This window comes from Cibotium barometz, chromosome 61 (assembly GCF_041138505.1).
Source record: "Cibotium barometz isolate CiBa-2024 chromosome 61, ASM4113850v1, whole genome shotgun sequence".
Lineage (NCBI taxonomy): Eukaryota > Viridiplantae > Streptophyta > Polypodiopsida > Cyatheales > Cibotiaceae > Cibotium > Cibotium barometz.
The window spans coordinates 31055295-31127383 of NC_141106.1; the positions used below are offsets into that span (position 1 = coordinate 31055295).

Consider the following 72089-nt stretch of genomic DNA (forward strand, 5'->3'; position numbering starts at 1 on the left):
CAAAAAGTAGCGCAGATCTCCCAAATCCTTCATCTCAAACTTCCTTTTGAGAAGACTTTTCACATTCTCAGATCAAAATGGCAAGCTTAGTGCGGATATGCAAGTTATGTGTTGGAGGATTCCACTATGTATAGGAAGATTGTGGGGAGTTCGATCTATGTCACAAGTAGCAGGCCAGATTTGAGTTACACTGTTGGCTTAGAGATCCAATTTATGCAAGTTTTATGCAAACCACATCTTGATAGTGTGCGACGTCACTGTTGATTATGCATTGTTTTATGCAGCAGGTGTACCTTGGAGCTATATGGGTACACAGATACAGATTGGGCAGGTCTCATATCTTAGACAGGAGATTTACCAATGTATTTATGTTTTCATTATAGGGAGTGTTGCTATGACATGGAGCAGCAAGAATGTTATGTGCACATTATATATGCATATACTAGGAGGCTAAGCTTGTGAGCATGGGAGCATGGGAACAAGCTCTAGTGGAGCATGGGTTAGGAGGACTAACCTTAAGGGTTAAGGTTAGGGTCAGGCATTCAAGGGTCACACATGGGAAATGGAGAGTCAAGAGTCACTTGAGGGCCCTCCTATATAATAGGGGCATGGGGCACACTCAAGGGATGTTCTCTTGTGTAGAGGATTGTATCTACATTCTTGCTATTTCACTATAGAGTTGAGTGCTGTTGTATTGGAGTCATACCTCTTGGTGGTATATGGGTCACCAAGGTTAAGGTATGTGGTACTCCATTATATTTCATGTGTGCAAGGGGTGGTTGGATGTGGTAGAGTTTATGCCTGATTTATGCATGTATATGCATGTTGATTATCTAGAGAGATCTTAGGGTTTTAACAGTTGTATCAGAGCTATCTCTAGTTAATTGTTGTTGTTTTCTTATTCCAAATTTTGATATTTTTTTAAAAAAGTAAATTTTTATATTTACTAAATAAAATATTATTTTATTGGTTTATTTTGGTGATTTTATAAGTGGATCATTGATATGGCGATTGGAACGCGTGTTACTACTACTCGATGGTGGACGAATCAACGTTGCGGGGGAATTCCGTGAGTTTAATGCTATTTTTTTCCTATTTTTTGGTGGTTTTAAAGAAGCATTAATGGAAATTCTTACCAAATACCACATATTTTACTGTGGATATTTGGTAGAATGGATTCCCTAAATTTCTAGAATTTTAAGGAATTTTTTCCTAAATTTTTTAAAAATTTTTGAGCATTTTTATGGTTAAAAATGTATTTTTAATGCATTTTGCGGGTTTTCCGCGGGTATGTTTTCAATTTTCTGCCAATTTTTTTTTGCTGAAAAGCAATGTGGGGCAATCAATTGATGCATGGGTTCTCTCCCGTCTGCGTAAAGTTCTTCTCTTCCTCTCCAAAATCTAAATTTTTATCTTCTATTTCTCTCTCGTGCGTGTCTAACAGAGAAGAGAAGGAGAGGGTAGAGAGAGAAAGTATTGGAGAAGGTGGAGAGAAGAGAAGAGAGAGGAGAGCTTCATTATCTCTCCCTCTCTCAATTCGGCGCACAGACCACAGGGGGGGATGGGGGCGTTCCGTAGCAGCCGCCGGGTGAAATTCTCCCCCCCCCCCCCTTAATTTTTTTTAAAAGCTTTTAACCAAAATCTTATAAGCTTTTTATTAAAAAAAATTAAATATAATAGTTTAATTTTTTTTTTCAAGTTATTTTCAATTGGAAAAAGCTTGAAAAAGGAAAAAAAATCTAGAAAAAATATATTATTTCTTTGAAATTTAATTTTTTCTTTTGGAAAATTTTTTCCCTTGAACCTTTTGGCTTTTCGCATTCTCGGGAAATCTTTTGACCTTCCGAATTTCGGAAAATCTTTTGACCTTGATTCCGGAAACGTTTGACCTTTCATATTTCCATTTTTTTTTATCTTTTCATTTTCGTGAAACTGATGGCTTTCCATATTCTGGGAAAACCATTGGAATTTTGAAAATTTTTTTACCGTTCGTATTCTAAATGCGTTCGGGGTAAATTAAAAATTTTACAAAATTCCTAAAAATTAGTGGAAAATTAGATGAAGGATATTTTAAATTTTTTGGAATATTTGGGATTGGTGATTGGCATGTGGTATGTCCATTCGGGCACCCGTGACCATTCAAATTCTTTTAAAAATCTATTTTTGGCCCAAAAAATTAAGAAATCCATTAAAATTTTTAAAATTTTCATTGGATTTGAGAATTGTCGGGAAAAATTGGAAATTTCGTGGATGATGGGATTCTCATGAGAAATTAGGAATATTCTAGAAATTATTTTTAGAGATCCTAGAAATTGGTATTTTTTAAATATCAATGGTATTTTGGCAAAATTATTTGCTAATTTTTTTTTGGAAAATTATAGGTTTGGAGTGCCATAAGATGGGTTTTGGTGGTTTTCAAAATTAACATATTTTTAGGCCCTAGAAAATTAGGGAAAAGAAACCCACGTTCACTTATTCAAACAATATACAAAAAGGAAATTAGTTTTCACACCAAAACCAAAAAATGGTAATAATGCCAACAAAAAACCAAAGTTTGTGAGTAAGGAAAAACTCACATGCTTTAAGTGCAAAGAGAAAGGGCATACAAAGAAATTTTGTCCTTTGAATGAAGCTACAACAACTTTGGCGCCTGGTCAAAAGGCAGCACTGAAAAAGTTTATTCCAAAGAAATCTATACACATTACAGAACTTCAAGGTAAATTCTTTGAAGTTAATGTTTCGCATCTTGAAGGAACCTAATTTTTAGATTGTACTTTTAATAAAGGCGTTTATGGTTCAAACGAATTATTTCGTGTTTATGGATCAGTGAAAGGACATCAGGTTCATATTTTGTTTGATCGTGGTAGTACTCACAATTTTATTGACAATATTGTGGTACAGAAGATGAAGCTGGAAACCATGCAGAATGATCACATGTATACAAGGTCAGGATGGCTTGAGGACAAGTCCAAAGAAGTCAAAAATACCATTAGACATCCAATTGTGCTCAGATAGGCTTGATTTCCATGTCATGAGCTTGGGTCATGTGGATATAATTTTCGGAATGGAATGGTTTCATAGAAAAAATAAGAATTTTTCAATTGATTGGGTCAAACGTTTGATGTCTTTTCATCACAATGGAAGCCTTGTAACTCTTAAAGGAAACATTGTTGTACCCAAGGAAACTTTTATCAATGAGCTTGAATTAATGGAAGATATTTTGAATTATGAACTTTTCCAATTGGTTATGGATCCAGTGTCTTCGTGTATTCATTTTGATGCAAACACTGTTTCTTTAGATGTTTGGGAAAGTAAAGTGTTAAGTTCCATTAAAAGCAAATTTTAGGATGTATTTCCTGATGAATTGCCTCATGGATTACCTCCTAAACGAGAGGTGGACCATAAAATAGAGCTAGTACCAGGGGCAAAACCTGTTAGTATTCCTCCGTATCGGCTTAGCCAATCTGAGGTAGCTAAACAACTAGGTGAATGTTTGAGGATGGGTCAAATTAGACCAAGCAAGTCTCCTTGGGGTGCTCCAGTTTTCCTGGTTAAGAAAAAGGATCAAGGTACCTGGAGGATGTGTATTGATTATAAACGTCTTAACAAGGTTACAATTAAAAATAGGTACTTATTACCTTGATCAGCTGATCTTATTGATAGGTTAGCTAAGTATTTTACAAAGCTTTACTTGCAAAGTGGTTATCTCATCAGATCTGTATAGCAAAGGAAGATGTTCTTAAAACTGCTTTTAGGATAAGATATGGCCATTATGAGTTTTTAGTGTTACCCTTTGGTCTCACTAATGCACCACCAACTTTCCCCAACAGATGATGAATGATATATTTCAAGATCTGTTAGAAAAATGTGTGGTAGTTTTCTTAGATGATATTTTGATTTACAGCAAAACTTTGGATGAGCATGAGAGTCATTTTAAAGAGGTTCTAGGAAGGCTCAAGAAGAAAAAACTGTATTGTAAATTATCTAACTGTGATTTCTTTAAAAAGGAATTGTTATATTTAGGTCATAAGATCTCTCGGGATGGCTTGAGTATAGATTTGGATCAGATCCAAAAGGTTTTGGAATGGCCAGTTTCGCGTACGGTCAAACAGCTAAGATCTTTCTTAGGTTTTGGAATGGATTGGATCCAAAAGGTTTTGGAATGGCCAGTTCCGCGTACAGTCAAACAGCTAAGATCTTTCTTAGGTTTTGTGGTATTTCTTCGAAAATATGTTAAGGATTATTTGAAGTTCATTGTACCTTTTACTAATCTTCTTAAAGGTAAAAATAAAAAGTCCAATTCTCCAATTGGTTGGAATGATAAGCTATAGGAGGCTTTCGAAATTTTGAAATATAAAGTTTGAGATGCTCCTGTGTTAGCTTTGCCAGATCCTAGCAGACCTTACATTGTTGAGACTGATGCTAGTGATTTTTCGGTAGGCATAGCTTTATTCCAGGATGGGAAGCCTGTGGCCTTCGAGAGTAAGAAACTCAATGATGCACAGACTAGGTACCTAGTTCAGGAGAAAGAGTTGTATGCAATCATTTACGCTTTAAAGGCATGGAGACAGTATCTTTACGGGTCTCAGTTTATGGAAAAGGTAGAAAAGCCAGATGGGCTAAGTTGATGTAGGATTTTGATTTTATGATTAAATACAGGAAGGGTAGCTTTAATCGCATTACTGATGCATTGAGTCGAATTGGTGAAGTTAATGAACTTTGCTTCATTGAGATTACTTCTAACTTGTACGATTCACTTAGGGAAAAATGCAGCACAGATATTTTCTTTGGAAAATATTGGAATTTGGCAAAATCAGGGTCCAACTCTAAAGTAGATCAAAACCTGGTGAAAGGAAAAGCCAACCAATTTTTTCTTCGGAATGGTCTTTTATTCCAAAATGATAAGGTTTGCGTGTGCCGGATGTGCCAGAAATTATGTTAAGGATTCTATTTGAGTGCTATGACACACCATTGGCAGGACATGCTGGCATATAACGTACCTTGGCTTTAGTTCGAAGGACATTTTATTGGCCAAAAATGAAAGATTTTATTCAGAGTTATGTGGTTCGCTCGATGTCATCAATGTCAGATAAATAAGGCTGAACGCCTTAAATCTGTTGGGTTACTACATGCTTTGGATATTCCGTCTAGAAAGTGGAAAAGTATTTCCATGGATTTCATTACGGGACTTCCACATACCAGTAGGGATCACGATGCCATTTGGGTAGTCGTGGATAGATTGACAAAGATGGCTAGGTTTTTACCCATAAAAACAACAGTTAAAGCTTTGAAATTGGCATACCAATTTGTCGAGCAACTATTTAGACTATATGGTCTACCTTCTAATATTGTGAGCGATTGGGACTCTAAGTTCACGGCTAGTTTTTTGCAGGAAGTTTTTAAGAAATTGGAAACAACTTTAAGTATGAGTTCCTTTGATCATTCGCAGGTCTGATGGGAAAACAGAGCGGGTGAATTAGGTTGTAGAGGATATGCTTAGTGCATATGTCTCTAAAAAACCATCAAATTGGGAAAAGTATCTTCCACTGATGGAATTTGCCTATAACAGTTCTAAACATACGGCTATAGGTTTTAGTCCGTTCATGCTTATGTATGGGTATCAACCCAAGGCACCTATTGGATGTCGGTCTTAAGGACATTGAGCTTGATGCATCGAGGGATTTCTTGCGTGATATGCAAGAAATGCTGATCGAAGCTCGGGATTCTATCACGAGTGCTCACGATAGAGCACTGTTTTATGCTGATAGAGGATGCTCATCTCTGTCTTTTGAACCAGGAGCGTTGGTTTATTTAAAATTTTCTAAAGACTCTCAGACTTCATCAATGGGAAAGTGCTTGAAATTATCTCCTAGATATTATGGTCCATTTCGAGTTATATGTCGAATTGGCACGATTGTTTGCGTATGAACTAAAACTGCCTCCACATGTTAGAGTTCATCCAATCTTTCATGTTAGTAGATTGAAAGAGAAGCTGAGAGGTGAGGATAACACAGTTACTCCTCAAGAACTCGTTGAAGTCGAAGATTTATCTTATGTTCCACACACGAACCTGAAAAGGTACTTGACTTCTTCAGGGAAAGGAAACTTTGACTTATCCCTGAGGTTAAAATTTTGTAGAAAGATAGGGAAATAGAGGATTCGACTTGGGAGTCGCGGTTGAGAATGTTCAGCGCAGATTTCCTTCTTTTCATTGCAAGAGTGCAATGTTTTGAGAGAGGGGAAGTATGTTATGTGCACATTATATGTACATATACTAGGAGGCTAACCCACATTAGGCTTGTGAGCATGGGAACAAGCTCTAGTGGAGCATGGGTTAGGACTAACCTTAAGGGTTAAGGTTAGGGTCAAGCATCCAAGGGCCACACATGGGAAATCGAGAGTCAAGAGTCACTTGAGGGTCCTCCTATATAATAGGGGCATGGGGCACACTCAAGGGATATTCTCTTGTGTAGAGGATTGTATCTACATTCTTGCCATTTCATTATAGAGCTGAGTGCTGTTGTATTGGAGTCATACCTCTTGGTGGTATGGGACACCAAGGTTAAGGTATGTGGTACTCCATTATATTTCATGTGTGCAACCCTTGGGCTGGGGGGGGTGGTTGGGTGTAGAGTTTATGTGCCTGATTTATGCAGGTATATGCATGTTGATTATCTAGAGAGATCTTAGGGTTTTAACAAAGAAGCAGCCCACAGTTGCCTTGTCGACTACAGAGGTAGAGTACAGAGTGGCGGCCAAGTAGCTTGGTTACGCAAGCTACTTGGCTGATTTGGGGTTGCATGATGTGGAGAGAAAGGTTGTCATATATTATGACAATCTTAGCAGTATACTGTTGGCTAGGAACCTAATTTTCCATGTGCAGACGAAACACATTGAGGTACATTACCACTTTATCGGGGAGAGATTCTTGGCAGGTGACATTGACTTGGCCTACGCCAGCACACAGGATCAGATCGCTGACATCTTCACATAAAGGCCTTGGGAGCTGAAAAGCTCCACAAATTTCGAGATATGCTTGGGAGTGTTAAGATGTCAAGCTCAACATGAGCTAACACTCACGAGACGCTTGTGTATGACTGTTTTGACATTTACATCACTAGTGGGTTTGGTAGCTAGCACCGAAATATCTTCGCTAGAGATTCTATAACTAGACTACACCGACTAGTCCACACCTACTCACTCCACTTAGCATGTTCACATTATGGATTGCTTGTATATACTCTATTATGTGTGTTAGTCACTTTATTTTCTTTGTAGACCTCTTTTGTTGTGAGAAGAAGAAGAAGAATTTTCAGCCTCTCACCTTGTGTGTTCTCTTCTAGGGTTTATGTGAGTGTGTGTGTGCTTGCAAGAGCTCAAGCTCTCTTCTCCCCTACATCTTTTCAGGGCTCACTCCACCACCACTTGTGTAATCCAAGTGGATATCCACAAACTAGGTAATGAGCAAAGAAGAAGAGAGCTATGGAGAGCTCTACCTCCACTCAATGCCAATGTGCATGCAAGAGGGACCTTGAGAGGAAGACAAGAGAAGGGAGAAAAGAAGAGAAGCTAGATGAACATCATCCACTCCACGCATACACAACAATCAACAAACACAAGCATGCAACCATAAGCACAAGAGAGAGAGAGAGAGAGAGAGAGAGAGAGAGAGAGAGAGAGAGAGAGAGAGAGCAAGCCTCAATTGTGACAAATAGGATTGTCCCTTTTCATATTCCATAAAATCATTTATATACATGAGCTCACTTTTTACAATGACCGGCTGCCCATTTACAATTGGGGGCCCAAAATTGGCTTTGTAGTTGTATGTACATCTAGCTCATTACTACGATCGGCATTACACAAGCCATAAGCTCGGTCATCCCATATATCTTTTATCAATAAGCGCTTAGCGCGGCTACAAAATGGCAGATTACAAGAAGTGTAACCACGCTTGAAAAATAATGTTAACCAAAATTGTTAACAACAATCAACTTCTTGTAGATAGGGCATAAAAATTGGTATATATATATTGCACGAGAAGACCTTGAAGCACTTTTAGAGTGAAGATTACAAAGAAGATGTTCCAAGATGGATGTACAAATGCACAGATGATGCAAATCAGGATATCAAAAAAGAGGATTTGCTGAATGTCGATTCCGCTTTTATGATGAGTATGCAAGAAGTAGATGAGAATTTGGAGGTAGGTGATCAAGAAATTGAACATCTACAAAAAAGAAGGCATCACTTTACATCAGAACTTGAAACTCCTAATGTATGAGTTCAATATATGTTCATATTGATTTAAAACCAAGTGTGAAAATATGAAAGCACAAAGAGTGAGCATCCATTAAGAGTTCATATATCTGACTCTTTACAAACGAATCCTGATTTTTAGGATCGATTAGTTCCAGGGCTTTCCAAGGGCACAATCGATTCCTATCTTTGGCTTCATTCTTCATGAGCTCCCACGTTACATCATCTCTTTTCTCCCTTGCAAACATTTGCAACCGGACCTTTAACCGGACCTTTAATTTTCTTGAAGAAAATAATCAAAAGACTCATAAATTAAATCAAATATCAAACAACTACTTGAATTAAATTAAAAATTAAAAGCACAAAATAAAACATAAGATAAGAGAAAGAAATACATCACCATCAACACAAGACTGGGTGCAATCTTCCCCCCCCAACGTGAGTGGCTTCTTCTCGCGTGGGTATTTTTATATATTCCAAAAAGCAGGCTTTAAGCCAAAAATAAAGTATACATCCATATTTGGACTTTGCCATTTAATTAGCCTTTGTCCTCAATTTTAACTTTGGTCCTCAATTAACCTTTGTCCTCAATTTTAGCCTTGGTCCTCAATTAACCTTTGTCCTCAAACCTTCTAAGGTTTGCACTATTCTTCTAATACAATAATCTAACTTGTGCACATATGCACATTACAAAATAAATCAACTAATGCTCGTACGCACACTTTATAATAAATTGACGCGTGCACACACACACATCACACTGATGTCAAAATAATTTCAAATGCCATAGTACAGTCACAAAATATTGTGAGATCGGTCCACACGCCATGACTCAATCCACCATCCGTGCGACACCTAAATCGGTACCCTCGCACTATGCAACACCTAAATCGGTACCCTTGCACACCTCATCACCTAAACTCATAAACATAAACCACGTCAGTAGTAACAATCAATTGACATCACATCAATCAATCCTAACGTGTTCATGATGAGAAATAGGCATCATAAAATATATATATATATACAAATTTAAATGACCATGATTATTATTCAAATAACATGGGTCATAACAGTCCTCCCCATTGGGAATCAACTGTCCTCAGTTGTACAATCAATGAGTGGATGGCTTCATGGCACAAGTGGTGGATAAGATCATCACATCAAACAATTTCTAAAAAAAAAAACCAAACAAATGAACGCATGTAAAAGGAATCTAAGTGTCCCATACCACATAGGTACCTTCCACATACCAACACTCGTTGGTGAAAGATAGAAGACATAGATACGTCTGGGGTAGGTATGTAAAACCAATCTAATGTCCCATACCATAGATTAATTTCACACGACACTACCTTAAGAATAGAAGTTTGAGACGGAGTAGCTAATTCCCTCTGAAACTTTCATTCCGACATAACTTTTCTCTATCCTCAAAATTAAACTACAAGTCTTATTTCAAAAATGAAGGGGGAATTTGTTCTTGATCTTCATCTTGATGAATTCTCGAGATTTGTTTTTGATCTTAATCTTAATCTTGAAATTGTGAATCTTACTTGTAAGCAATGAAATCTAAAGGGAATCTTGATCTTAAGCTTAATCTTAAACTTGAAATTAGAACTTGAATAAAGATAGATATCTTCCACCCTAGTTGATATAGCAAGAACTTGATATACTAGTAATGAATCTTGGCTTAGATTAAAAATACTTGAATAGACAAAAATTGAGAGATCAGTCTTTAATTAATGATAATTGCAATTCTTGAATAAATCTTGTTCTTAAGGGGTTTAAATCTTGTGGAGCAATTCTTGGTCTAGAAAGAATCTGTACTTGGATAGATCTTTAAAGTGGAACACTTGAAAATTTAGACAAATCTTTACTTGAAAGAATCTTGTACTCGGATAGATCTTAAACTAGAACACTTGAAAATTTAGACAAAACTTTACTTGAATTGGTATAAACTTCGTAATTGTGATTGGTATACAACTTAAACTTGGTTTCTAGTCACTTGAGAGCTATTTCTTTACTTTTCTCATCATCTCTAAATTTGAAGCAATTGATAACTTGAATCAAAGATTGGAGAAACTTGATTGGATCTTGAATCTTCAAATTGGTCTTAATCTTCTATGAAATGTCTAGAAATCATTTTTACTTGAATTTAGGCAACTAGATCTTGAAGATAACTTTTACTAGTCTTGTCTCGATCTTTCTAGTTAGGTCACTGTATCTAAAATTCTTTTCAGGAATTAAAGTTTTCTAACTAGGTCTAGAAGAAAAAAATATTCAGAAAAACAAATACAAAAGCAAACAAGAAATTGTGTATAATAAATAATTTTTAACACATACCTCCACCTTTGGTTAGTGTGTCGAGTGCGTTAACCTCTTCGTTGTCAAGCTGTTCCTGAATAGTACGATGGATAGTACGATGGTGCGGATATTCATCCATTTCTTGACAACTAAAAGAATAAGAAAAATTTAAAACAAGAGAAAAGATAGGGTTTCTTATCTCATATGGAATGTCGAACTAGATGAGAATCCTGCCAAGTTAGCTCAATACACAATATGCATAATTTTTTTTTTCAAGAATTAATCCATGTACTCTTTAAAATAAGCTTGAATAATTAAAGCTTCAATCACGTGCAAAATTAAAGTAACTTTACTAAATCATCATTGTTAGTTCATCCTCATGGTCGACTCGTGAAAAAGCTTACATAAAGATCTTATTACACAAAGCTTATTTAAAAAAAAAACTTAACAAAGCTTTATAATAAAAGCTTTTTCAAGCATTTTTCAGCCTGAAACTGTGAGCTCATCTAACCCAAATTTAGAGAAGAGGTCATATATTTATAAATAGGGTCTCTTTTAAAAAAAATCAAAACTTTATATTAAGCTTTATCTCATAAAACTTTTAATATTAAACTTATTAAGCTTATTAAAAAGCTTATGAAAACTTTACTTTTTAAGCTTGCCAATGCCCAAAGCCGAGCGCTGGAGAAAAGGGCGCCCACAACAGCATCAAAATATAAAAATAAAAATAAACATTTTAAGCATCATCAAGCTTTTAGTTAATTTAAGCTTTCTAATAATCAAAGCTTTAAGCATCCATAAGCGCCAATAGATAATCGGTGTCTGAAAATTTCTCCTCCCAAGCTGAATTCACAGCGCTAGCCGCCGTCGGGTCAAAAAAAAAATAAAAAATAAAAAAAACAGTTTAAGCTTCACAAAGCTCAATTAGAAAATCGCTTTTTTTTAAAAGCCTCACTAAACTCAAAGCCTAAAATTACTCCCCCTGAATTTGCAGCGTTCGCCCGCCGCCCGAAGAGGGGATGGAGAGAAAAAAAATAAAAATAAAAATTAAAAGAATTTTTTTTTTCTACGCTACGCACAGCCGGATGGAGATAGAAGCGCGAAGCGCGCTGCCCCCGCTGCCGGATACGAAAGAGGAAGAGAGGGGGAAATTATATATATTATATATATATATTTCTCTCAAATTTGTGCCCAGCGCAACACAGAGGAGAGGAAGAAAAATTAAATAAAAACCAAATTAATTTTTGAACATGAATAATTCTCAGCCCTCTATTATAGATTGCTTCCTCCCTCAACGGTTTAGCAATCTGAAAGCTAAGCTGGATTGACTATCAATTTTGAAACCCATCCATACAGACAGATCACAAAGAGGTCAAGAATTTAGCAAAACCGCTTTTCAATTTTGAGAGAGGTTTCATGGTTTCTTAGAATGGTTTACCACCTTTTCTTTATCCTTTCGGCAATAGGTTGATGGAGACTTATTAGCCAATGGTTAAAAACAACCTTTATTTCATCCATAAAGGAAAATCCATAAAGGAAAATCCCTAAACGTGTTCTACTTCAATTAAAATTTCAAAAAAATTACCAAAATCACCTATGTTCTACTTCAATTAAAATTTCAAAAAAATTACCAAAATCACCTCTGTTTTTGTTTCTTTCACCTCTTTTTCACCGCCTTCAAGAAAATTAAACTTCACCAAAGCTCTGATACCACTGCAACCGGACCTTTAACCGGACCTTTAATTTTCTTGAAGAAAATAATCAAAAGACTCATAAATTAAATCAAATATCAAACAACTACTTGAATTAAATTAAAAATTAAAAGCACAAAACAAAACATAAGATAAGAGAAAGAAATACATCACCATCAACACAAGACTGGGTGCAATCTTCCCCCCCCAAAGTGAGTGGCTTCTTCTCGCGTGGGTATTTTTATATATTCCAAAAAGCAGGCTTTAAGCCAAAAATAAAGTATACATCCATATTTGGACTTTGCCATTTAATTAGCCTTTGTCCTCAATTTTAGCTTTGGTCCTCAATTAACCTTTGTCCTCAATTTTAGCCTTGGTCCTCAATTAACCTTTGTCCTCAAACCTTCTAAGGTTTGCACTATTCTTCTAATACAATAATCTAACTTGTGCACATATGCACATTACAAAATAAATCAACTAATGCTCGTACGCACACTTTATAATAAATTGACGCGTGCACACACACACATCACACTGATGTCAAAATAATTTCAAATGCCATAGTACAGTCACAAAATATTGTGAGATCGGTCCACACGCCATGACTCAATCCACCATCCGTGCGACACCTAAATCGGTACCCTCGCACTGTGCAACACCTAAATCGGTACCCTTGCACACCTCATCACCTAAACGCATAAACATAAACCATGTCAGTAGTAACAATCAATTGACATCACATCAATCAATCCTAACGTGTTCATGATGAGAAATAGGCATCATAAAAATATATATATATATACAAATTTAAATGACCATGATTATTATTCAAATAACATGGGTCATAACAATATTAGTAGGGGAGAAAAAGACTCACACCCTACACGAATGCTCCCTTGTATAATCTAACACAATATTGTATGCATGGAGATCACAATGAACCCTGCATATGAGCAGCTCCCATGGCCTCTACTAATACCTGAATAATATTTGGTCGCCCCTCCAAAAAGGCATCCAGTTGAGCCATCTATGAAATCTCTAAAATAAGATCCTCCCCTGGGAATCTTATTGTGCCTCACTTTGTTGTATCTTGGTGATTATACGCCTGAAGGTCCCCAGTTTGAAGGGGAGGGTTATGAGTAAGGAACCCAACGTACCATCATTGTAGTAAGGAAATATTGTTACCCATGGAGGTTGATGGGTAAATGCAATGCATCTCATATGGCCTTGGTGTGATATTTGCATTCCATACTCCTTTGTGAAGGACTCATGCTTCTGCAAATAGGAGCCTTTGCATTTCTTTGCTACATAGGTGATGTGAGGAGGAAAAAGGGATAGACCTTCAAATTGCACTATCCAACACTCCCCGAAGGCACCCTCTCCGATCTTGCTTGTTGTATAGGATGGCATCGTGAGGCACCCTTATTAGGAGTGAGCATTGCCCATTTCTACAAGTAAGCGCGCTAACTGCATTGTACTACCTACTTTTTCTTCCGTTCGGACACGGCTTGATTCTTCGCCTCTGAGGAGCCTTCCCATGGAAAACAATGTGCGTTGGAAGTCTAATCCCTTTGCTCTCTTTCTTCTAGCTTTTTCTTCTTTCCAGGTTGTATCCTAAAGCTATAGCCGTTGCATGTTTAGTCTGTTGAGAGAGAGAGAGTTAGGAAAATTTGCGGCACATTTCTACATATTCCCTATGATGCTATTGAGGAGATTGTGCATGTTCTCATCTAGGGGAGTTGTCTTCTATGTGTAGAACTACCTTCGTGACTTTCACAATCTCTATTGTGAGTCCATGGAGCTGGACTTCATTAGAGATGAAGTCTCCAATGTTGTCCTTAACAAGCGTATTAATTCTGTGTCAAAGTTTTTGATGGAGCGTCCGCTTTGTCACAGGATCCATTGTGCCTTGCCGTGCACAATAACAATGCTATTGTGAATACTAACAAAACCTAATTATTTTATATTTAAAAAAGATGATATTTTATATAGCAAACCAAAATTTAATAAAAAATTCCAAAATCATTCAACTGAAAATAGATGATGTATGTGAGAGAGAGAGAGAGAGAGAGAGAGAGAGAGAGAGAGAGAGAGAGAGAGAGAGAGAGAGAGAGAGAGAGAGAGAGCAAATTATATGATGAATCAGTGTTTTTTGATAATTTTCAAAACCACACAATTGAGAGAGAGAGAGAGAGAGAGAGAGAGAGAGAGAGAGAGAGAGAGAGAGAGAGAGAGAGAGAGAGAGAGAGATGTGCATTAGATAATTGATTTATGTAATTTAAACATACTAAGACATCATATTTTGCCATATTTTGAAATAGCATCCGAGCTAGTAAATTCATATATTTTACATTAGATAAGCTGTTTGGATACTTTGTAGAAAAATAATTTTTTTTTAAAAAAATTAAAATAATCTAATGTATTTGAGATATTGAAAATCTAATAGAGATTTGAATAACAAAGGCATTTTTATAAGCGTTTGTATGGTATATCGTATCATGAGTAAGAATTTTAGTATTCAATAATGTATAATATATAACTCACATTAGAACCTTTACCCTAGGGTGTAACTACATTAAAAGTAAAGCATTTTATTAAGGATTAGAATATTCACTTCCATAATGACCATTAAAAAGAATAGAGTTCATAATTTCCACCTAGAGAAATCATACATGGATAAGATTGGAATACTTATGGAGATTAGCGATTGTTGATGTCTTTTTAACAAAAGAGATTGATTAGATTTGTGACATGGTTTAAAGTAATAATATTTAGCTAGTTAGGATGTTTTAACATTATCTTATGCATTCCAAATCTCTGATGAAGAATGATCCATAGAGTATTATACACTTGCTCTCTCAACCTTTGATTTGGACACGTTATCTTATGCATTTCAAATCTCTGATGAAGAATGATCCATAGAGTATTATACACTTGCTCTCTCAACCTTTGATTTGGACACGTTATCTTATGCATTCCAAATCTTTAATGAAGAATGATCAATAGAGTATTACACACTTACTCTCTCAACCTTTGATTTTAGATATCCATCAAATGGGTGTCTTTTATTCAATGTTTTTAGTCAATGATACAAATATCATTGTGGCAAGGAAAACATAGTGGTGGCTGATGCTCTAAGTAGAAGACCATGCATCAATCATATATATCAGCCATATAGAGTCCACCCTTTGAAGCCATGAAGGACTGCTATGAGTAGGATCCATTTTTGGATCCTTGGAAATATGGATTCCTAATGGTGAATACTCATATAATGAAGGATACATTTTCTTCTAGAAACAAATATGCATCATATGACCATTTACATAGATTCTTTTAGAGGAGTCACATTAGCCTTTATACATGGGTCATAGAGGGGTATCCTTTACATAACATGCTGTAACAAGAACTTTTAGAGGAGTCACATTAGCCTTTATACATGGGTCATAGAGGGGTATCCTTTACATAACATGCTGTAACAAGAACTTTTAATTGGCCTACGATGAAAAAGGATTTTGCTAGATTTATTGCAAGTGCATGACTTGTCAAAAGAATAAGAGCTACAAAGGTAAGACTCAAGGCCTATCAATTGTATTTCAATCAACTAGATATCCTTTTTGCATGAATGATGGAAATGATAAGAGGAAACAATGTGTATAATGAGGAAACAATGATAAAAGGAAACAATGTGTACAATGAGGAAATGAAAAGAGGAAACAATGTGTAGAATGAACTCATAATTAACTTTTTCATTTTTTCCCCTTATTAAAAAGATTGTTCTACTTGGAAAGGAAAGGAACATCATATTAAAAGTCTCCCTTATTATCATCGGGCAGTAGCTCAATTGTTAAGGTGTTTGGTTGATTTTGGGTTCAAACCCTGCTAGCTACCCCAAATGATGCTATCTTGTAATGTTGCCCGTGGGTGTGTGTGGGGTGGTGTTTGTGAAAGAGCATGTGAGGCCTTGAGAGGAGTCCTCTCATTGCACCTTATATTAAAAAAAAGTCTCCCTCATTAAAAGGATTGTTCTACTTGGAAAGAACAGGAACATCATATTAAAAGTCTCCATGAAAACTTGCAAGGCACCATTGTGTAACCAAATAATTCACTACCTCCCCCATTTTAAAATATTCTTCTACTTGGAAAGAAAAGGAACATCATAGTAAAAGTTTTCATGAAAACTTGCAAGGCACCATTGTGTAACCAAATAATTCACTGCCTCTGCCATCTTCCCTAATTGGGTTTGGTATTTCATCTTTGCACTTGTAGAAATGGGCAGGTTGCATTACTTGGATGAGATGTATGGTGATTGCTCACACACTTGCATTACTTGGATGAGATGTATGGTGATTGCTCACACACTATGGTGACACATAATCAAGGAGTGAATTACAAAGACGAAGATTTGTTGATCCACTACAAGTAAGAGGATGGCACATGAAATGAGATATGTACACACACATTCCATGTGCAAGTCATATTTATGCGATGGTTGAAGGCCTCATGAGACTCGGGTTTGGGGGGAGGGGGGGGGGTGTGTTGAAAGGCACAAGCCCTCTTTACATCATGCATTCTTTGACCGCCGAGTCTATAACCACCACCAAATATATCCTTGACTGCATTAAGGCATGTGTGAGTTCAAGGATCACGTTAGCAATGCAAGTGTGTGTATATAAGGACTGGAAAGGAGTGTTGACTGTCCATCCCTCACGACCACCCACCAAGGTTGGCCCTCGACCGACTTTGTGTATACACTAAAGTAGTGTTAGAAAAAAAAACCATCCTTTAGTGTAAGTTTTCACGGCTCAAATTGAGAAAAACCGATTACAATTTTGCCTTGCCGTGAATTTAAAGATTCAAATTTTTGATGTTTACCGATTAATATATACATTTTTTCAATACAAATCGGCTAGGCTTAAAAAGGCATCCGTTTTTTCACTGGCTTAAAAAAAATGCTTATTTCTGGCACTGAGCGACGGTGACTGAAGGGTAGTGCGTCGGGTTAGGAGTTTGTAGGGTGGCCATTGGTCCCAAAGTGTGAAAAGGTCTAAGATGGAAAATTAAAATGGCCGGAAGCTGCCAAATCTAGCGGTGATGAGTCATCCGAGGCCACCAAATCTAGTGGTGATCTGTGACTGAAGGGTAGTGCGTCGGGTTAGGAGTTTGTAGGGTGGCCATTGGTCCCAAAGTGTGAAAAGGTCTAAGATGGAAAATTAAAATGGCCGGAAGCTGCCAAATCTAGCGGTGATGAGTCATCCGAGGCCACCAAATCTAGTGGTGATCTGTCACCAAATCTAGTGGTGATGTGTCATAGATGCCACCAAATTTAGCGGCGATCGTACCGGGACCGTCAACCCGCGTGCATAAAATCGTTTAGGGATTCGGACAACATCATGGCGCGTACGTCCTTTCTAATCCTGGCCAGACGCCGTCACCGCTAAATACTCCTAATCAGCACTCTGATTATATTAATAATTTCAGAGCTTAGCAGGGATTTGCCTTACATTTCCTGCAGCTCTACATAACCGCGGCACCGATTATTATAACTGTGTTAGTATTAATCAATGTATTAGTACAATTCACGCATTAGAGCTTCAGATTGTGGTAATTAGCAGTTCTGCATAGCTGTGGCACCGATTATAACTGTGTTAGTATAATGCATTTATTAGTACAATTCACGCATTAGAGCTTAAGATTGTGGTAATTAGCAGCTCTGCATAATTGCGGCACCGATTATAACTGTGTTAGTATAATAATGCATGTATTAGTACAATCCACGCATGATTGTGGTAATTAACACCGATTAATTGTGGTAATTAACACAAATTGATTGTTCTGCACTAATTGCAGGTTTAAACCGTCTTTCCTGTACACGGGTTGGCCAATGAAGCTTTCAGGGTGGCACGTTTGGATTTTCATATGGGTTCTCTCCTGCACGTGCGGGTCTTTTCAAAGAGCTTATGGCGCCACAAGCGCGGATGATGGTGGGCAATTAAGAGCACTACTGTTTATTCTAATCTCAAAACAACAACTAATCTACTTATTGATTTATTTGTGCACATTATTAAGCAGCAAGCTCTTAAGACTATATTGATCATAACTCCAGAGAAGATTGAATTAGTTGATTTTTAAAGACTGTGGGGTTGGTTTAGGCTAATTTAATTATTAGCTTATGGAGAATTTATAATTGAATGAATATATTTTCTTTTTGGGTTAGGATGTATGCATTAAATTTGTAGATTAGCATAGGAGGAGCTGTTTTATGTGATGGGTTTAGGTCAAAATTTGAATTGAATTACATTTTTTTAAATTTTTTTGCTTGGTGATTTTCTTTTTTGGGTGGGCAGCCAATGCATTGCTGGCTTTGCAAGATGCATGGGCTGCCCAGGACATTCTTGGGTGGACAGGGAATGACCCCTGTGGATCAAAGTGGCCCCAAATCCGCTGTGATAACTCTAACCCACAAAGAATCTTGTCCTTGTGAGTAAAAATCACAAATTATACATATTTATTTGTTTTTTTCAAAGGTTGGGTGCATGCGTGCGTGCGTGCGTCTGTGTATGTATGTATGTGTGTGTGTGTAGCATGTATGTATATAATTTTCCCTTCTTACTTTGCCCTTGTTGTTCTCCATTAATGAGATGTCAAGGTTTTCCAATACAAATCCTTGTTATAAATATAAATAAATAAATTATAACAGAGTGATCGCTGGACTCGGGTTACATGGAAACGTTCCAGAAGATGTGGGCTTGTTAACAGCTTTAGAAACTCTGTAAGTTCTACAATCAATCAGAACCTTAAGCTTCTATGGTGGTGTTTATTGTTAATTGATTTTGCAAAGGCACCATAGTAATGGTTTTTATATACATGTATGTGTGTGTGTGTGTGTCCATGTGTGTACACACACACACATACATACATATGTATATATAGATATATATATGTATGTATGTATGTATGTATACACACACACACACACACACACACATACATATAAATACACACATATATATGTGTATGTAGAGAGATCCACACACACACACACACACACATATCTCTATATATATGCATATACATATACATGTACATGTATGTATGTATGTATATATGTGTGTGTGTGTATGTACGTATGTAAAAACCATGAATGTGGTGCCTTTGCAAAATTGGCAGCACACACACACACACGCATGCACAGCGTGTATGTGTGTAGCCTGCAGATGATGGGACACCTGTACGGCACAGATACAGGTCAGCATGTGTGCACAGCAGGCTGGTGCAACACACACACACATATATGCATGTGTGCGCACGCACACATGTATATGTGTATGCACACATATATACATGTATTAAATGGATATACAAAACTAGCATCATTCTTGAAGCGATTGGCTGTTTTTAAGAAGTCAAAATGTTGTCTTCTATTTAATTTTTTGTTGCATATGCTTGCCCTTTTTTTAAACCTTATGTTTGCATGTAAATAAATTCTTGCAGAGACTTGTCACATAACAATTTCTCAGGAACACTTCCGAGCCAGCTCGGGCAGCTTCAGAACCTGGGAAGCTTGTGAGTTTATTTGACTCTGAAATTTCAAAAACCTGGTTTATTTTCCAAGAGATTTTTTAAACTTATTAGTGATAAGACACCGATCAAACACCATACATTCCTTGTTGAAAATGGCCCCTTTTTCAGGTATTTGCAATCCAACTTCTTCACCGGAACCATACCGACAGAGTTGGGAAAGCTTCAAAATCTAAGAAATCTGTAGGGACATTTGATTATTTATTTTCTTCTCATATTATGTTGTTCTATCAAAAATTTGCATCAAATCATGGTTTTCGTTCTTTTTTTCTAACACTCAGTCATGCAGATATCTGAATGGCAACTCCCTTCAAGGGCAAATCCCACATGAACTTGGTCTCCTTAGGAACCTATTCTGGCTAGATCTTGCCGTCAATAACTTGCAAGGCCCACTTCCGTATTCATCAGATGGAAAAAATCAAGTGAATGCAGGGCTAGACAACCTTACAACTACACGGCATTTGTAAGTGTGCACCGCCGCCCACCGCAAGGTAGCGGATTTGAGATACTTTTCTGCTGTATTGTGTATATGTGGCTACAAAGCTTTAATATCCCTGTGCGTATGCCATTGTAGCCATTTCAACAACAATAGTCTGCAAGGGTCCATTCCAGGAGCCATCTGCCACCCCAACATGGCCCTTATTCACCTGTATGTGTGGTAACAGGTTTTGTATTTATAAGTTCATATCCATTCTGTGTTGAGATTTTAAATATTTTGAGTCCGGAATGCTCTTTTGCTGTTATGATCCGAAAGGCTCCTCGACTCCAACCAGATGTCTGGAGAAATTCCAGATGAAATCGGACAATGTATAAACCTGACTATTTTGTGAGTTCCAAGCTTTCGTTAACCTTGAAATCTCTCTCTCTCTCTCTCTCTCTCTCTCTCTCTCTCTCACACACACACACACACACACACACACACACACACACACCACAAAACAAAACAACACTCATGCATGAGCGCACTTGCACTCGCGTACATGCTTGTATATTACATTGTAATATACACAGATACACTCTGAATCATTGGCATGCCTATGAAAACCATGAGCATGGCAGTTTACGAAGCCTGGGGTCATACCAGGACCCTCTGCCAAAGCTCTTTAGAAATGACCCTTTTCTTGAGAAAATGTGTGTGCATGCGCATGCACTTGTCGAGATGGATGACCATTTTTTATGATGTGCTCATAATGAAGATCCGTGACACAGAAAGCTTGACCATAACGAATTTGAAGGAGCGATTCCGACCAATGTCAGTCAACTTGTCAACCTGACTGCATTGTAAATCCCTTAACACTTTCAAATCTTTGTGCCAGGAAACTTGTTACCATTGTTTCCTATAACTTCACCTTTTTACATGACTTGTTTGAAATTTTCAGACACTTGAGTTCCAATAATCTGACAGGAATTGTGCCCAATTTATCAAATCTCAGCAAGTTGAATGTCTTGTAAGCATGGCCATTGTCTATAAGTGGCTGGTTTTGTCGTGCTGCCATCAGATCACATCCTCATAAAATGAAACTTTTATCCATTCCCTGTTGTCTCAGGGAATTGAGCGATAACTCATTTCAAGGTGCAGTGTTCCCATCTTGGCTGACAACGATCCAAAGCTTGACTGATTTGTAAGTTTTTCTCTCTTCCAAGGCTATTTCTAAGCCAAACTGATTGCTTTATGAGCTTGAAATAATGGCTTTATGAGCTTGATATCATGTCTGATTCATACACAGGGGCATGCAAGGTGCCCATCTAGTGGGAGAGTTTCCAAAGAGCCTCTTTGAACTACCCGCTATAGTAGCTGTGTAAGTTTTTCCCAATTAAGTTAAGCTTTTTCTTGCTTTTCTCCTCAAAATTAATTTGAATCGTTCGCATTTAGCCTAAAGTGGCATTGGCGAATTGCAGAAAACTTGATGACAATTCTATCAATGGCACCCTTGACCTTAGCAGTCCGGGTGATCAGCTCCTGTTTGTGTCCCTCAGAAACAACCTTATTCAATATATAGACCAAGGATCATACAGTCATGAGCTTCGGTGCGCATGTCTCCTCAGTCATTTGGATGGGATTGCTCTTCCTGTTGTCCACTCTCCAAGTGTGTACGCCTGTTTGAAGGATAACATTGAGCTGTGTTTATGCAGTCTGCATGGCAACCCTGTATGCAACCTCTCTACAATCAACCCTCAGGTGTGCAATGAAGGTCCAACAGTCCCGCCTTCGTATGAGAATACCAACAACTGCTCCATGTTGTGTCCCCCTACATTCACGGCAAATCCAATAGATTGCTCCTGTGCCGTTCCATACAAATGCCTCTTCACTTACCGGGCATCCTCTTTCACAACCCTCAGCGACACTGACCATCTAAAAGTCTTCGTTGATGCTGTTGCTCAGAATCTGAACATCTCTCAAAACCAGATTGAGATCCCTTCTGCCACTTTCAATAAAGAGAGCCAACTCCTCGTAAGGGCCTGGATCTTTCCAAATGGCTCCGCTCGTTGGAGTCCGGATGATATCATAAGAATATCCAGCATGTCTGGCAATATCTATCCATCAAAGTTTGGACCACCGATGTTTGATGCAGACCCCTACCCTTTTGAGGGTAAGGCTCTTTTTCCCTAACTATGTCCTTGTTTTTCCGGGCAAGGCTGGTTCCAATGTGGACAAAAATCCCCGCTGCCTGCCCGCATGCCCAATTGCCCATCCGAAACTTATGGGTGGGTGGTCGAAATTTGTCTCGCCACAGGTGTGACCAGGCTTAGAATAAGATGCTTCTGGATTTTTTCTGGTGTCTAAATCAAGGTTTTTTGCATCCTTGCAGTGAAGATTACTAAACGAAAGGCCACATTAGGCACTGGCGGAAGGATTGGTATCGCATTGGTGGTGTTGGCTCTTATATTAACTATCCTTGCAGTGTGTGTGTGCGCGATTCGCCAAAAACTCCGGGCAGACAAAGCAACAGGCTTAAACATATCGCATGGTACGTGAATCCTTACGATGATCTCAGAATTGATTTATATTTTTTCTTATTTATGGAGTTGCCTTAAGTGCCATCTTTGTGTCATTATCATACACGGAGATGTATAATGCCTCCATTGGTGAAACTGCACCTCTAATGGCAGTTGTTTTTTATCAATGCAGCTTCTTGGGGGTCAAGTAAAGGAGACATCAGTGATGGTCCGAAGCTCAAAGGGACACGATGCTTCAGTTACATAGATCTTAAAAAAGCTACCAATAATTTCAGTGAAAGAAACGAGATTGGTTCTGGTGGCTATGGAAAGGTATGCATCTATAACATGAGTTTATCAAGGAAAGTCACTACACGCCTGACCCAAAAGGGGCATCACTTTTTCAAATATTTTCCAATGGACCAACCACAAGACGAGCCGCGTAAGTGGAATTGTTTCATTGGTTGGATTGAACAACCATGTGTCGAAGCAGAGTCGCTACCTTTGATTTCCATGACATTGAATGTCCCTGCACCAGCCAGTGACGAAGCATAGTAACTAGCTTTGATTTCCATGGCATTCAATGTCCCTGCACCAGCCAGTGACCCACCTGTGGGCTCCCTGTATAAGGCTGTTTTCCAAGTTTAGAAGGGGCTGAGAACTAGTCTCTACCTTGCCTTCTCTCTGCTCTATCCTCCTTTGCACCTTTAGCTGGTCTTTCTGTATTTCTTTTGCACCTTTTGTTCTGTGTTGGCCAGTATTTTAATCCAACTTGTGCATTCCCACTTTTCACAATTATTTGTGCACTCCAGAAAACTTGAAACAAGTTGCCCATCGCAAAGCCGCTGAGGAGGAACTACCCAGTTCCTCGAGGAGAACCTTCTCCAAACACCCAGCTAGGCATCCTCGAGGAACTACCCAGTTCCTCGAGGAGAACCTTCTCCAAACACCCAGCTAGGCATCCAACCCCTCCCTTTGCCACCCCCAGTGCATCCAGAAGAAGGTTCCTCTGCATCCCCATCTACTTTGCACAGTGGCACACAATGGACACCCTCTGCTAGGTCCAAGCTGGGTGTTTCTTCTCCCAAAATAGGCCTACTCAAAAGGCATCAAGTTCTCCCATGGAACCCTTCCAAACTTCACAAAGGGCTTTTCGAACCTTGCCCGGGAGCTCATAACGTCTATGATAGACTACATGCAGAGGAAACACAAGCAGATATGTAAATGACAGTCAACAAGTTCTTTGGTGGTTATGAACTTGCGAATTCGACCAATCCCCTCCTCCTAAGGGGGTGAGTTCCTGAGTACTCGCATCCAGCTGCAAGTTTTCTGCAGCATGCCAACGAGATGTAATAGCCTCTTTCTTCTCCCATATGAGATCTAGCGTATTATTATCTCTTCCCAAACTACCCCGTAGCTCCAAAACATGAAAAATGCATCCCTATTTCCCTTAAGAGGACTGATGCGTGTGACATCATGGGACGTCCAAAGTCTCCTCTTTTAGAGCCACCGAGCATGTAAAATCCCTCGTTCTCTTTAGACACAAGCAATGGGATTAGTGTAAGAGGATACAACATGCGTTGTATACAAGAGAGAACACTCACAAGAAGTAGGACCTTTCATAGCACGAAACTTTAAACTCAAGTTGCACAATAACAGAGATACAGAAGAATACTGCATTATTGAAGTGATACAATAGATGGCAAAGCCCCACACCTGTCTGCTCCTGTGAAGGGAGCTTCGATGGTTGATTTGGAACTGCTAAGACGGAGGATGTATGCTAGTAGAAGCTAGGGAGTAAACTCATATGAGTTGACTGATCAATTGGGTGGAGAAGGGGCTGTCCGTGTATCTATATAGGCTTTTATATGCAGGGTGGACATGACATGACCATGCAGGGACGCGGTCTTAGTCGGTGTGCCACTGTCTGCGGCGTGGACTCAGCCCATAAAGATGAACTAGTAACTGCTACACAATTATCCCACCTCCCACGGCCATCCGAGCTCATCTTGGGTGTCCAAGAGTACAGTCTACCCACTTTGTGTATGGACCATTACGAGATAACCGTCCAATGTAGCACGTAGCCTATTTGGCAACGTGCCAAATCTAATCCAAGCCGTCTCTAAACCATCTGGCCTCCTAGGCCACCTTCTCGTGTGGATACGGGCATGCTGGGTGCTTGGGCTGCCCAACCATGGCTACTACTCATAATGGGGGCCGTTCAATTTGAGCTAGCCGGTGCCTGGACAATATAATATGAGAGTGAAGCATTAATATCCTCCCCCCCCCCTCCCCCTCTGTGGTCTGATGCCGAGTCGATGAAGATGCGACTCCATCTGGTCCCTGCTAAGAGCCTTTGTGAAGATGCCAATTCTCTATTGTCAAGCAGTAGACCATCTCGACCTTCCTAAACATGATGAGCAGTAGCCCCACCGCTTGGGCTGCTTGCACACAACACATGTGACTAAGTCTCATGGCTGCAGACATCTTTCGCATACGACCTCTCACACGTAGCCTTCTCAAGTTCTCTATCGACCTATACACACAGGACCACACCATGCAATATGCATGACAAAACGCAGATATGAAGCAGATGGGATTTGACATAGGCACAAGACTTGAAGAAAAAAACACGCAAAGCTTGCTTTTTCTGCTTCCACGATTAGGGTTGTTCTGAAGGAAACAACCTGAAGGCAATGCTGGCTCAGTCTCACTGTCAACAACTGTCAACAATCACAACAATCACTGTCAACAACTGTCAACAATCACAATAATAAACCCACAAGTCACTTTATAGTGATTACTGATGCTAAGTGTCACTTATATAGTGATTACCGATGCTAAGTAACTATGGTTTTACTAATAATCCACCTTAGCCACCCATATCAGCCTGCTTTTCTTAATCCTAGGCCTCCCCTAACCCTGCCAGATTAGGCCACTAATCCCAAGATTTTGATAGTTACATAATAGAGCAACATCTGTCTACAGCTTCATTGGAAAACACCCCTGAGCCTGAGGTTAGACCAGCATTCACCCAAACCTTCATGTTTCATACCACAGTCTACCAGAGCTCACTGTTAAAGTGTAAGATTAGAGCTGTGTCTTGTGTCTATGGTTCGCCTGGCATCCATCCATGATAACAGCAAATTTCAGTAGTTGACTCACTTATATAGGCTTTGAATTAACTACCAACCTTTTAAGATTCCTTTAAATGCAAATATTCCCGCCTGTTAAGATGCTAGCCCATGCAGGCTGTCCGTCAATTGTCTTATCTCCCTTTCCACCCATTAGCGGGGGGCCATCCAGGCTGCTGCCCATTGGGAATTTTCCCCGCCCCAGCTTCGGATCGGGGGAAGTTTCTATTATCAGTCTTGGCTTAGCATCATCATAATGCCAGCCTGCTAATGTCCAAAGGGCACAATACCTCGTTGGCCGCAGAATGATGGCTTTTTTCCACTTCTTGCAGGTATACAAAGGAGTACTCTTGACAAAGGAGCAAGTTGCAATCAAAAGGGCGCAGCCAAGGTCTATGCAAGGTGCCCTGGAATTTAAGAACGAGATTGAGTTGCTTTCCCGTGTACACCATAAGAATGTTGTCAGCCTGGTTGGGTTCTGCTTTGAACAAGGCGAACAAATGCTGGTCTATGACTATATGGAAAATGGGACTCTAAGAGAGGCTCTTTCTGGTAATGGACTTAATGCGTAGTTTGTATCGTTAAGATTCTTCTAATATGCAGATAAGATCAAATCATGTTGTACTAACATTCATGTGATCCATACATATATAGGTCAGAGTGGCGTGAGATTGAATTGGCACAGACGCCTTATGATTGCATTAGGTGTGGCTCAAGGTATCACGTACCTTCATGAATTGGCCAGCCCACCTATCATCCACAGGGACATCAAATCAAGCAATGTACTTCTTGATGCAAAGCTAAATGCAAAGGTGGCAGACTTTGGTCTCTCAAAGATTGGACCTGATGTCGAAACTGGCAAAGACCATGTCACCACACAAGTCAAAGGCACAGTGGTATATGATTTTAGCGCTCTGAAAAGCATGTAAAACATGTACAGGCGCATGCACTCACACTCATTACACACTCTCTCTCTCTCTTTCTCTCTCTCTCTCTCTCAAGATGATGACACCTTACAATTAACTGTGTTTTTTATTCAGGGATATTTGGACCCAGAATATTATCTAACGCAGCAGCTGACTGAGAAGAGTGATGTATACAGCTATGGGGTGGTGCTTCTTGAGATGATTTCAGCAAGGCAGCCAATCGAGCACGGAAAATACATAGTTCGCGAAGTAAAGGCCCTTCTTCACAAGGGAGGGATAAGTGCACTAAGATCCATCTTAGACCCAAAGATATTACATGAGAGCATGCAGGTGTTGGATAAGTTTGTCCGGATTGCGTTAAATTGCGTGGAAGAGTCTTCTGCAAACCGCCCTATGATGAGTGAAATGGTGAAGGATTTTGAGGAGCTGATTGGGCAAGATTTTGCTGAGGGTCGGTCTTCCAAAATGTATGATATGGAGGGTCGTGTCAACAAGGGGCATCCCAGTGCTTCTGATCACTCGGATTATACACACAGCTCCAAAAATTCGTCTTTCCACTACAGTGGGGGCTGTGTTTCACCTCCAGTTGAGCCTAAATGAGTTTTTGGGCCTTGCTTGAGGAAAACAGTAGTCTACTTCAAAACTGAAAGTTGTACAAAGTTGATGCATTTTGACCTTGCCTTCAGTACATAAGAGTCGAGCTCTCCATGTAACCTATGAAACTTTAGAACCCTCGTCGCCTTTGTATAAAGTGTATATCTTGCAATTAGCCATGTTTTTTCAACATTAAGGCTTTACTTGGTCTTCCTTGAAAGGAAGAGTGTGGGCACGTTACCCTTGGCACATGGATACATCTGCTTTGTGCACCCATTCTCAAGAGGATTTCTGTGATGCGGGATTCTGCTGCGTGTGGCTACACAATATGGACTTTTCAAAGCTTGAAGAAACAATGTATACCATTAGTAGGTGGCGGAAAACGATAATTTATCCACTGTGTAAGCATGCGTGGTAAAATGGTGTATCTTTTCAGTGGTGTTACTGTGCAAGTGTCTATAAAAGCATCCCTAGGGGGAGTGCATACACGGGCGTATTTCTTCAGGGTTCATGCATGCAGGCGGTGCCTTATATTTACTAGGTGAAACCTCCTTGCCCATCCTAGGCTTTGTAGTTGCACGTTTTTATTGCCCATTCTCCTTGCAGTTTGTTGTGATTTGAATTACTTATAGTAGGTTACACTTCTATTTTCTAGTTATGGTGTGAGCACGTACCTTGTTGAGGAGGATGGCAACAGGAATGTTAGGATAAGGGGGGCTCGAAGCACTTCAAACGTCTCGGAGTGTTAGGGATGTTAAGGATGATGCAGAGCAGGAATTGTGGAAGCTCAGAAGGCGGGAGCACCCAAGCACATGCAACAAAGCATGAACAAATATGCCCTGAAAGCTCAACAGGTTCTCCTGCCCTGAAGCCCCAACAGCTATGCTGCAAGGCTCTGGGGATCTACCAGTGCCCATGGCTTCACAATCTGGGCACAAGGTCACATACAGTAATAGTTCAACAAACAAGGAGAGCTGGGAGGAGTGTTCTTCACATGCATGATGATGACAATCTCGTCCAGGGGATCCCTACGCGACGACAATCCGTTACATGGAGGGGGTAATCTCTGAGTACCCCCCACCCTTCTGCTTGGTTGCAAAAGCATCCATATCCACAGACACTCTGGGAAAGCCACCTCAGGAGTGATCTTCATATGCATGATGATGACAATCTCGTCCATTGGGATCCCTACTCAATCTTGTCACGGCGATCCATTACATGGAGTGAGTTCCCCCCACCCTTCTGCTTGGTTGCAAAAGCATCCATATCCACAGACACACTGCAGCTTCAGCGACGCAAAACCCAACAGCCATAACAACAGATAACGCACCAAGGAAGCTTGAAAAGCCTTTGCATGATGAAATATCATCCATGCACTGGCCGGGAATCGAACCCGGGTCTGTACCGTGGCAGGGTACTACTCTACCACTAGACCACCAGTGCTGCTTGTCATCAACTGCATAGTAGTTTTATTTATAGTATATTTTATACTATAATTTTAGAGTTTCAATTTTAGGGTGGGTTACGTGGGCTTCTACATCGACATAAAGCTTCCTAAATAACCTCCTCGTCCCACCATTACACAAAGAAGTGCTTCCCTATTTCACCTAAGCAATTAGTCACTCATGTTTTTAGAGAGAAGGGAAAAGACAGACTACACTCCAGGTGTCTTTAGAGAACAATCGCACTGTCAAGGCCTTCTCTCCCCTAAAGAGACAAGACAAACTACACTACACGTGTCTTTAGAGAGCGATCACACTTTCAAGGCCTTCTCTCTCTTAAAGGGCTGCTTGATTGTAGGCCCACATAATCACATTCACAAATGCCTTAAATTTGAAGCCCAAAATGAGGTTTCATCAATCCTCTTTATTTTAGGCATCAAAATCCACCTTCCCATGTGTTCTAAGCTTCATTACATTAATAAACTTCAACAATGATAATAAAGAGAAATAACAATGTGTAAGACGAGATTATGTAGGTGGCAATAGTACCTTGCAACAACAGCAAGCATTATTAATATATCTAAGGTACCTGGATACTCTACTTCCATGTGGAAAAAAACTATTGCCGTTGTGCGCATCTCTCTCTTGGTTTTCCTGTCCTCCTCCGCTCAAGTTTCCTCGACAATCAATAGTGGGTGCTCTCATTATTCTCCTCCCACTTGCCTCATCACACAACTACCCTTGTGGTGTGTGTCTCTCTCTTGGCTCCCTCAAACTCCCTTAGCAATCAAGCATGCTCTCTCATCATTGTACTCCAACCTATCTCATCGATCCTCATAGCCCCCTTCCTCCTCTTGCAAATAAGAGGATGATGGAGATAGTCCTTGCACCCTTGCAAGGACAAGGCATCGAGAGGCCTTTTCTTCGCCTCTAAACACAGAGAGAAAAAGAGCACCATAATCAGCATGTCATATCAGGGGTGCACATGCATGTGCATAGAGAGAGAGAGAGAGATGAGAAAAATGTGGGTAAGCTCATTGTAAGCAAACTTCTTCACACACACGAGTAGACAAGCACACAAGGGAGAGATGGATGGCTTGATTTCCTCCTTCGTTCTTACTTCTCTACAATCGTAACATAAAGATAAGAGTACATAATATAAGGGAAATTACTCTACCACTAAAGCATATAAGGTCCATGGTGTGAACCAGAGAAGAATGCGGGGTAGAGGATGAGCTTGAGCTCCTTGCAAGCAAAAACACACACTCGAGAGAGATGGGTGGTTGAATTATCTTCTCTACTCTATAACCATAACATAAAGATATAAGGGTACATATTATAAGGATAAGTACTCTCATACTATAACGTACAAAGATCGATCAATAGTGTGAACCTGACTACATGAGCTGGCACTATAACTATGCCATAACTCTAGTACACCAAAGTGATTATTATCGCATAATCTATAAAAACCACTGGCAGCATATCCCTATAATCTTGCCAAACTAGTCCTAGTGGGGTAAGTGTGGATGCTATCATCTAGGGGGGGTCATTAATGTCTGCAACACTAGTTGAGCTCAATATCTCAACACTCTCCCTCGAGCTCAACTCCACGCACTGCACTCCGAGTAGGTTCCTAAACTTGTGGGTCATCAATGTCCGCAGCACTAGTTTAGCTCAATATCTCAACACTCTTCCTCGAGCTCAACTCCACACACTGTTGCACTCCAAGTAAGCTTCTATGTACCCAATGCCTTCGTGAAGATGTTAGCAACGTGATCCTCTGTAGACATATACCAAATCCACATCACCTATGCTAGAACCTTCTACCTTACAAAATAATAATGCACCTCAATGTGCTCCATCCTAGCATAATAGACTGGGTTACTAGCTAGATGTATGCTACTTATATTGTCATAATTTAATGACAATGGTCCTATCCACAGGCTCACCCATATCACCAAGTAGCTTATGAAACTAAGCTATCTCACAAGCTTCCATAGTAGTGCTCCTGCACTCTGCCTTTGTACTCAACAAAGCAATTGTCAGTTGTTTCTGTTGCTCCAAATCACAACACCACTCCTAAAAGAAAACATAGTCACTGGTAGATCTCATATCTAAGACCCTACTAGCCTAATCAGTATTTGTATACCCATGTAGTTGTATCTCTCTTCCAGCCTCATAGAAAATTCTACAATCAATATTGGATTTTATGTATTCGAGAATCCATCTAGTCACATCTAAGTGTGGCTTCTTGGGGGCCTACATAAACTACCTCATAATTTCAATAGCATAGCTCAAATCTAGCCTAGTAATGGTCATGTAGATCAAGTTTCCGACTATATGACTACATATATGTGGAATCCTCCAAAAGCTCACTTATATTTGTTGGCAAAAAGCTTAGTCTTCTGCTCCAATGGAACTAAAATAGACGTACTACCTATCATATTATACTTGGGCAATATACTAAGCCATATTGCCTCTATGGAGGCTTGGGACACCTTGGTGAAGATGTACAGTACATTACAAACACCTTGGTGAAGATGTACATTACAAACACTCGGAAGATGCGGCTCAACTAGGAGCTACATAATGTGATCAAAGGGAATCTTGGTATAAATGATTACTTGGTGAGGATTAGAGGGCTTATATATGCCTTGCTTCTATTGGATCACTAGTAAATGACGATGATATGGTATTAGAGTACCTTGAATGGTTTTGGCAAGGAATACAATCAATTTTAGACCTCCACTGGAGTTCAAGAGAACTTTCCTGATTTTTAGGAACTGATTTCTTTCCTCATTCATGAGGAGATGAATATTGGGGAGGTTCATACTCTGAAATTCACATGAGTAGGCCTTCTAGATACAAATAGAGGTGAAAAACATGTTTGTGTGTGAGGCCATTGGATGCTATACATTTTTATGTATGGAGACTGACCAAAACACTGCAACTGCAGGTTACATGTGCTATGTTACATTCATTGATGATCACACTAAGAAAGTGTGGGTTTACTTCCTGAAGGAGAAGAGTTAGGTGTTTTCTCACTTTTAAGCCTTGGTTGAGAAGGAAAAAGGTATGCAGAGAATATTTCTTCAAAGAGTTCAATGATTTCTTGAGAAAGCATGGAGTCAAAAGGCAATCCACATACAGGTACATTCCGCAATAGAATGGTGTTACAAAAAGGAAAAACTATTTTGAACAATTATAAAAAATTTCCAAAAGTGACAGGTACTTCCAATTTGATTGCTTTTTACTAACATACGCTTAAAGCATGTCTTTCAGCACTTGGTTGACTCGTTCTATCTGACCATTAGACCGTAGATGGTTGGCCATAATCATACTTAGAGTAGTATCCAAATTTTTGAAGATGTCCCTCCAAAAGTGGATATCAAACTTCCTATCTCTATCAGAAGCTATATCTACTACGGGCAAGCCATATATCTTGTAGAGATGTTTTTCGATAAACAGTTTAGCTAGCTCAGGAGCAGGAATAAACTTGGCCATTTTCATCAACCTATCTACCACCACCCAAACCGAAGCATAGCTTTAACTTGTTTTAGGTAACCCGGTGACAAAATCCATGGAAATACTCTCCCATTTCCCTTTGGGAATATCAAATGGATGCAGCAAAGCCTCCTACTTTCAAATCCTCATGCTTTATTGACTTGGCACTTCTTGCATTTTAGCATGAAGTCTTGGACATCCTTGAACAAAATAGGCTAATAGAATTAATTGTCTTTTAACCAGCGTATAGAACTTTTGTACCCCAGGGTGAACCAACACTTGGACAATCATGACTTTCAATAAGAATTTGGCATGCCAAAAGTCACCAATAGATGGTACATAACTTTACCTTTGTAAAGCAAATACCCATTGTGACGTTCCTAAACATTTCTCCCTAATGAACTTTCTCACCCTCATTTAAAACAATGTCGAATAAATGGTTGTGAAGGGTCCACCCCCGATCTCTCCTTCTTGGTACATAACCCAAGAGACTCGTTTAGTCTCTCTGGACTAGAACTCCCTCTTCTTCTTGTAGAAACCTCAGCTAATTTCTCCATTCACCATTGGCATGCATCTTAGCGCATCTTCTACTACGTTAAATTTACCTCTTTGGTAACGAAGTTGAAGGTCAAACTCTTGTAGGATCTCTGCCCACCTTGCTTTCCTACCTTTTAAATAATTTTGAGTTGAAAGCTATTTGAAGCTTTCATGGTTCATTCGGACCTCAAAAGTAGCACCATACAAATAATGTCACCACTTTTTAAGAGCATGAACTACTGCAAGTAACTCTTGCTCATAGGCTGAGTAGTTGTGTTGAGCACGATCAAGCTTCATTAGGAATTTTTTGGACCCAAAGAGGGCCTCTTGGATTAACTTTTGATTAGGAATGGACCAATAGGAGGAGGGCTGGTGGGTGCACATTTTTGACTTCTTTGACCCTAGGGGACCTAGGCTTTGGTTTGCTAATGGGGCCTAATTACTACTCTTGTCCCCCTACCTCTTGGGCCCAAACTTAGAGGTCCCCCCACCTAGAATCGCGCATATTAAAAACCCTAAAAATTTAAAAATTTTTAGAGTGTTGGTCCACCCCCGATCTCTCCTTCTTGGTACATAACCCAAGAGACTCGTTTAGTCTCTCTGGACTAGAACTCCCTCTTCTTCTTGTAGAAACCTCAGCTAATTTCTCCATTCACCATTGGCATGCATCTTAGCGCATCTTCTACTACGTTAAATTTACCTCTTTGGTAACGAAGTTGAAGGTCAAACTCTTGTAGGATCTCTGCCCACCTTGCTTTCCTACCTTTTAAATAATTTTGAGTTGAAAGCTATTTGAAGCTTTCATGGTTCATTCGGACCTCAAAAGTAGCACCATACAAATAATGTCACCACTTTTTAAGAGCATGAACTACTGCAAGTAACTCTTGCTCATAGGCTGAGTAGTTGTGTTGAGCACGATCAAGCTTCATTAGGAATTTTTTGGACCCAAAGAGGGCCTCTTGGATTAACTTTTGATTAGGAATGGACCAATAGGAGGAGGGCTGGTGGGTGCACATTTTTGACTTCTTTGACCCTAGGGGACCTAGGCTTTGGTTTGCTAATGGGGCCTAATTACTACTCTTGTCCCCCTACCTCTTGGGCCCAAACTTAGAGGTCCCCCCACCTAGAATCGCGCATATTAAAAACCCTAAAAATTTAAAATTTTTTAATTTTTTCCCAAAAGTGTGTTTTCCCTCTCAAACTTCCCCCCAACATATTCTAGGTTTGGAAAGCTCATTTTGAACCTCTTTCTTCCTCTTCTAAGCTCTCCATTGCTGTAGAAACTCCATACCTCTCAAGCTCTCCCTCCTTGTCAAGCTCCCTCAGTCTCAAGCTCCCTCTCCCTCTTTCTTCCTTTTCTAAACTCTCCATTGCTGCAAAAACTCCATCCCTCTCAAGCTCTCCCTCCTTCTCAATCTCCCTCTCTCTCTCTCTCAAGCTTCCTCCCTCTCCATTGCTGCAGAAATTCTACCCCTCTTTAGTTTACTCTAGGTTCAAGAAGCCTATCCTCAAACTCTTACCCTCTTTTTTAAGCTTTCCATTATTGCTGCACTGAAAACCCTGAACTTTCTCTCCTCTCCATTCCTCTATTGTAAAACAAGCTTTTCTTTTCCCTTCTTCTCTTTTCTTACCACCATGGCCTCTTCCAGTAATGTGAGAAGACCTAGGGAGAAGGTGGAAGAGCTTGTGCTGCATAACATAAGAGATGAGAATGGAGTTTGGGCTCCAATAAGATTCAGGGTTGGGACTTGGGTCTACATACAGCCAAGCTCTAAGGGACCACATCGAGTGTGTCAACTGGAGAATATGCTACATCATTGGAAGGGGCGGCTACAAGGCTTCAAGCATACTAAGAAGGAAGGACTAGTTGCCATAGTGTAACATGTGTATACCCTTGGAGACCTGTACAGCTTTAACAACATGCTAATATTGGATTTTTTGTTTTAAATTTTCTTATGATCCTCCATTTTCTTATGTCTCTCTCTGCAGATACTTCCCCCTCTAATTATGTTGAGGAACAACCACTACAAAGCCTCACTGGAGTTTTCTATGCTATGCATGCATCCATTGGAGAGGCAATGTTTGTATCTCAAAGCCCAAGTGATCTTGTACAGAACAATATCCTTTTCTTTTCTCACTCATATTTTGTAGATAAAAAACCAGGTTTATTTGGCAAGCTAGAAGAGATCCCCAACCCCCTCCTCTTAACAATCCCGAATGGCCCAAACCAGATGCTTGGACCATCTTATGCTTAAAGTTTAAGATGGTAAGTGATATCAAGACATCACTAAAGTTTTCAAAGGTATCTAGGTCAGTAGGGCTAAATTGGTTTTGTCTTTTACATGTTTTTTTTTTTGTGCACATGTTCAATTCCATGCCAATGCACCAAACAAAAACAATGTATATTTGTAAGGAGGTACGGTCTGACCAAATTCAAGGATTACTAGGAGAGGGTTGGGAGGTTAATGACGCCGCTGCAGAGCCTAAATTCGCACTATTCTGGCATGGCTTCCACAGTCCTCCAGGAGCAATTCTGATGCATTGGATGACAAATAATATAATTTTACACATGATTAAAGCTGTTTTTATCTTATAAACTATTATTTCTCACAATTAGTGTACTCAACTTCATTATAAATGCATCAGAAATGATCCTGAGTGGCTAGGGGAGCAGTGCCAAAACAGTGCAAATTTTGAGCCTGCATCGCCATTGCAGAGCCTAAATTCGCATTGTTCTGGCATAGCTTCCCCAGTCCTCCGGAGCAATTTTGATGCATTGGATGATAAACACTGTATTTTCACACATGATTAAAGGTGTTTTTATCTTGTAAACTACTATTTCTCATAATTAGTGTGCTCAACTTCATTATAAATGCGTCAGAAATGATCCTGAGTGGCTAGGGGAGAAGTGCCAGAATAGTGCAAATTTTGAGCCTACATCGTCGTTGCAGAGGTCAAATTCGCAGTGTTCTAGCACAGTTGTCTCTGTCCTCCAAGAGCATTTCTGATGCCTTGGGTAACAAACTGGCACATGATAGACACTCCATGTTAAACAAACATAATGATACCGAGACATTGTAAGAGAAACTTAAAATTTTAATTATCAGAAGGTTACAAATGAAAGCCAGATAGGCTTGTTACAAAGGGGGGTTTGAAACAAAAGAGTTGCTTCAAAAAGAAGGTTAACATCTAAGATCTCTAGATCGTGTCTCGCTCACCTCGAATGCGCCGAGCTAGTTACATGTCCTTGGCAGATATGGTAATCGTCTTTGCATGTATTGCAAGGAGGTTGGTGTCTTCAAAAAGCCCAACAAGGTAAGCCTCGGAGGCTTCTTGCAATGCTTCAAGGGCAATCCCCTACACACGAAACTCTGTTCTATATCATTGGAGAATCTCCTTCACTGTGCAAGCGAAAGGGACTCTTCTTATTAGCAACTCAGTGTTCCTCTGATAAAACTTGATTTCTTGATTTATTGTGATGCTTGTTGCAATTGAGATTGGAGAATATGGGTTTGCCAAGCTCCACTTGTAGTCAATCTTTTGTAGTATCCTAACAAGCCAAATAAGCTCTCCTTCACCACATAAAAGATGATAAATCATGGAAAGGAGGGTTTGCTCTTAATGGAGGGTCAATTAGAGGGTTTGCTCTTAATGGAGGGTCAATTGGATAGAGATGCCCATCAACCCAAAGATCTACATTTTTCTCCTTAGCTATCCTACGAGCTTGGACAGATTGTGCATCAGTAGGATGGATTTTTTTAGAGCTGCCATACTCTTCTGGAATACAAATGTGTAAATCAACCTTCCATTTTCTAGCTTCACAAGGGGCTACACACACATCTTGCAAAGGCTCCATAGCTAAGGAAAGGAAGAATCTAAAGCAGAGAGATCCTCAGAGGGGGAGAGAGAGAGAGAGAGAGAGAGAGAGAGAGAGAGAGAGAGAGTGAGTGAGAGAGACTGTTAAAACTTTGATGTTGGAAGTTTAACACAAATCCATTTTTCTAAGTAGAAAATGATATTTTTGATATACAAATATACTAACATGGAGTTTCTCATCAATAAATTACATTTATGAGAAAATTTAAAAAATAATAATTTTTGGGGTCCCACAATTTCGGGATCTCATGGATGTAGTGGTTCCTGACAGTTAGTTATGTTTATGGGGTTGTGGGGACCTGACAGTTAGTTATGTTTATGGGGTTGTGGGGACCTGACAGTTAGTTATGGATGTACTGGCTCCTGACGCCGTAGGCTTCTGACGTGACCCTTGAATTATAAGCTTTTTGGAGGGAAAATTTTATTTTCATCATACATATTGGTTGGGTGGTGTTTTTTCCACCTCAAAATGTAAAAAAAATAAAAAATAAAAAAATTTCACTTTTTGGGGCCCACCTAATTACGAGAATGTTTTGCTGATGTGGAAGGGAGATATGGTGGGAGTTAATGAGAAAGGAGATTTCAAACTGACAAGAAAGATTCAATTTTTAGAGAGTGAAGATAAAAAATTCATACATATTGGTTGGGTGGTGTTTTCTCCACCTCAAAATGTAAAAAAATAAAAAAATAAACATTTTCACTTTTTGGGGCCCACCTAAATACGAGAATGTTTTGCTGATGTGGAAGGGAGATATGGTGGGAGTTAATGAGAAAGGAGATTTCAAACTGACAAGAAAGATTCAATTTGTAATAGAGAGTGAAGATAAAAAATTCAAAAAGTAAGAGAGAGTATGAGAAAAGTCAAAAAGTAAGAGAGAGAGTATGAGAATATAGCTTTAAAAAGTGAAACTAGGGGGGTATGGCTGATGTGGCAAGGCAAAAAATAGGGGTCATCATAGCCTTTGTCTCCCTTAAGCCCAACTTTTTAAGCTCTAATCCCTTAAAATTAGGAATCCTTAGGAGGCCCTTTTTGGGTCCAAAAAATTCCTAATGTCTTACTTTCAAAAAATTCCTAATTTTTTGGGTCCAAAAAATTCCTAATGTCTTACTTTCAAATGTAACTGGATGTCCCCCTTGCATTAAAAGTTCCCAATGGCTTCTCCACTAGCATCTGTTTCTATGACAAATGGCTTATTTGGGTCCACTATACTTAAGGTAGGTGTAACTGTTTATTGAAACCTCAATTTTCTTAAAACTATTTCATTTTGTGGATCCTTCCTAATGGATAGTTTTGCCTTTAGTTCTTCGTTGTTTTATCAATGGGACTGCGATCTTTGTGTAGTCCTTTACATACTGTCGGTAAAAACCCCAAGTCGGTAAAGACCCCAACAAACCTAAAAACATTTGTAGTTCTTCTAAGTTTTTTGTGTCAGGCCAAGAATAGCATCCACTTTCTTAGGATCCATCTACATGTCCTCAGCGGGGCGGATATAATATAGCCTAGATAATGAATTTTCTTAGCAAAGAATTAGCATTTTCTTTCCTTCGTAAATAACCTATTCTTTCTAAATAATTCGAACATTAACCCGTGAATGCTCTACGTGTTTCTTTCTCAACTTCCTATAAACAAGTATGTCATTTAGGAAAACTACTATGAATTTTCTAAGTATGGACATAAAATGTTGTCCATCAGTGTCATAAATGTCTTTGGAGCGTTAATCAAACCAAATGGTATGATTAAAAACTCATAATGCACAAACCAATTTTTAAACATAGCCTTGGGAACATTCTATTCCTTGATCCTAACCTAATGGTAGGTTGAACTAAGGTCAATTTTAGAAAAATAACGTTCATCATTGAGTTGGTCAAATAACTTGTCGATATGCGGGGCATTAGATACTTGTTCTTACCTAATTAAAAGCACGATAGTCTATGCACATACGTATAGAACCATCCTTCTTTTTTACCAAAAGAATGGGTGAAGCCCATGGCAAAGAACTAGGTTTTATGAAACCTTTTCTTGCAAAATTGGCCAATTGTTGCTCCACCTGCAAGCTTGCTTATAGGAACATCAATGGAATGGTCTACCACCCTAGATGGTGAGACACCATCCAACAAATCTTTGAGAAAAAAATCCTAATACTCTCACAATAAAGAATTTAAAGTATCTACGTACTTATCATTTTTTATTGTCTTTTTTTTAGCCCTAGGTTTTTTCAAGTTTTGGTCACATGCAGACAAAATAGGGTTCAAAAAACAAGGGTCTCATCCAAGGCCATTTAAATTTATTGTTTCATCTACAAAAACATTATTCACTTTTGTTTCAACTACTGAAACAAAATTATGCAAAAGGTTACTAATCTTGTTGTTGTTAAGCTCATAGGCACGACACAACTCCATGGATGATATCAAAGGTGTAGCTAGTACATCATGCTCACCATGTAAAGTAATGCATCTACCCTCATACATGAACTTTAGGCTGTTATCCTGGTAACTACAACATAGGGTAGGGCCCAAGTTATACAGTCACTCCCTACCTAGATAGATATTTTTCCTAGCTAAATATATGACCTAGAAATCAAGCGTAGCCTCATAGCCCTGCATATAGCAAGTGGCACTCCCAAAACCACCATTTCCCAAACGATTTTATTATAACAATTATCTAGCAAAATTGTTTACTTATGGTCATTGTTTATCTTGGGAAGCTTCAACTTTTTAACGTTAAGAAAGTTGTGCATGGCTTTATTGTCAATCATAATGGTGACTCTATAGCTACCGATCCTGCCATATGAATGAGCCAAATCGTGTGGCCTGAAAGATGGCTACCACATAGCATGTGAAGCACAACAAGCATGGGTGATGTCTATATGCCAAACTCACCTCTCTAAACTCTACATATCGAAGGTAACACATGCACCATATGAACTTGTCGAGAGGATTCACCATCCTTCTTGGCATCGCTAAAACTACCTCCAACTCCAATATCCAACTTAGGAGAAGCCACCTTGCTATGCCCTGCCTCAAAGTAGTGAAAGCACATATTCTCTTTCTTTTCTTTCTTGTACTGCTACTATTTTTGGAGTATTGTAGGTTTTTTCTCTCAATTTATTTATGTTTTTTTAGACTAACGTCCCCCTTGTTGACCTTGACCATGTCCCTTATCGCCCCAAAAGAATTTTCTTTTAAATTTTGTACCTCACCTCTATACCCCCAGTTGGTGGAGGAGCTCTAGCTCCTTGCACACATCAAATTAGGCCTATTGCTTCTAGCACAACATAGCCAGCTCATAGGTGATACAGCTCATCGAATCAGAAGCGCAAACCGCCGCCGCCGGACGAAGGAGAAATCGTGATTTTAGCCAGTGGAGTTTTTTCTGAGAAATCTGCAGATCTTGTCTTCATCCAATCAAATTGCTCTAATTTCTCATAGCTCCAAGGGTTTTGCTCTACAAGCTGGTGAAGTTAGAATTGAATTTGATCAAGTCTACAGTGAGATCCAAGCTCTTCATCAAATCTGAGGTGACTTTGGTAAAACAGAGATTAAGCATTCAATATTTGGTCAAATCTTGTGTTTATTGGCTTAATCCTCTACTAGACTCATTGCTATTGATGGATTTGAAAGGATTTGTGCTCATTTGAAGTCTAAGGTCCCAGATCTGGACTCCCCGTATACTCTGTTTTTTGCACACAAAATAGAGGATTGATTTACTAATCAGTGATTAATCAATACTAATCACTATATTTTGGTACAATTGAGGGTTCAAATTAACCATTAGGTATCTTATACAGATCCCTATAACTTCAGATTGTAATTCGGAGTTGGTTTGATACTCTAACCATTCCGTACAAATTGGTTACCCCTTGATTTAATGTAATTTCTTGTAAAATTGTGCTGATAAATTTGTGATAATCATCATTTTGCATTGAACCCTTGGTTAATGCCTATAAATCTCACTCAAATTTAAGATTATTCATAGCCAGAGTTGCATTTGGGAATGTGCATAAGAATGAATGCTATACGCATTATGTATTGGGCACATTGCATCAGTGTAAAAATGGGATCAGACACTGCCCTTGTTCAGAATAAGGCAAGAGGTAAGACCTCCCGCAAAGATTTGGGTTTGCATTGCATAATGACACAAGATAAACATCAAAAACCCAAAAGAACTGTCAAACAAACATTTAAACATGTTGCTCACATCATGGAGCAAGAAGACCGACGGACAAGCTCATGGCCCCGCCATGAAAGAAGAAGATCTCTTTCCAAGAAGAGGATCCATACCAAGAAAATCTAAAGGAAGCATTGAAGGAAGACATGGACATGAGAAGAGAAACTGCCACAAGAAGACTGAAAGAAGAGGAAGACATGGACGCGTGGAAAGAAGCTGCCACGACAAGAAGACTGAAGACAAGAGAAGATGTGAGGCTCCAAAGAGTGAGGAGCCATGTGAAAATCTCAGAGAGAGAGAGAGAGAGAGTGAGAGAGAGAGAGAGAGAGAGAGAGAGAGAGAGAGAGAGAGAGAGAGAGAGAGAGAGAGACCCCACAACCCAATGTAACCTGCCCCAACAAAATAAAACCACCTCTGAGCCACTGATGATGTAGGCCACGTGGTAGATAGATGTATGTGTGAGCACTTTAGTCAAGGTCGCGGGCGGGCACTTGTAGTAAGCCTTGGACACATAGAGAGAGTGAGAGTGTTAAGGACTATGAGTTTAGGGACTTGAGGCATTGGTCGTGGGGCTATCAAGCAAGAGAGAAACTTGGTATAGAGTCCAGGTGTGCTAAGTTAACTTGAGGGGAGATGTGGTAGACATTGGTTCGCGGACTATCAAGTAAGAGGAAAACTTGGTATAGGGTCTAGGTGTGCTAGGAGTATTCACTTGAGGGGAGGTGTTGAAATATACAAGTGAATAGGGTGTGTGCGGGAACAAGTCCTTGGTTTAGAGGCTGTAAAAGAGAATGTGTAAATGTGAGAGAACCTATGAAAAGGTGAGAAGAATCTACTGGGAGAGAATAAAGGGTAGCATGAGAAGATTTAGGAAGTGTGGAGATATTCTGGGAAAAGTGAAGAGGTGGAGAGAATCAAGCAAAAGAGGTGGAGTGAATCAAGGAGAAATCAGTGGGATTAGATGCTTGGATGTAAACTCTATAAATTGAGGCATTGGCCTAATGAGAATTTGCTGGTTTTTGATTATCCATGCCTACATTAAGCTATTTGTTAATTGCTCACTAATTACATCTTAATTGCTCAATCACTAATTACGACTTAATTGCTATTATATCTTAGTTGCTCACTAATTATGTCTTAATTGCTCACTAATTACATCTTAATTATTTGCTAATCACTTTGTTAATGATGTTGATTCTAGTATTTGATCCACCATAGCTCATCACATTGCTGTAATTTCAACAATAGGCAAATTCCATCATTGGAATATAAATTTGCTGGTTTTTTATTATCCATGCCTACATTAAGCTATTTGTTAATTGCTCACTAATTACATTTTAATTATTTACTAATCACTTTGTTAATGATGTTGATTCTGTTATTTGATCCACCATAGCTCATCACATTGCTGTAATTTCAACAAAACAGGCAAATTCCATCATTGGAATATATTTTTTCCAATTTGATGCTTTTCCAGAGACATATGCACGAAGCATATCCTCTACAATTTGATACATACGCTCTATTTGCCCATCAGACTGTGGATGATCAGAGGAATTCGTACTCAAAGTAGTTTCCTCGTTGTAAACCATTCGGAATAAAGTAGGAAAACATGGCATTATAACAGCAGGAACCAAGTATCCATCGGCGGCCCGATGTACCTACATCTACATATGAAATTATCGACGTCCCGAGTTACCCATATCAACATAGAGAGTCATCAACGCCTCGATGAGTCACATATGTACATCTGTAAACCATCAGGTGGATTGTATAAATCACCTAAAGTACAGAACTAAAAAAAGAAATGCCAACAAAGGAAGAATCCAAATTTCCTTAATCCGAACATAATAAGATAAACTCGTTGAACTCTAAAGAAAGAGATTTCAAGAGAAAATGCCGACGAGATTACACTCATCAATACATGCAGGCTATAGATAAAAGAAGTTTATCTAGAGAATTCCCACACAATAACTTTAAATGAATTCAAAAAAATGAATTTAAAAAATGAGATTGTCTTTGAATGTTAAGGTCAACATGCTAAGTGATGTTAGCAAAGCAACAATTCTGAGCCCAAATTATCCCATAAGATAATATATGTGAGGGATCGCTAGCGTCCCATACCACCATGATACCACCCATACATACCTTACTAATTTGAAACTCCCTAGTATGCCGTCTAGGAAATATGAATAAAATCTTGTATAAAAGGAATAAGATGGCCTTATCCCAGACTTTCACATACTAAAATCTGTCTCTATATTCCTAAGACCACATCAAGGAATAACTCTTTCCGAGTACATCATTAGAAAAGAATTTGAATTATTGGTGCCTTTCTAATGATAACTACCTAATAAACATAATAAAGCTGGGGTACAAAAGTATAAGAAATATACTCTAAAATTACGTGCAAAAAATGAAGGCAAATGCTACCTTCTTCAAAGCACATGATATTATCCAAAAGATTAAAAGATCCTTATAAAACCATGGATAAAAGCATAGAAGCTCCTCGAATCCATAAAAACCATAGTTGATCATAAAAATCAATGCATGCCATCTAATGGTCATTAATCATGCCAAAAGAAGCATTAAAATTGGTGGCCAACTCATTAATCCGGAGTATGTGAACGTGGTGTTTGTTCAAGCAAAACTCCAAAGTAAGAAAGTGAAACACATGTGTAGCACTCATTGATCCGGAGTATGTGAACATGGTGCTTGTTCAAGCAAAACTCTAAAGTAAGAAAGTGAAACACATATGTGTAGCACTCATTAAAAAATCCCTAAACACAAGTGTTCTAGGTAGAACCTGATGAGTCCAAATAAAACTTGGAAAACATCCAATAAAATCTACCAAAACAAACAGATCAACTAACCCATGATAGAATTTATCTTAGGCTTAGAAAATTAAGCATAGACCACACTTAAACAAGTGCAAAATAAATTATCATGAAAAAGTGTCAAAGGTGAAACACACTTTGAACGCAAATTATAGCCATCAAAAGAAATTAAGGAATATGTCCAAAAAGAATGGCTAAACAATGGTAAAAAATCATGAAAACAATGTTCAGAATTAATCCAAACAGAAATAACTACTAATGCGAGCTACAATCGTATTAATAATATGCAAATAACCCGCATCAATCTAATGTCAGCACGAGAAAATGTACTTCAACTTTAAATAACCCTCGAAAATATTAAATTGTTGAGAAAAAGGATTATCATGATTTTTTTCAAATTTTATAAGGCCTCAAAATACTATTATTTTGAATTCCACCAAACCTATCTTATGGCATTCCAAACCTATATTTTTCCAGAAAAATTTTAGCAATTAAATTTGCCAAAATACCATTGATATTTTAAAAAATACCATTGATATTTTAAAAATACCAATTTCTAGGATTTTTAAAAATAATTTCTAGAATATTTCTAATTTTTCTTGAGAATCCCATCATTCACGAAATTTTCAATTCCGCCCGACAATTCTCAAATCCAATGAAAATTTATAATTTAAATGGAATTTTTAATTTTTTAGGTCAAAAATATATTTTAAAGGAATTTGAATGGTCACGTGTGCCCGAATGGACACACCACATGCCAAACACCAACCCCACATTTTCCAAAAATTTAAAATAACCTTTGTCTAATTTTTCACTAATTTTTAAGAATTAAAAAAATAATAATTTACCTCGAACGCATAAGAATACGAACGGTCAAAAATTTCGGAATCCCAATGGTTTTCTCGGAATACGGAAAGCCAATAGTTTCGGGAAAATGAAAAGACAAAAAAAACAGAATGTGAGGTCAAAAGTTTTCGGAATCCGAAAGGTCAAAAGATTTTCCGGGATTCAGAAAGCCAACAGGTTTCTCGGGAATGCGGAAAGCCAAAAGGTTTCAAGAAGAAAAAATTAAAAAAAATTAGAGATTTTTTTTCTCAAAATTTCATACTTTCTCCCTTTTTTTTCAAGCTTTTTCACAAGCTTTAAAAAGCTTTTGTGGATTAAAAACCCTTTTTTAATATATTTTAAAAAGCCAAAAATAAAAACCTTTTAACTAAGGTTTTTTAAAAAACCTTTAAAAAATGATTTTTGGAGGGGTGGCGATTTTCGCCCAGCGCCCCTCCCCCCCCTCCGTGTTGCGATGTGAGAGAGATGGAGAGGGAGGAGCCCTCTCCTCTCTCCTCTCTCCTCTCTTCCACTCACCTCTTTCTCTATTCTTCTCACTCCCTCCTTCTCTGTTAAGGAGTTTGCTTAAGGTTTTAATTAATATTTCCTAATCATAATTATCATTTAATTATGATTAAAGATTAATCAAAAAATGCCTTGTAAAAGGGTGTTCACACACGCGAGAGAAGAAATAGGAGAAAAATTTGGATTTGAGAGATGCAGAGTGTCCCATGCACACGGGAGAGCATTTCATGCATCAACATGCTGCCCCTACTGCATTTCAGTAGAAAATAAATAGAATATCCGTGGAAAACCTGCAAAAATGCATAAAAAATACATTTTTAACCATAAAAATGCTCAAAAAATTTCTAAACAAATAGAAAAAATTCTTTAAAAATTATAGAAATTCAGGGAATCCATTCTACAAAAAAATATCTACAATAAAATATGTGGTATTTTGGTAAACATTTCCATTAATGTTTATTTTAAACCACAAAAAATAAGAAAAAATAGCATTAAACTCACGGAATTCCCTCGCAACGTCGATTCGTCCATTAAATAGTAGTAACACGTGTTCCAACTGCCATATTGACGATCCACATGCAAATCATCATAAAAAATCAATAAAATAATATTTTTATTTAGTAAATATTAAAATTTACTTTAAAAAATGCCAAAATTTACAATAAGAAAGAAAAAATAACAACAATTAACTAAAGATTGCTTTGATACCACTATCAAAACCCTAAGATCTCTCTAGATAATTTTATGCATAAACATGCATAAATCAGGCATAAACTCATCCACCCGATCAACCCCAAGCCCAAGGGATGCACACATCAATTATAATGAAGTACATCATACCTTTACCTTGATGTCCCATACCATCAAGAGGTAGATGGTAGGTGAGTAGTTATGATCCTCCACACAAGAGAACATAACATAACCTAGCCTAAAGATAACATCAACAGACCATAGCCTAAGCCTTCCTTGAGTGTGTCCCATGTCCCTATTATATAGGAGGGCCCTCAAGTGACTCTTGACTCTCCATTTCCCATGTGTGACCCTTGGACGCTTGACCCCAACCTTAACCCTTAAGGTTATTTCTAACCCATGCTCCACTAGAGCTTGTTCCCATGCTCCCATGCTCACAAGCCTAATGTGCGTTAGCCTCCTAGTATATGCACACATAATGTGCATATAACACTCCTGCTGCTGCTGAGAAGAAGTAAATTATACTCTTCTCTACATAATGGAGGAGACAGGGGAAATTTTTTTTGTCGAGCTTTTTGGAGCAATGAACAAGTAGTCCGAGCTTTGTAAAAGACCAAGAACTTACTATACGAGCTTTGTAAAGGACCAAGAACTTACTTGCATATAAATAACAAGCTTTGAAAGATCAACAATGCAATTTCAATCTTTTAAAGATATACTCCATATAAATATTAATTTCAAAGTCATTTGATCCACATCATACTTATTGATATAAGTACATATATTCATATACCTACTTAAATTCATACACCTCATACATATACACATACAACATATACATATACATATATACATACAAGAGCTACCTACATACTAACATATATACATACATACATACATACATACAAGAGCTACCTACATACTAACATATATACATACATACATACATACTATCTTACTTACTTAAATATAAAAAATAATCTTTTAAAGATAAAAAATGTATATACCTATCTTTAAAGTTCCAAACCATAAAAATCTTGGGGTATGCCCACATGGCAGCGTCATAGAAGTATCCCCACAATGACAAGGCCGTAAAAGTATGCTAGTGTAGAAGTATTGCCACAATGAACGTGACGATACGTGTAGATACGTGTAGATAGTATTTGAGCTTTATATTAAGTTTAGAAAAGCTTCTAAAAGCATACGCTTTTGAACATGATAAATAATTTAAATCTAACTCAATATATAGCTTGATATAGAGAAATTATCTTAAAACGTAAGGGCATAGACAATTTTCAAAAAGTAAGAGGCTTCATTAGAGGCCTAAAAAGGGAGTACAAGAAGGAAGTTTGCTCCAAAGAGCCAAGAAACTTAGATGAGGCTATAAAATTTACAGAAAAAAATTACGATACCATGGGCATTGGTAATCGTAAAGAAAATGATAAAAAATTTTCATATAAGCCTCATGAAGAAAATTTTGGCTCTCAAAAAAGAAAGGGTTTTTTCTTTCAAAAGGAAGAACCTAAATAAAAGAAAGGGTTTTTTCTTATGCAGAGGAGGGCTGACTGTGGGTTTAGAAAGTTTATGTAAAGCTATCTTTTTATTTTTATAATATATATATTATTGGTCCCAAAATAAAAAATAAAAGGAAGAACCTCTTAAAAAGCAAAAATCCAATCCTAGTAAGTTTCTAAAAAAGCAAGATTTTGAGAGAGCGGTTAAAGAAAGACTTTGTTTCTCTTGTCTTGAGTCAGGACATGATAAAAGGAACTGTCCTAAGTCTCAAGGACAAGCATTTACTAGGAATGGTAATGATAAGCCTAAAGGAATGCACACTTGAATTATTTTCATTGCGAAAAACACTTTTGAGAAGCTATTTGCATAATACACTAACATTTGAGCATAAAGAAAATTTTATTACATTGCAAGGAGAGCACAATGTACCAACTTCTCCTTTGATATGTAATATTGAGCTCCAAAAGCTTCATCAAGATAATGGAATAAAACAAATGTTTTTCTGTTATGCAATGCCCTAGTTTAAAAACCGTTGTGAAAATTTTGATTCAAATATTTGTGAAGTAGTTAATTATTCTTTAAACAATTTATTAGAAGAATTTAAAGATGTTTTTTCGGAAACATTGCCAAAAGCTTTACCTCTCTAGATAGAGGGATATATCATCCCATAGAAGTTTTAAAGGATTCAAAGCCAATTAGTAAGTCATCTTATAGAGTTAGTTTGACAGAAAGACAAGAATTCGAAAAGAATTTGGTTGAATATTTATAACAAGGCTATTAGGCCAAGTAAGTCTCTCTAGACTTCACCAGTATTATTAGCGAAGAAAAAAGCCAATTAGTAAGTCATCTTATAGAGTTAGTTTGACAGAAAGACAAGAAGTTGAAAAGAAGTTGGTTGAATATTTATAACAAGGCTATTAGGCCAAGTAAGTCTCTCTAGACTTCACCAGTATTATTAGCGAAGAAAAAAGATATATATATATGTGCTTGTGCATATATTATTGTGGATTAAGTTTAATAACAATAAAAAAATAAACTTCTTATTTCTAGGATAGATGAGTTGTTTGATCAATTCAAAGGTGCTAAATATTTTAGTAAGATAGATTTAAAGTCTAGATATCATCAAGTAAAAAGTTTGAATTGAACATGTGCTAAAAAACAGCATTTAGGACATCTTTTAGGAACCTTAAGTTTTAGTTATTCCTTTTTCTATATTTAGGAAAATCTATGGTGGTTTTTATTATTGATATATTAGTCTTTAGTCAAAATGAACAAGAACATATTGAGCACCTTAGAAAAGTATTTCCATTATAGAGGAAAAATAAATTTTTGCCAAAAAAAATCTAAATTATTTGAAAGTAAAAGTTGAACAAAGCTTAAAGTAATTATTCAGCTTATGAAAAAGAACAATTTGTAATTGTGCATGCTTTTAAAAAGTGGCTTCATTATTTGTATAGTGCAATTTGGAAGTATTATTTGACTATGAAAGTCTTAAATGGTTAAGTACTCAAAAGGAGTTAAAAGGTAGGAAGGCTAGTGGGCTGAAATCCTGCAAGAGTTTGATTTTCAAATCAGATATAGAAAAGGAAAATTTAAGGTTGTGGGGAAGATGCTCTAAGTCAAGCACCCATGATAAATGAGTTGAGTTTTACTCAATTAGAAAGTGAGTTGCTGGCTCACGTAAAAGAAAAATGTGCTAATGACCCTAGCTATCAAGTAGTTTGTAATTACTTGATTAAAAGAGATAACTCTCAAATAGGAAAATGCAGCTTGCTAGTGATAAAAGGGTATCACTTAAAAAGATAGTGGTTCAAAGGAATCACTTAAAGAAAGGTCAAAAGTGGAAAATATTGTTAATGCCTGGTAAAGATAGTTAATGCCTACTAAAAGCGGCTTGTCTATCTATAAATAAGAGTCTAAATCCTTGGAAAAGAGAAAAGACTATAAATTCTCATGGTGGTGATATAATAAAGTGATGTTTGTTTTAACCACATTGTAAAGGTATGAGTATGTGATTGTAAAATAAAGTAATGACATACACTCATTTGTGGAAAAGAAAAGTTCACCATATTAAAGAGAGGCATTATTATGAGTGGTTATGGATTCCATATTGGTAGACATAGTACAAGGAACCTTATAATTGTTTCTATTTATGCATAAAAAGTTATCAAGCAAATAAGTTTGAAAAAGGTCTACAAATAAAAACAAATGTCTATGTGGACATTGTTTCACTTATTGAAGTGTAACAAAAAAGAAGTTATTACCTAGATCCAAATTCAAGGACGTCCAAACTTTTAAAAGGTAGGGTCTAGTGTTAATGACCAGTTACTTAAGGTACTTGGGAGCAACTAGGTGGAATGGGATGCCTAGTGATGTGTGCTATGCCAACGTATGAGTAATCGAAAGGAGTTGACCAAGCAAGGTTGAGGTTGTCTCATCCAAAATAATTTCTCAATTGAGTCGAAGGTCAAAAAGTAAAAATAATCAGCCAAGGGAGTAAATTGTTACTTTACTCTTCATTGCTTATGGTATGCAAAGAGGATACTATAAATTCTCATGGTGGTGATATAATAAAGTGATGTTTATTTCGGCCACATTGTAAAGGTATGAGTATGTGATTGTGTAAAATAAAGTAATGACATGTACTCATTTGTGAAAAGAAATTATGCATAAAAAGTTATCAAGAAAATAAGTTACTTGAAAAAGGTCTACAAATAAAAACAAATGTCTATGTGGACATTGTTTCACTTATTGAAGTGTAACAAAAAAGAAGTTATTACATAGATCCAAATTCAAGGACATCCAAACTTTTAAAAAGTAGGGTCTAGTGTTAATGACCGGTTACTCAAGGTACTTGGGAGCAACTAGGTGGAATGGGATGCCTAGTGATGTGTGCTATGCCAACGTATGAGTAATTGAAAGGAGTTGACTGAGAAAGGTTGAGGTTGTCTCATCCAAAATAATTTCTCAATTGGGTTGAAGGTCGAGAAGTAAAAGGAATTGGCCAAGGGAGTAAATGGTTACTTTACTCTTCATTGCTTATGGTATGCAAGGTCAGTCAACTGGTACGTAAGGTACTAAAGGTAATATAACAATCTTATTTGGGAATTGTGTCTCACGGAAAGGAGGTTATCCGTAAGATTGGTTCTAGTTAGTGTATACAAGTATGCACTAGGAAAAGGGTTGATGGTAACCAGGTAAAGCTTCTAAGTGATAATGAAACTTGAGAAGTAAAAAAGAGTAATAAAAATTCATTAACTGCATACAAGCCTCTGATCAAGGACATATGCAAAGTTGGTGGACATAATCATATTGGTTTATCCTCATGTTTAGCATCAATTAGAACAAAATATTCATCTTAGAAGAAGGTGTTAAAGTTAACCTCATTGCTTGAAGGGTAACATAAAGTTAACACCGTGTCACATCTGTATGGCATAATGACACTTACATGGACAGTAGGTGTTTTTAAAAGAAAAAGATACTCTCTAGTGGAAAGGGAGTTTAAGAACACATGAACGAGGAAGTAATATTCCTCTACTAAAGGAAGTGTTTCTATAATTGAAATACTTATAAAAGAGAACTAAGTTGAGTGGTTACACTGAAGAAAAGGTTTCCTAAGTGTTATATGTACATTATGTGTGCTATGTTATATGCACATTATGTGTGCATATACTAGGAGGCTAACCCACATTAGGCTTGTGAGCATGGGAGCATGGGAACAAGCTCTAGTGGAGCATGGGTTAGGACTAACCTTAAGGGTTAAGGTTAGGGTCAGGTATCCAAGGGTCACACATGGGAAATGGAGAGTCAAGAGTCACTTGAGGGCCCTCCTATATAATAGGGGCATGGGGCACACTCAAGGGAGGCTTGGAGGCTTGGGCTTGTGAGGCCAAGGCTATGTTATGCTCTCTCATGTAGAGGTTCATATCTACTCACCTACCATTTCACACTATAGCTACATGCTATTGGATTGGAGTTATACCTCTTGATGGTAAGGGACATCAAGGTAGAGGTATGATGTATTTCATGTGTGCACACTTGGGTTTGGGGGTTGTTGGGTGGATGAGTTTATGCCTCATTTATGCATATTTATGTATAACAATTGTCTATTGGAAAGTGAAAGGGACATGCTATCCATTGAAAGTTAAAGGGGCTGAAGTTGGAAAGTCGTGCATCACCTAGGCCTATATAACCATGTGTTTAGGATCCATTTGGGATATGGTTAGGTGGATAATCAAAGTTCTAGTCTTACAAGTCATCAAGCTTATGATGCAAGGAGCATTACAATATGAGCTTCATTTATGTGTTGCAACTCATTAAGGATGTTAAAAATCTCATCATGTTATAATTGGGATATGATTGGTTGAGCACTTTGAGTGAGTTCTCATTGAACTTAATTCACATGTACATGAGGTTCATGTTGGAGCTATATATATCACACCCTAACTTGACCTAGATCTCACCTATGTATACAAACTCATAATCAATATGAGTTTGTATATAGCTCCAACATGAGGTTCATGTTGGAGCTATATATATCACACCCTAACTTGACCTAGATCTCACCTATGTATACAAACTCATAATCAATATGAACTAGTCTTTCGGGAGCGTATATGGTGCAACTATCTTCCTCCTTCTCTCTCTCTCTCTCTCTCTCTCTCTCTCTCTCTCTCTCTCTCTCTCTCTCTCTCTCTCTCTCTGTGAGTCACTCTGTCCCTATCTCTTCGTGTTCGTGTATTTCCAACATGGTATCAGAGCATCATCAATCTTGATATTGTGAAGAGAAGAGAAGGGAAGTATCAATTGTGTTAATTCCATTCATGTGCATGTTCTATGTTTCATTCAATCTCTTATTCATGTTTTGTGAGACCCGTGCCGCCTTCGCGGTTCCCCGAATGGCGGAAGTGGCGCCAGCCTCCCGCGCAGGGTGGGGATCCACACTTGGGGCCTCGCCCCATGGATATCCGGACGAGAGGCTAGCCGGTCGGTTCCTCCAAAACCGGGCCCCGAAAAACTCCCCTCGCCCGGAAGGCATGGGCGATTCCATCATGGAAAAATTCCTTTATAAAGATTTGGTTGTGTTTTGCCCGAGTACCGAGGAAAAGAGTTTTCAGGCCCCCTAGCCGGCGTTTCATGCAAAAATTAAGGCAGGCATTCCACATACACACCCAATATGAAATTGCCATTTATAACACATTCGACTGACTTTAAAACAATCCTTCAGTAGAAATCATAATTTTACTGATCATCATTCTCCAATATTTTGAGTCCATTGTGTTACAAAATGTGTCCTCTAGACTCTCCGTTGAAGACCAGCTATCCAGTATCAAATTTGGTTCCCAAAACGCTTTCCTTTCCCGAATCTTCCTCGATGTACGCATGAGTGTCCTAGCAACCGCGAGCCCATGCATCGCCTGGTCTGAACCCTCTAGGATCCTCCTTAGGTGTCCTAGCACTTCACTCAGGGAGACCGCTTCGTCAGTCCTCAGCCATCGTACCGAAAGTGCACCATTTTAACCGTACTACCGAGGTTGGTCAAGACCTCGGCAGGCTTTGCCGCGAACGACGTCCCTTGACGACTCCCTGCCAGCTATTCCAAATGAACCTCCTCTTAGTAAAACATATGCAAATGCTTCCTCCACCAGCATTCTGGCGTAAAACAGTCCTTTGAATGAAAAACAGAGGTTCTAATGTAAGTAAAATTTCCAGTTTGAGATTAGTTCCACAAAACCTTTTTCTCCATAATTCCTGATTTCATAATGAGGATCCTTGATCTCTCATGAGGGTAATCTACCCATCATTTTGTATGTTTTTCCAACTAGCTTCTTGGTGGTGAGTTCGGTCAAAGGAAAAACTAGTTTAGTTCTGGTAGTCTATTCTTTGTATTTAGGAACTGGAATTGGTCACTAAGTTTCAGATCGAGAGATGGACAAGTAGGGTTACTATCCATCCCTCTCGTAGTCTAATCGAATTCATTCGGTTTAGTTTTAACAAGGATTCCCTTCAGAGATAAATATCTAATTTTGGGTAAATATCAATTTAGTGATTTTTTTCAATTAAAATATCCAAAGATATTCCTTATGCCACATAATTTCATGACCTTAATTCATTAGGTAGAATTATGGTGGAAATTCATCTTTTGACACTAAGATTTAATTCAAATCCATCTTTTCTTAAATATCATAAAAAATCTTCTTTTAACTAAATACCAATACCTATTTTTTTGCATAAACTTAAAATCCCTCTTTTTCTCATTTAATGGTGCAATCCAATTATCATGGGAATTCCTCTTTTACTATAAATTAAATCTATCTAAAATTCTTCTTAAAAATTACATAAAAATATCCATTAATTTCATTAAGCTAGAAATTCCACTTTTCTCATTCAAATGATTGAATTCCAAATATGGTGGGAATTCCTCTTTCATCATTTAAATTTATCTATGCAAAAAGATAAATTTAACTAAATTTTCTCTTAAAAATTAAATAAAAATCTCCATTAATTCCTTTACACTAGAAATTCCATTTTTCTCATTTAAATGGTTGAATTCCAATTATGGTGGGAATTCCTCTTTCATCATTTAAATCTATCTATGCATAAAAATATATTTAACTAAATTTTCTCTTAAAAATCTCCATTAATTTCATTATACTAGAAATTCAACTTTCCTCATTTAAATGATTGAATTCCAAATATGGTGAAAATTTCTCTTTCATCATTAAATTTATTTATGTATAAAATAAATTTAACTAAAATTCTTCTTTAATTTTAAAATAAAATATCCATTATTTTAGTATTCTAATTTTTCTCTTTCTTCATTGTTGGAATACATGGAGTTCTATTGTCATGGGAATTTCTCTTCTATCATAAAAAATGAATTACTAGAAATTCCTCTTTTTCCTAATTAAGTATTTATGCATAAACATAAAAATTAATTTTTCCATGGTTATGATGAGAATTATTCAATTAACCTAGGATGATTAATCCTAGAATATGGTAGAAAGTCCTCTTTTCATATTATGTATGAAAATGATTTATGTATTAATTTTTTAGAAATTTTACCATAGCTCCGCTATTACTGATAATTTTTAATAATTTTGAAAGCATAAAGTTTTAGTAATACAATATGATAAAATAACTACCGTTTGGATCAATATCCAATTATAGACTTGATTCCTAAGTTTTTCATAATTTAAATAGCATAAAAGCATTAAAAAGCCACTTCTTTGGCCTCTAATTTGACAAGCATTAAAAAGCCACTTCTTTGGCCTCTAATTTGACAAGCATAGAAATTACTTTTAGATTTGAGAATTGCTTCATGAGAAGCATCATTTGAATATAGAATTGGTCATAGGAATGACCATTCTTTGGGGGAGAGAGAGATATGCTTTAAAAAAATATTTTAATTTAAGCATAAATGGAAACTTTATAAGATTTATCACTAAAATTCATTAGAGAGCTTCAATTGCATTAAAGAGCCATTCAAATGAATACTTCTCAAGCTTGAGAGGGGTTGAGAAGTGAGAATCATCTAGAGATTAAGAAAAAGACCATAAAGTCACACTTAACCTCTTATTTTGCTTGATTCTTTAGTCTAAGGAGAGGCCCCCAACCAATCAATTGGTTTAGTATGTTGATGAAGACTCCAAAGAAGGTTGAAGAGAGAGAGAGAAGCTCCAATCTCTCCAATTTATAGAGGAATTTTAGAGGATAATAGAAAATATGCTTATTTTAGAGTAATATTGTCATGGTCTAGTTCATAGATGAGAATACAAAAGAATGAGGGTCTATTTATAAGTGAGGGAGGCCACTAATTGAGTCCAACTAAGTTCTAGAATTTTCTAACTTCAGTTTGACTGAATCTGGACAAGATTTGGACCAGTTTGGCTCCCTTTTTTATTTGGTTTGATCCAGGAGAGAGGAGAGATAAAAAATATCTTATTATTTTTTCGTTTAAAATCTTCCACACATGTGAATTAGGTGCCTCCTTGAAGGCTCCCCCTTTCCTTACCAAGGTGTCAAAAATGAATGATTACTCCAAAATATCTCATTTTTTTAGTATAATTTTTAACTAATAAATCTTGTACTAAGTCAACTCTTCATCTTATGTGGGCATTTACTCATTTTTGGGTATTTTCTTTTATTCATTGGATTTATCTCATCCCAACACTTGGATTAATCTTATTGGTCCATAGGAACCTTAATTGGACCATAATCCAAAATTTTCAGAAAATCTTGACCCTTAGGCTAAGGTCTTTTGAATCGTTTTTAATTAATTCAAATTGCACCTTGGAAAATTTATTTTGATTTTCTATTTCAAGGAAACATATTTTTGATATTTGTAGAATTTATATATCCAAAAATATCTGAATATTGATTTACCACTCTCTAGAAATTTTTATCTCACTAGGCAAAACAAGGAAAATAATATTTTCTTGTATTCAGAAACAAGGAATGATTATAGGGTATTGAAGTAAAGGCTTATTCATTATTCAGGCTTAGGAGGAATCTTACATGTTTTGTAGAATTCCAGTGATTAATCACTGTTAACAATTTTATGCAAGAGGTCCTTAGATGGTCGATCTGGACCACCCTATCTTATCCTAATTGGAATTGTATTATAGAAACGCAACAAGTTTTTGGTGTGTGCACATTGTCGCAAGCTTTCTATAGAGTCAATTGGTTTGTCAATATGATATTCCTATCAAAAGTTATGTCATTTCAGATAAATAGTACTTAAAATAGGAAAACAGGCAACGTGTAGCTCGTGCGATAAATTCTGAGTATTTGCTAGGCTTCATCGGAGTTTGGAGTTGAAAGTTATGGTGTTTTTCGTGCAACAGACTTTTGCTCATTTTTCGTGTGCTACACGCTTTTCATGTTTTAATCCAAGAATAGCCAATTTTTTGGGCTCGTTTACTCTCTTATAGCATATCACATTTCATCTATTTTCGAGTACGGCTTTTCATCGCCACTTGCTTTTCATAACTCGTAAATCACATTCTATATTTGACGAGTTCATTACCACTCACTTTCCGTGCATGTGTCTCATAAAACTTTCAAGGTCCTCCTTGTTTATGTTCTCATTTCATGATCTGCAAATTCTTTGATCTCGTTCTATACATATTCTTGCAATCCGAGATGGTAGATTCTATTCTCGTTAATGGTTTTGCATCTGGTCAACGATGTGTTCCCCTGTTTCAAGGCCAAGGATTTCTCAGATGGAAGGCCAAGATGATGTTGATACTTAAAGGTGATAATCTTTCTAATATTGTTTTGGGTAATCTTGTATGTTTGTCTCTCAACCTGTTGATGCAAAACAGGATAACACTCTTATTACTGTTGGTCCTATTTTTGAGCAATGGCTAACTGATTACTTGAATTGGATCCGTCATGATAAAGTTGCGCGTCGGTATATCTTATTTGCTCTTCATGATTAGAACTCTTATGTTGGATGTATTGTTGGATGTATTCAATCTTCCTACTTCTCAATATATGGTAGTATCTTCTTACTACTTTTAAGAAGAAATCTATCACAAAATTCTTTATCTTTGTAATCTTCTGAGAATAATTTACAATACAAAATCGATACTCCTATGACTTCGCATATTAAATCCTTTAAAGACATCGTCAATCAACGCTGCTGTGCGGCTGCTGCTGGTGCTCCTATTGCACAAAATCAGTTGGTTACACATCTTCTTCATACGATCAAGGATCATTCATATGATAATATTATTACTATTCTTTCTAACAAGGATAGCATTGATTTTGACACTGCTTGTATTTCTCTCGTTGAATATTCTCAACGACATGAATGTTGTACAGATAATTCTGACACTGTTTTTAATACGGAAGAAGCTGCAGATTTCGAAACAACGTGTATTGCTCATAAGTGTTCCTTTTCGCATTTTACTCGTGGTGGTCGCTCTTATCAAGGTGGAAATTCTTCTCAACTTTCCTATCCCAATAAACATTGTTCCTATTGTGAGTGATAAGAATGGTCATACTGTCTCTGATTGTTGGGTACGTCAATATAATGAGGATCATGGCATTACCACCAAGCAACCTCATTCGAATTCCTCCAAAAATTATACTTGTAATTATTGTGGTCGTACCAGATCATCCATCTCATCGTTGTTTCAAAAGGCGATATGATCAAGATTGCAATCGCGCATATGCTGCTCAACATATAAGTAGTTTATGAACATAATCATCAGGAGGTAAACTGTATTCATATGATATTTCTCCTGGAAGAGTACTTCTTGTTCGGGATGGTTCTCTTTTTATTGTTAATTATGGTGCTACTAGTAATATGACTTACCAATCTCAATGGATTTATAATTATCATGCTCTTCCAATTAAGAAATTGGTGTATCTTGCTGATGACACTACTTGTCAAGTTATGGGTGTTGGTGATCTATATCTTGGCACCCTTTCCTCTACCAAAATATTACGAGGAGTTTTGCATGTTCCAGATCTTCAAAGGAATCTTCTTTATGTTGCCCGACTTGTTGATCTTGGTCTTTTTGTTGGTTTTGATCATACAAAGTGTTGAATTGAGAAGGATGGGCATACTATTGCAGTAGCTCCTCAACGAGGTAATCTGTTTGAGCTCTCTTTGAATGATGATGTTGCAAATGTTGTTACTACTCCAGAGGAGATCTTGATTGCAAGTTTTGGCATCATTGATTTGTCCATTCGGATTTTGCAAAGCTTCTTGATATTCATGGTCATGATCTCGTTAGAGGTATGGATCTTAAAGCTCGTCCTCATATGGGCATTTTTGAGTATTGTGCTATTGGCAAGCATCATCAACAACCTTTTCATATCTCTACCTCTACACATTCACATGCCCTTTTAGATCTCGGTCATACGGATATTTGTGGACCTTTTCCTCCCTCCAAATCTTACTATCATTATTTCATTACCTTCATTGATGATTTCTCTCGTTTCACATATGTTTTTCTCTTAACGCATAAGTCTGAAGCCTTATCCATATTCAAGCAATATCAGAAAGCAGTTGAACTTCATACTGGTCCCTCTATCAAGACTCTCCGTAGTGACAACAGTGGAGAGTATATTTCAAATCTCTTTGATGACTATTGTGTATTGAACAAGGAATTTATCATCATGAGTTCATTGTTCCATATTCTTCTCAGAATTGGCATTGCAGAGTGTAGGAATTGAACCATCCTTAATGCTATGAGATGTATTCTCATTCAATCTGGATAATCTAGGAGCTTTTGGGCTGAAGCAATTCATACAGCAGTCTTTGTTCAAAATCATCTTCCCGCAACTACACCTACTGGTAAGATTCCCATTACAATTTGGACAGGGAAAACTCCTTCTATATCACATTTTTGCACCTTTGGATGCATTGCTTATATTCACGTGCCAAAAGAAACGCGACAAAAGTTGGATCCTCTTGGTTTGAAAGTTATATTTATTGGATATTCTAATAATTATAAAGGATACAAATTTTATAATCCTACTTCTCAGAAAATCATCATTAGTTGTGATGCTGTATTTCGATGAACGTGCGATGGAAGGTACATGGTCTAGTAAGGATTCTGATGATACACAATCCTTACTCGCACTACTTTTCCTTTTCTATTTGATAAACATTGTATCTCTCAAGATGTTGTGCATCCTTCTTATCCTATGAAGGATTCTAAAGACCCTACGAAGGATTCTAGTGATAATCTTGATAAATACATTGATCTTCCCATTGATATTGAACATGGTTCAAATCATGTCTATGATGACAGTTTTGATGATGCTATGAATGTTCATGAAGATCCAGCAACTTATACAGAAGCATCACCAATTCAAGCCTGATTTCTCTAAACTTAATCCAAATGTTTCTATTCACTTCCCCCTCGATGGATTGGAAGAGGCTTGTGGATCACTAGCAGGAGGCTATGCAAGTCGAATATGATTCTTTGATTTCCAAAGGTACATGGGTTCCTTATTACTAATTTGCCTCCTGATCGTGTTCCTATCAAGTGAAAATGGGTATATAAAACAAAGACAAAGGCTAATGGATCTTTTGATAAGTTCAAAGTTCGTTTGGTTGCAAAAGGATACAAGTTTCAGGTGTTGATTATCATGATACATTTTTTCATAGCATACGTGTCCTTTTGGCATTTGCTACTCATTTTGATTTGGAGATTCATCAAATGGATGTGAAAACTGGTTTTCTTAATGGTGATCTCAAAGAAGAGATTTATATGGAATAACCAGAAGTATTTTCAATTCCTCGCAACAAGGAACATCTTGTGTGTCGTCTTCATCCTGCTCTTTATGGTTTAAAGCAGGCATCACGTTCTTGGTATATCAAAATTTATCTCTTCCTCACATCGAAAGGGTTTATCTCTTGTTTCTCTGATCCTAATATATATGTCAAGCACAAAGGTATTCCATTTATTATTATTGCTCTATACGTCGATGATACCATACTTGTTTCCAATAATCTTGACTTTATGCAACTCATAAAGAAGATTTTGTCATCGGCTTTTGATATGGTGGATATTGGTGAGATTCACTCTTGTCTTGGTATTCAAGTTCAGCGCTATCGCCAGAAAGGTATCTTGTTTCTTTGTCAATCAAAATTCATTGACGATATTATTGAAAATTTTGGTCCGGTCAATGCTCATTCTGCAAATACTCCATGTCTTGTAAGCTCCACCAAGTATACAGTTACAACTCATGGACGAAGGATTAGTCCTACATCAACCTTATGCTAATCTCATTGGTTGTTTACAATTTGTTGGCTTAAACACCAGACCATATATTCTCTTTGCGAATTTCTTGGGGCAACAGCTTGCTTCTCCTTATTTTGGGCATTGGACTGCAGCCAAACATGTTCTTAAATATTTGAAAGGCACTAAAGACTTTAGACTCATCTATTGCTGCCAACAAGAATCCTCTCCCTCGGATTCTTTATGTCTTCTTGGTTATTCAGATAATGCTGACTGGGCAAGTTCTCACTAGTCTATGCGATCTACAAGTGGAAATTATTTCTTTGTTAATGGTTGCTTAATTTATTGGGCTAGCAAGAAACAACGTTATGTTCTAGTCTCTACAACCAAATCTGAGTATGTAGTTGCATCTTTAGCAGCTCGGTGATGTATCACTATGGCTTCATCAATTATTTGCTGATCTTAGACATACATTATTGTCAAATACTCCAATTAGATGTAACAATCAAAGTGTCATTAGTCTTGCCAAGGATTATGTTCAATATAGCAAATCCAAGCATATTACTATTCATTATCATTATGTTCAACATGAAGTGAAGAAAGGATTAATAATGATTGAGCATTGCCCCACAGATCAGATGATTCTAGATATATTCACCAAAGGACTGAGTGAAACTCGATTCACATCATTACGTGGAGAACTTGGAGTTTTGTTAAACTTGTACAAAATGTATTTTTGTATCCTTGTAGATACTCTTTCACATTACGCACATTGATTTTTGTATATGATATGTATGTATAGGGGCTCGCGTTTTCCCTTGTACTCCCCAAGGGTTTTTTCACTCGCAGCTAGAGACCTTTGTTTGAGTGAGGGTTTTGGAGCTATATATATCACACCCTAACTTGACTTAGATCTCACCTATATATACAAACTCATAATCAATATGAACTAGTCTTTTGGGAGCGTATATGGTGTAACTCTCTTCCTCCTTCGCTCTCTCTGAGTCACTTTGTCCCTATCTCTTCGTGTTCGTGTATTTCCAACAGTTCATGCATGGTAGACAGCTTGCATCACTCAATGGAATTGGTTTTTCAAAGCTCTCCCTCATCACTTCCAAGCAATTTAAAGGGAAATGAAGAATATGAGCTTCATTTATGTGTTGTAACTCATTAAGGATGCTGAAAATCTCATCATGTTAGAATTGGGGCCTATTGATTTGATATTGGGATATGATTGCTGGAGCACTTTGGGTGAGCTCGCATTGAACTTAACTCACATGTACATGAGGTTTATGCATGGTAGACAACTTGTATCATGTAATGGCATTGGTTTTTCAAATCTTTCCCTCATCACTTCCAAGTAATTTAAAGGGAAATGAAGAATATGAGCTTCATTTATGTGTTGCAATTCATTAAGGATGCTAAAAATCAGGGTGGCTCAGCTTTTAAAGGAGTATAGGGATGTATTTTAGCCCCTTAAGGATGATGAAAATCAAGGTGGCTCTACTTTTAGAGGAGTATAGGGGGTGTATTTCAGCCCCCTAAGTGTTTTCCACCCGAGGGATGTTGATCATACGAGGTGATCTTGAGCCAAATGCTAGATCGGTCAACAAATCACCCTTAGGCTCTCTAAGTTTGAGAGAGAGGAGGTTGCCAAGCAAGTCCAAGAACTCATAGAGCTGGGGTTCATGTGACCAAGTCGAACTCCATTTTCCTCTCCCATGCTATTAGTGAAGAAGAAGGATGGAACATTTTGGATGTGTATTGATTATAGGGATTACAAAAAGCTCACCATCAAAAATCGATATCCCATACCTAGAATTGATGATCTACTTGATGAGCTTAAGGGAGCTAAGTTGGAGTATCACCAAGCAAGGATGAGGGATGGGGATGAGTTCAAGACAACTTTTTGCACTAATAGAGGAATTTTCCTTTTCATGGTTATGCCCTTTATATTTTTAAATTCTCTCACCACATTCCAAGCACTTATGATAAGGTTCTTCATCCCTTTCTTTATAAATGGGTGTTGGTATTCTTTCATGACATCCTCATCTATAGGCAAGAACAAAGAGGATCATTTTTTGCATGTGAGATAAGTGTTAGATGCCTTGAGAGAGCATCAATTGTATGCCAAAAGAAAGCAAAGAGCATGAGGTGGAGTACTTGGGACACATTATGAGTCATGAGGTCATCGAGGTGGATCCAAAGAAGGTGCAACGTGTCAAATAATGGCCTAATCCAAAAAAAACTACTCAATTTAGGGTATTCTTGGGGATTTCTTCCGTCTAAAGGAGCTTCATTTAGCATTATGCATCTATTGTAGCATGAGGTGAAGTATTTGGGACACATTGTGAGTCATGAGGGCATCAAGGTAATCCAAAGAAGGTGAAATGTGTCCAACAAACACTACTTAATTGAGGGGATTCTTGGTGATTTATTCCTTCTATAGGAGGACCATTGAGCATTATGCATCCACTATATCTCCTCTCACTGATAGGCTTAAGAAAGAGGCTTTCTTTTAGGATGCAGTAGTGAGAGCTCAAGGAAATCCTCACTTAGCCCCTATCTTCATATGCTTGATTTTTCTCTACCTTCACTTCAACCCCTATCTTGGTATGCCTTTTACCATAAGGGTGGATGCATGTGGTGGTTGCATATGAGAGTAGAAAGCTCAGTGAAAAAGAGAGATTTTTCCAAGTGTATGAGAAAGAGATGTTGTCAATCATACATGCAATCAAGAAGTGGCATCATTACATCTATGAAAGTCACATCAAGATGAGAAGTAATCATAGAGTATTCAAATATTTCGTGTCTTAACCCAATCTCTTTGCCAAACAAAGGAGGTGGTTAGCCACTCTTCCTTTGAGATCTCATACTTACACGGAGGAAAATACAATGTGATGGTCGATGCTCTTTCATGTATGTGGGCATGTGGTTGATGCTCTTTCCCGTATGTGGGCATGTACTCTATCTTCTATTTGGGAGGTCTACAAGGATTGAATTATGGAAATAAAAAGAGGAGTACTCACTTAATCAGGTGGTTGGCTGTAAGTTTTAAAAATTATAGCATATGAGATTCCTCATTTTATAAGGTGCCTTCTATGGTATCATGGGCATGTGTATTTGGTTCCTAACACTTCATATAAGGAAAGAGTGTTGCAAGATATGCCTTCTTCACCACTATTAGGTCATTTAGGTCTCTACAAAACCTATGACAAGGTGAGGCAAAGCTTCTATTGGAAAGCCTTATGGAGGGATGTATATGACTATGTTTCCAAATGATTACCTTGCCAACAAAACAAGGATTCTACTCACATGAGCCAAGTGTTCTACTTCAGCCCTTGCCTATTCCACAAGGAAAATGGACTTATATATCTATGGATTTCATCACTAGTTTACATCTTACAAACCGTGGATGGAATTACATTTATGGTGGTAGTGGATAGGATTAACAATGTAGCTCAATTTCTTCCAACAAAGACCAAATTTTTAGCTTCTCCAAGTGGCTTCTCAATTTATGGAGAATGTATTCAAGCTACATGGGATGCCTCAACAAATAGTGCGTGATAGAGGCTCTAAGTTCATGGGTTCTTTTTGGAAGAGTTTGTTTGAAGGCATGAACATTGTACACACCACCTATCACCCTCAAACCGATGGGAAAATGGAGAGGGTTAACAAGTGGTAGGAGATATAATTGATGCATTATTGCCATGACACATAAACGACTTGGGAAAATGGAGAGGGTTAACAAGTGGTAGGAGACATAATTGATGCATTATTGCCATGACACATAAACGACTTGGGATAAGTGGCTTTACTTGGCTGAGTTTTGTCAACAATAGCTCAAACTGATGGGAAAATGGAGAGGGTTAACAAGTGGTAGGAGATATAATTGATGCATTATTGCCATGACACATAAACGACTTGGGATAAGTGGCTTTACCTGGCTGAGTTTTGTCAACAATAGCTCAAACCGATGGGAAAATGGAGAGGGTTAACAAGTGGTAGGAGATATAATTGATGCATTATTGCCATGACACATAAACAACTTGGGATAAGTGGCTTTACTTGGTTGAGTTTTGTCAACAATAGCTCTCACTCAAGCATTGGCATGTCACCGTTGAGGCTCTTTATGGTTATAAAGTGCATGTGCTATTAATGGTCTTTGAGGGGGGATAAGATCAACCCCTCATGCAAAGGAAGAGTTGGAGAGAATGCAAGGGTTGACGCAACAATGCAAGGATAACATGAATAAGGCTCAAGAGAGCATGAAGTCTTATGCCAATGTCAATAGGAGGTATAAGGAGTTCAAAGGATTATGTCTTCTTGAGATTGCCCAAGTCAAGACCTTCTTCTCTCAAAGGTGGACTCAACAACAAATTTGCACATAGATTTTATGAGCCTCCTATGGTTCTTAAGAGAGTGGGAGAGAGGTGTCTTACCAATTTTCCAACACCACAAGAATGCATGATGTGTTTTATATATCTAATCCTAAGAGGTATGTGGGACTAGATCTTCAAGTGGTAAATGAGCTACCTCTTTTGGATGAGGAGGAAGAGATTCAATGCATACTAGAACATGGGTAGTGGGAAGAAGACATAAGGTTTTGAGGAACCATACCATTAGAGAATTTCTCATCAAACGGAAGGGGTTGCCGAAGATGAGTCTACATGGAAGCCTTTAGCTTATGTGCATGAGCATGGGCTTATTCTTGATGATCTTAGGTGATCAGTATGTGTTTAAAGGAAATTACATGCTGTTAGAATTTTTGAGATTCCACTTTTTGGTGGATTTCACACATATGTAGTTTTTAGCTCTCTTTATACTCACATGGACTATTACATGTGGATTCCCAACCATGTTTTGGAGTTTTATACATATGGAGATCATGTGTATGGCTTCTATTTGGGCATTGTTTTGGGTTATGTGTAGGAAATTATAGCCCAAGAAGAGTCTATGGAGGGACATATATGAAGCTTGGGAAGACACACTCATGGATTTTAAAGGACATCATTCATTGTTGATGGTTGCTATGATCATTGGTATATGGTGTTTCATTGGAGGTTGTTGCCATGGTATTAGATATGGCTATGGTGATTGCATAGTGGTTTTAGGAATAAAATATTTGTGAGAAGGAATGAATTATAATGATGAGATATTTTAAATGCCAAGATTGTAAATAGAATACTAGGCATTATTACGTGGCAACTACAAATAGAGCCATGGGCTCATGGTTGGGACTTTTGGATCATTTTGTATGTGCACTATGCTGATGATTCTTCATGTGTGGATTATCAAATGGCTTCCTTGGGTATAGCTTAGACCCATACCTTTGTAGCTTCTTTCTTTATCTTGTTGATGCTATGCATATGCCATGGATCTATGGAGTTTCCTATTTTTTCTATTTATGTGATTTCTACACTTTCTTAGTTTTCTTGTGAATACCTTGCTTACATTTCACTAATGCTTTCCATCTCGAAGCTAATGGTTGAATTGAGGTAACAACGTAACAAATAGCACTATTCTTGTGAATACCTTGCTTACATTTCATTAATGCTTTCCATCCCAAAGCTAATGGTCAAACTGAGGTAACAAATAACACTATTCTTGAGACGTTACGAGCCTATGTTTCTAGTCAACCAAAGCAGTGGGATAAGTACTTACACAATTTGAAATTTTCTTACAACAATAGTCCACACATTGCTATTGGTAGATCACCTTTTGACGAAGTTTATACAAGTCCCTTCCTACACCTATTATTCATATTTCACATACAATAGAGGCTATAGATCAATCCTAGTTATGGTTTTCTCATGGTCACAACTATGGCCTTAGGTTGTAATTGCTCAACATCATCTACTAAATATAGTGGTGAATCGTGAAAAAGATGAACTAGGAGTGGTCCTCTAAATGGTCTCAAAAGGCTAACACAAAAGGAATTATGAATGTTTCAATTTGAAGGTAGTTCTACTCTATAAGCCACATCATTAATTCTTTTCAAAATTTTAAAAAGACCATATAACCTGGGTGCTAACTTCACAACTCAACACTCTTTAGTCGCCTCTTTTCTATTCTTAAAAGAATATACTCTCCCTCATTAAATATGACATGTTTACGTTTCTTATTTTCTTGGTGAGTTTATTTCTATTAAGTTTTATGGATAGCTAAGTAGACTTCATCACTCATGAATGAGCCATCCTCGAAAGGATACCCATTGGATGTCTGCAAGAGGTTGTTCTGTAGTTACCCAAATCTCATCACCTCTTATAACCAAACAAGCAACTGAGTTCAATTACTAACCCATGTGGAAGGTGTTGAAATATACAAGTGAATAGGGTGTGTGCAGGAATAAGCCCTTGGTTAGAGGCTGTAAGTGAAAATGTGAAAGAACCTATGAAAAGGTGAGAAGAATCTACTGGGAGAGAATAAAGGGTAGCATGAGAAGATTTAGGAAGTGGAAAGATATTCTGGGAAAAGTGAAGAGGTGGAGAGAATCAAGCAAAAGAGGTGGAGTGAATCAAGGAGAAATCAGTGGGATTAGATGCTTGGATGTAAACTCTATAAATTGAGGCATTGGCCTAATGAGAATTTGCTGGTTTTTTATTATCCATGTCTACATTAAGCTATTTGCTAATTACTCACTAATTATATCTTAATTATTTACTAATCACTTTGTTAATGATGTTGATTCTAGTATTTGATCTACCATAGCTCATCACATTGCTCTAATTTCAACATGGTATCAAAGCCATGCCTAGAATCCATCAAGTTTATGAGCCCATTATCTAATTAATTAGGATTAGTAGATAATTAGAAATTAATCAAAATTTTAGTTATTTTTCAACTCACCTCTGCACCCCCAGCCAGTGGAGGAGCTCCCTCTCCTTTCACACTTAAAATTAGGCCTATTGCTTCTAGCACAACATAGCCAGCTCATAGGTGATTCAGCTCATCGAAACAGAAGCGCAAATCGCCAATGGGATAAGGAGAAATCGCGATTTTCGCTGGCACCATTTTTTCTGAGGAGGTTTTGACATTGCTGCTTCATCCAATTAAATTGCTCTAATTCCTCATAGCTCCAGGGTTTTCAAGCATGCTCTACAAGCTAGTGAAGTCAGAATTCAATTTTATCGAGTCTACAGTGAGATCCAAGCTCTTCATCAAATCTACAGGTGACTTTGGTAAAACAGAGATTAAGCATTTAATATTTGGTCAAATCTTGTGTTTCTTGGCTTAATCCTCTATTGGACTCGTTGCTATTGATGTCTTTGAAAGCATTTGAGGTCATTTGAAGTCTAAGGCACCAAATCTGGACTCCCCGTATACTCTGTTTTTTGCACACAAAACAGAGGATTAATTTACTAATCAATAATTAATCAGTGCTAATCATGTATTTTGGTACAATTGAGGGTTCAAATTAACCGTTAGGTATCTGATATAGATCCCTATAACTTCAGATTGCAATTCGGAGTTGGTTTGATACTCCAACCATTCCGTACAAATTGGTTACCCTTGATTTAATGTAATTTCTGGTAAAATTGTGCTGATAAATTTGTGATAATCATCATTTTGCATTTAACCCTTGCTTAATGCTTGTAAATATCACTCAAATTCAAGATTATTCACAGCCACAGTTGCATTTGGGAATGTGCATAAGAATGAATGCTATATGCATTATGTATTGGGCACATTACATCAGTGTAAATATGGGATCAGACACTGCCCTTGTCCAAAATAAGGCAAGAGGTAAGACCTCCCGCATAGATTTGGGTTTGCATTGCATAATGATACAAGATAAATATCAAAAGCCCAAAAGAACTGTCAGCAAAACATTTAAACATGTTGCTCACATGGAGCAAGAAGACCTGACGGACAAGCTCATGGCCCCAGCCATGGAAGAAGAAGAACATCTCTTTCCAAGAAGATGATCCACACCAAGAAGATCTAGAAGAAAAGCTGAAGGAAGACATGGACACGAGAAGAGAAGCGGCCCCAAGAAGACTGAAATAAGAGAAAGACACGGACGCGTGAAGAGAAGCTGCCATGACAAGAAGATTGAAGACAAGAGAAGATGTGAGGCTCCAAAGAGTGAGGAGCCATGTGAAAATCTCTGAGAGAGAGAGAGAGAGAGAGAGAGAGAGACCCCACAACCCAATGTAACCTACCCCAACAAAGTAAAACCACCTCTGAGCCACCGATGGTGTAGGCCACGTGGTAGATAGATGTATGTGTGAGCACTTTAGTCAAGGTCGCGGGCACTTGTAGTAAGCCTTGGACACATAGAGAGAGAGTGTGTGTCAAGGACTATGAGTTTAGGGACTTGAGGCACTGGTCGCGAGCTATCAAGTAAGAGAGAAACTTGGTATAGGGTCCAGGTGTGCTAAGTTAACTTGAGGGGAGGTGTGCTAGACACTGGTTCGCGGACTATCAAGTAAGAGGGAAACTTGGTATAGGGTCCAGGTGTGCTAGAGAGTATTCACTTGAGGGGAGGTGTTGAAATATACAAGTGAATACTAGGGTGTGTGCGGGAACAAGCCCTTGGTTAGAGGCTGTAAAAGAGGATGTGTAAATGTGAAAGAACCTGTGAAAAGGTGAGAAGAATCTACTGGAGATATTCTAGGAAAAGTGAAGAGGTGGAGAGAATCAAGCAAAAGAGGTGGAGTGAATCAAGGAGAAATCAGTGGGATTAGATGCTTGGATGTAAACTCTATAAATTGAGGCATTGGCCTAATGAGAATTTGCTGGTTTTTTATTATCCATGCCTACATTAAGCTATTTGCTAATTACTCACTTACGTCTTAATTATTTGCTAATCACTTTGTTAATGATATTGATTCTAGTATTTGATCCACCATAGCTCATCACATTGCTCTAATTTCAACAGAAGGGATGTTAGGACACTACCCTTCATGACCATTGGGGATGCTTGAGAAGTCATTGTGTCATATGTATGGCTCATGGGTGATTCCATTATTTCCAGACACATGGCAAACACAAGAGTGGGGAGGACTAAGTGTTGTGGGTGATAGTGTGTGAAACACCAGAGTTGTGAGGTGTATGTTTGGGCCTAAATCATTTTTACTCTGTGATTTATATTTACAACTTTGTGCGGCATTGTATTGGTGAGTAATTTGTTTTATTTACAGCTTTGTGCGGAAATATCGTGATTATCTTTGTGAGTAGGTGAAGGTGAAAGAGAGGCATAGGTGATGCCGAGCACATGTCCCTGTCATGATGGTTTGATAGTAAATGTGGGACACTTACTGGTGGATGCCTAAAGGTATTTTTGATGGTGCTGTGACTACCATGATTATTTTGTTGGCCATGCGTCATTATCTATACATAGCAATTTATCCACACCTTGCACTTGGGTGCCACTATTTGTATCAACGCATGTGAACTAGGTTTATTAGTTTTACACACTTATTGCACACTTTATGTGTAAACAACTCTATTTTTAAAAGTGCAAGTCTAATTTTGTATGAGATAATATTTTTAGCTCTAAGGGCTAATATTTGAGTGCATATCAAAATACTCATGTCATGAAGGGTCTACATGCATGAGGGGGAGATTCAACCCAATCTTGAGTAGATGGTGATGTTTAATTTTTTGATTATTGTTTATGCTATGGTTTTTGTGTTTGATTTGCTCAAGGCCTATGTCTATGCTTATGTTTGTTGATATGTGCAAGAGGTAATTTCCTCAAGTGGTAAAAAGATCCTGACAGTTTTGGTGTGCATTACCACATGCTTACCTACTTGTCTTCTCCCACTCACACTTATCCACTAACCTACTCGAAGTGATGGCTATTTTTTCCTTGGAGTCTTTCTGTGTATAAGTGCTCACTACCCTTACGAGAATCCAACTTTAGAGCTCTATAGACCTTTTGTTGTGCTTGATTTACAATGAATGGAGTCACGAGACAATGAAAAATGAGGATCTAAGGAGGCTAATAACACGATTTAAACTCCATGTTTAAACAAGAAGCTAGTAACACACTTAAATAAAATTAAAGAGACTTCAATAATAACATAAACAAGACTTTAATCATTGCTTATTCCACATTGAAATGAGGCAGGAGCTACATCAATTTATAGTCCATAGATTGAGCATCTATATCCACTTTCACTCTCCGATTCACTCCATTAAATCTCCACAAATCACTCATGCTACTCTTGATTCTTTCAATCACATGACTCCATTCTAGAATATCAATGACTTGAATTACCTCTTCTTTTTCACCATTTACAATGTCATCAACCCAATTATCCTTTGTCTTTCAACCTTTGAATCACACACCAATTTAGTTATAACTTAAAGCCAAATGTCAACACTCCACACTATGATCTAGGAATTACATCAATTTATAGTTCATGGTTGAGCATCTCCAATTTGGTTGTGCAGCCAAATTTCAACACTCTACACTCAAATGAGCTAGGAATTACATCAATTTACAAGTCAACGGTTGATCAGCTGAACCTAGTGTAGAACTGTAAAGCTATGCACTAAATGGAACCATAGGAAACACAAGCTTGGGAGGTGGTTACAAGAGTGAGTGTTTGTAGAGTGGTGCACCCTCGAGATGAACCTTATGGCGCGCCCATCATCTGCAAAGATTGAATCTCCAATTTGGTTTTGCAACTTAAAACCAAATTTTAACACTCCACACTCAAATGAGCTAGGAATTACATCAATTTAGAGGTTAACGGTTGAGCATCTATGAATCTAGTGCAGAGCTCCAATGCTATGCACTAAATGGAATTGTAGGAAACACAAGCTTGGGAGGTGGTTATAGGAGTGAGTGTTTGTAGAGTGGTGCACCCTCGAGATGAACCTTATGGTGCCCATCATCTACAAAGATCGAATTTCCAATTTGGTTGTGCAACTTAAAGCCAAATTTCAACACTCCACAATCAAATGAGTTAGGAACTACATCAATTTATAGGTCAAGGATTGAACCTAGTGGAGAGCACCAGAGCTAGGTGCCCATCATCTACAAGATCGAATTTCCAATTTGGTTGTGCAACTTAAAGCCAAATTTCAACACTCCACACTCAAATGAGCTAGGAATTACATCAATTTATAGGTCAACGATTGAACCTAGTGCAGAGCGCCAGAGCTATGCACTTGATGGAACCGTAGGAAACACGAGAGGTGGTTATAGGAGTGAGTGTTCGTAGAGTGGTGCACTCTCGAGGTGAACCTTACGGCGCCCATCATCTGTGCAAAGATCGAACCGCCAATTTCTCAAGCTTGTATATTTTATTTTGTTTTTTGTATTGAGAGGGGCATTTGTTATTGGCTATGATAAATAGTCTCTAAATTCTTATTTTAAAATAAAGAAATGAACACGTTCCATGTGGGATGAACAAGAGGCCCCGGCCTAGGTACTCCTAAAGCCTATGAGTGTGTTTCCATGTCCACTGTCTCTCTAGCGCCCACTCCAAGGAGGGAGAACGAGAGATTGGCTTCCTCTCAGGAACAGGAAATACTAGCCAGAGCCTCCAGGCTATGGTGCTTTCTGATCTACACAGTAATCTCTTGCAATCTCTCTTTTACAAAATCGAGCATCTCTTTGCCATCAATCGCTTGCTTTTGCACTGTTGCCCTCAAGCATTTTCCAACAGGTTTAAGGCAGATTCTTGCCTGGAAACAAGCTAAGAGATCAAGCAAACTGGAGATCATGACTATTGAGATGTCCGCCTGTACATAAACAGATGTATACGGAGTGCCTTCTTCGTAAATAGGACAAGCTAGGTTCATCGCCATGGCTCACAGTATCGCATTATCATGTGTATCAAGCCTCCTGTTTGCCCTTCTGATTTCTTCTGTAGATACTTCTTCACTAATCGAACTGCCAAGTTTCGTTGAAGAAGATTGCCAGCTTGGAGAATGCTATGGTACGGACATGTTCCCAGAGAAGTCCTTCAATCCAGCTGCAATGGATCATGTCAGAGAGGCAGATTCTAGGCATGCCAACAGTGCAGGAATGGCTTATTCCCGGGCTAGACCTGATGGCAACAGTGTAGAAATGGCTAATTTTAAG

At 37.9% G+C, this 72089-nt stretch overlaps 2 protein-coding genes and 1 non-coding gene across 3 annotated transcripts in view; 2 read left to right on the forward strand and 1 right to left on the reverse strand.

Moving 5' to 3' along the window:
• Nucleotides 1-17739: 17739 nt before the first annotated feature.
• LOC147604751 (leucine-rich repeat receptor protein kinase HPCA1-like) lies at nucleotides 17740-27893 on the forward strand. The gene is made up of 20 exons (XM_086794569.1): nucleotides 17740-17795; nucleotides 18096-18229; nucleotides 18593-18725; nucleotides 18946-19017; nucleotides 19740-19811; nucleotides 19938-20009; nucleotides 20116-20289; nucleotides 20401-20475; nucleotides 20581-20652; nucleotides 21036-21107; nucleotides 21206-21274; nucleotides 21374-21448; nucleotides 21554-21625; nucleotides 21726-21854; nucleotides 21960-22417; nucleotides 22637-22795; nucleotides 22957-23096; nucleotides 26230-26449; nucleotides 26552-26793; nucleotides 26938-27893. Exons 2-20 carry the CDS (start codon nucleotides 18130-18132, stop codon nucleotides 27421-27423), a joined length of 2892 nt encoding a protein of 963 aa, XP_086650695.1. The 5' UTR covers nucleotides 17740-17795; nucleotides 18096-18129; the 3' UTR covers nucleotides 27424-27893.
• Nucleotides 27894-28789: 896 nt separating this feature from the next.
• TRNAG-GCC (transfer RNA glycine (anticodon GCC)) lies at nucleotides 28790-28860 on the reverse strand. The gene has a single exon. It is a non-coding gene; the product is annotated as a tRNA-Gly (tRNA).
• Nucleotides 28861-71386: 42526 nt separating this feature from the next.
• Nucleotides 71387-72089, forward strand: part of LOC147604753 (putative membrane protein At1g75140) — a 3112-nt gene continuing 2409 nt past the window's right edge. The window contains exon 1 of the mRNA XM_086794521.1: nucleotides 71387-72089. This exon is cut by the window's right edge and continues 2409 nt beyond it. Within this exon, the coding sequence (XP_086650647.1) occupies nucleotides 71811-72089 (279 nt within the window). The 5' untranslated portion in view covers nucleotides 71387-71810.

Excerpts from the sequence above, each read along its gene's own strand:
- LOC147604751 (XM_086794569.1), top strand. The coding sequence starts at position 18,130 with ATGAAGCTTTCAGGGTGGCACGTTTGGATTTTCATATGGGTTCTCTCC. Across the intron at positions 19,812-19,937 it reads CTTCAGAACCTGGGAAGCTT|GTATTTGCAATCCAACTTCT; the intron begins GTGAGTTTATTT and ends CCCCTTTTTCAG. Across the intron at positions 21,275-21,373 it reads CTCAGCAAGTTGAATGTCTT|GGAATTGAGCGATAACTCAT; the intron begins GTAAGCATGGCC and ends CTGTTGTCTCAG.